This window comes from Balaenoptera physalus (genome assembly GCF_965194825.1).
Source record: "Balaenoptera physalus genome assembly, chromosome: 8".
Lineage (NCBI taxonomy): Eukaryota > Metazoa > Chordata > Mammalia > Artiodactyla > Balaenopteridae > Balaenoptera > Balaenoptera physalus.
The window spans coordinates 96,645,116-96,717,204 of NC_138887.1; the positions used below are offsets into that span (position 1 = coordinate 96,645,116).

Genomic DNA, 72,089 nt, shown 5'->3' on the forward strand with positions numbered 1-72,089 from the left:
ATTTAACACCCTCACACAAAGTGAAGCAAAGATCTTTGGCTAAAGCAGCTACCAGTACCCAATGGATATTCCACTTCCTACCTCCTCAAAGGTAGGGCTCCCTATATTAAGATGCATGGGAGCCTAAGGTGCTTGGGTAATTTCAGGACCAAAAAGAAAAAACTGACTGGAGGGGACCTTTTTAAAAAAATAATTATAAAGGGCTTCCCCGGTGGCACAGTGGTTAAGAACCCGCCTGCCAATGCAGGGGACACGGGTTCAAGCCCTGGTCCAGGAAGATTCCACATGCCGCGGAGCAACTAAGCCTGGGCACCACAACTACTGAGCCTGTGCTCTAGAGCCTGCGAGCCACAACTACTGAGCCTGCGTGGCACACCTACCGAAGCCCATGCGCCTAGAGCCCGTGCTCCGCAATGAGAAGCCACCACAATGAGAAGCCTGCGCACTGCAATGAAGAGTAGTCCTTGCTCGCTGCAACTAGAGAAAGCCCGCGCGCAGCAACGAAGACCCAACGAAGCCAAAGATAAATAAATTAATTAATTAAAAAAAATAATAATAATTATAAAGCCAAACACCGTTCGGTTGTTCTAGTTGCTTTTCCCTTCCACCCTCAAATGCATCAAAGCCCACTTACTCCGAAGAGTCCCACAGAGGAAAGCAAACTGGGAAAAAAGTTATGTTTTACTGGGAGCATTGAGCAAGACTCTCAGAGAGTAATGAAAGAATAAATTTAAAGAGCTGCTTACACTAGGGACTGACACAAGGAGAAATGGACATGAAAACCAGAGTGATGACAAAAGAGAAAGAAAATTGTCAGGGGCCTCCAAAACTTCTCATTAAAACTATAGCAATTATTATAAAGGTATCACAGTGGAGTTTTAAAAATATCTTTTAGTTTATAAATGTCAAACCTCCTTTTAATATTCTTTTAGGGTCCTGAATACGAATCCATATGCTTTAAAACTTTTTGGAAACTTTAATCTAAATTTCATGGTCAACATAGCTTTAATTCCCAAGAGCTCCTTCATTTCCCATATATAATATTATATAACATACATATACTGTAGTAAAAAATAGTCTCAGGGAGATTATACACTCAGGCAACTTGCCCTTTCTCCATTACAACTGAATCCTGTAATATAAAGTATCCAAAATTACCTTTGTTCCCCATAGAAAGCCAGTTAAGTTGACTTCATAAGCCGTGTAGTAAGTTCGCCAGGAGGTGGTGATAAAGAGACAGATGTTAATGGCAATCTTGGTAACCTTATACCATTGACAGGATGAAGAACTTTCTTTTAGATGCTCTGGCAAATTCATTTGGTAAGAAACATAATAAGCAGTACAGCATAAAGGAGTTTGGTCTAAAAAGTCTCAGACACATGTAGACAGCAGGAAAAAAAAAATCCAGTCCAGGAATGGCTAGGACCCAAGAGAATTAACCTGTCATTTAAAAAGTCATTACTAACAATAGTAAATAGCAGGATAAGGAGGCCTTGATTGTGTGGCCTTCTATGACATTCAAATGTTATTGCATGCATTTTTAATAGTTGGAGGATGTATGAGATTGACTTAAGGGGCAGTAAAAGAAGGAAGGAGGTGGGGAGTCAGCATGGCACTGTCAGTGCCTGGAGGAAGGAAGGCAGCAGGGAAAGGGAACAGGCTGAAGAAAGGTGAGCACAGGTATTAAAAATTCAGCCGTAAGAAGTGGAACCTGCATACCCAGCTTAAGGCCAATCAACAAGGTGGAAAAGGGAAGCTAAATGGAATTCAAATAATATGCTACAAGCACAGTATAGCTGTGATGGTTGTAGAGGACCTGGTGGTGAGACTCTTTTTAAAAAATATTTATTTATATATTTATGTATTTATTTATTTGGCTGCGTCGGGTCTTAGTTGCGGCACGCGGGATCTTCATTGCCAACCTTCATTGTGGCATTCGGAATCTTTAGTTGGGAGCTCGGAGTCTTAGCCGCTGGACCACCAGGGAAGTCCCAGGTGGTGAGACTCTTGAGAAAACTGAGAGGCAAGCATATTAAATAGAATTTATTTCTTTGGTAAATTATAAGAAAGAGGGTGCAGAAGAGAACTACAGTGTGATGGAAGTGCCTTACTATCGATAACTTAGACAATTAGACATTAGAAGTAAGTAATGATTGCTGTTAATTACCTTTCTGTCTAAGAAAAAGTGCGTTACGATGGGGTATGATTAAATTCTTGTCAACAATACTGAAAGTTTACAACTATTGCCATAGTCCTTTTTCTTCAGCCCACCCTTCCCAGACTGCCCCTTCCACAGAGGCCTGCACGGGCTGCTGCTGGTACAATACTCATGTCAGCAGTCACGTGATGCCTTCATGATTGGCCTTTATTTTGGGGATATTCTAAGCATGGGCAAGGAAAATTTTCAATGTCCTCTCTTACTCCAATAGATATGCCTGCTCACCTTTACCTGTAGGTTTCAACCAACCCACCTTGACAGATTATGATCTGAGCAGATTGGCCCTAAAGAGTCCTTCAGTTAACCAGCTGTTAGTTCTGCAAGGGACACAATACAAGAGGGATACCAAGCAATTTCTCCCTACCTATCTTAATTTTGCAGAATCAAGTAAGCTATATATCTTACTTTTTCAGCCCTGCCCGTTCCCCATTCCCACTGAAATTTATATATTCCTTCTTCTAACACATATACCCCACCCACACAGCCTTTTACTCAAAATAATTATGAACTGAAAAGAACTCTAAGCAGGAATATTAGCCTCACCGTTTATTAGCTCTATGGCTTGGGAAGGTCCTTTAACTTCTTTGGATCCTGTCGAATATCTCCATCTGTAAAACTCATGATGGTTGGACAAGGTCATTATTTTCTGGAAGGTAGTTCAAGAACCCCTAGCTGTTCCAAATTGTGTTCCAGGGCATTCCGGTCAATATAAGTTGCAATGATATTTGTTTTGATTTATACTTTCAAGTGATAAAAATCATTTAAAATTTCCCATTAAAATGGAAATATTTGAGAGCCTCCAATATCACAGCAGGTGACTATGTGCTGTGGTTAATGAAGGTCAGATGATTTGGGAACAGTTCATTACACATGTACAGAGAAAGCCTCAACCATTTTGACTGTTATTCAGTATAATTTTTTAATTTTGGAAGGGATATTAACATTTATACAGCATGTTGACATTTATACAGTTAAGATACAGAACACTTCCATTACTGTAAGGATGTCTCATATTGCCTCTTTATAGCTACTTCCAATTCCCTCTCATTCACTCCCCCTTTAACTGCTGGCAACCATTAATCTGTTCTCCATTTCATTTCTATAAATGAAATCATACAGTATGTAACCATTTGGAATTCACTTTTTTCACCCAGCATAATCCTCTGAAGATTCATCCAGATTGTTCGTGTATCAGTAGTTCATTCTTTTTTATTGCTGAGTAATATTCCATGCTAGGGATATACTACAGTTTGTTTAACCATTTACCTGTCAAAGAACATCCACGTTGTCTCCAGTTTTTGGCCATTACAAACAAAGCTTCTATGAACATTCATATTCAGATTTTTTTAGTCAGTGTAAATTTTCATCGCTCTGGCATAAACGTTCAGAAGTGCAATTGCTGGGTTGTATGGTAGCTTTATATTTAAGTTTTTAAGAAACTGTCAAACTGTTTTCCAGAGTGACTATATCATTCTACGTTTCTACGAGCCATGCATGAATGATCCAGTTTTCCACATTTTTGCCAGTATTTGGTGTTGTCACTGGTTCTTTTTTTTTTTTTAATTTTAGTCATTCTGACAGATGTGTAGTTATGTCTCATTGTGGTTGTAATTTGCATTTCCCTAACGGCTTATTGATGTTGAACATCTTTTCATGTATTTATTTATCATTTATATAGGCTCTTCTCACCAAAAAAAGTGGTAACTATGTGAGGTGATGGGTGATGTGTGTCTTAACTTGATTATGGCAGTCATTTTACAATATATACATACATCAAATCATCACATTGTACACTTTAAATATAGACAATTTTGTCAATTATACCTCAATAAAACAAACAAAAAGCATTATCAGCACACCACTAACTTTAGCTCATCCATTTCTCATTTCTCTGATTTCCTATGTGCTCTAAGTTAGTACTCCATGGCTTAGAAACAGTTTGATTTCTGTTTCTTCTTTGCTAATTTTGAGAGCAGAATTCATGATTTTTACTTCTTGTACTTTCCCATGGCACTTTCTATAGAGCTAGTCAGAAAGTAGGTGTACCTAACAAATATACCGAAGTCAACTGGTAGACTGTTAAAGCTTATAAGTGGTGGAAGAAACTTGGATTTGAGAACCATACAACTTTTTCTTCTTTTACTACCAATATCTTGTTTTTACTTTCAGCATTTCAGACTTAAAGATCACTGAAGGAAAATATTCAACCAGGCTCTGAAGAAGTGCTCCGGAGCTTGGGCATAAGCTATTCTCTATTCTTCACATGCGTATTTTTGGCCTGAGGCTGCACTATTTAATTTTTATTTATTTATTTTTTAGTAATCTCTATTTACTGTAGCAATTCATTCAGACAGCTAGACAATTTATTCCTTAACCTACTGTGTTTTGTTCAAAAGATCTTGTACCAATATTGTTTCTTGAAGGATGGATTCATTTCTTAGCCAGTAACAGGATCAATGTCAAATTGATCCTTTTCCTTAATCAATGGTAAGCTCTTTTTCATTTACTGATGACAGATATGTTTGCTCTGGTTTTTGTAGTTTTTAAACATATCTTTTCCTAGGCAACCTGTTTTTATTTTTTATGTAGTTCTTCAGATATTTAGAAAGCCTTTATTTTTTGTTTCATGATTATATTTATAATATTACATACCTCTCTTGGTTTCCAGTTTTCCTAGACAGTACCTGTTAGTTTCCTACTAGAAAAAATTGATAAATTATAATGTTCCTTTTTTGTCTCTCCCTGCTCTGCATTTCCTCTCTCACCCAACTTTAGTAAAAAATATTACTTTTCTTAGTGTTCACCTTCATATGTTAAATATTTTTATACTCCCATGATTTGGTACATCAGATTAAAAGTAAATCTAATTTAATCATTTCACTCCCAGCTACACCAGATGAAGCAATCAATGCCACTACCTTCTTTTCCTTTCTGTCCCAAATTTATGTTAATTATCTCATATCTGTGTTGTCAGGGCATGTAACACCAACACTCTGTTCTGTAACCTTAATTCCTACATTTCTTTTATTATTAGTTCTACAGTAAATATATTTTTTCAATATTCTCTGCTGTCGAGGATGGGAAATTTTTCCCCTACCCCTCTTGGTTATTTTGGCTGGTCTAGTAATTAAATTGACACAAGGCAGATTAACAGGGGAAAACAATTAATTTTGCATGTACAGGACTTCATAGAAATATGAGACTCAAAGAAGTGACCAGAGCAGGCAGCTTTTATACCTTTTAGACAAAGAAGCAATACATTTGTGAAGAATTGACAAGACAAAGAAGTTTGGGCTTGAGGTAGTAAATTGGTAAAGAAGTACGAGTTTTGTTTATACAGCCTTCTTGACCCTGCACTTCATATCTCTGGAGATAAGGATGTCTCTTTGCCTTCTGGTACAGGGAAGGTGCCTTTCACATGAGAGATTTATTTCCTCCTTTCAGGGGAGCAAAAAAGGGTCAGAGTGTCCTTCTCAGGCCAGCTGTTTCTTACATAACTTTAATTCAAAATAATCAATATGCCAAAGTGGCATATTTGAGGGCATCCTGCCCTGACCTCCATCACTGTTAATGGTGTCCATACGTCATAGTTACCCCAGTCATTTATTGTTTGGCTGAATTAATCCCTTAGCCGTTTTTTTTTTTTTTTTTTCCTACAGGTGACTATCAAATCTCATCTGAATTTATGCTGATTTGTTATGCATGTCAGCAATTTCTGATGTACAGCAAAGTGATTCAGTTATATATATGCCAAGCATAGCACCTTGCACATAGAAATTACTTTTAAAATATTGAATGAAGAAAAGGATATATGAATAGTAAAATAAAGTTCAAGTAACAAAAGTTATTCACAGTCCCTACTTGAAAATCTAGTTCTGTCCTAACTGCTCACAAACTACCTGCTTATATTTTGCATCAGTTTAAAGAAATCATGACATTTACCCTTGCAAAGCTTCCTGGTGCCTCTTTCACTCTCTGTCTTGCTCAGACTTTACCAACAGTGTTTCTGTGATCAGAACTGGCTATTGTTCAGTCTCTAGGAAGTAACTTGCCTGGACCTGGATACTTTTCGTTCTATTATTTGCCATTAACCTAAACTGTGAATGTACCCCTCTTTCCTGCTTCTACTTCTTTCTCTTTAAAGAACTGTTCTTTAAAAAGTTCTATAGTTTTAGTATTTGTTCATTGATTCATTGATTCATTGATTCATTCATGCCATCTCAGTTAATTTGAGGCTTTAGCTTTTAACATTATTATCACCAGTCTTTATATTTATCTGTATTATAGGGGCCCTTGCCATCTTTAATATACACCCTTTTAATATCTGAGCTCATGAAAGAGGTTGCTGTGAACCACAGTAATTTCATTCAATGCTTCACCCTTTTCTTTCTCAGTGAAATTTGTGTGTGCCTGGTTAGAATTTTATATCCTATACCCTACCCTCCCTCTTGTAAATATTCAGGCAACTAACTCATTGACATCTGGAAACTTTATGAATTCTAATTTCTCTTGTTTCCTATCTGAAATATCCAGTTTCTGTTTTTCTTAATTAATATAAATCTATAACAGAGTTTATATGTGAGGTATTTTATATGCAAAGGTTAAGAATCAAGTAACAGTATTAATAGTAGATGTTATCCAATATATAAAAATGTGGGTCATGTTTATTTTACCAATTATATTTGAGTACATTGATTCCATAGTAACAACATGTTTTCTTTGATAATTTCAAAGCTTAATTGGGAAAAATCTTAGATGAAAATATCTTCTTAGTTAGGATTGAAGAATGAGGATCTTAAATTTATTTCTTGAATATCTGTTGTTAAATTTCTACATTGCTATATACTCAACTGCAGAGGTTATAATAGTTATGTTCTCTGAATTCTTTTTTTTATTACCAATTCACTTCCATGCAAAACAAATTCTCCATAAATATTCTCAGAAATATCCTGAATGGCTTTTCTGTTTCCTTCTATTTAATTCCTGCCTGACTTTAGCCTGAGGGCCTGATAGGTAATCGTAGTCAAAATGAAAGTTTAAAATCAACTCAGAACTAGTTTGCAACTTGCCTGGTACTAAGGGATTTGCAAATCTGTAACTCAATCAGCTCTTGGGAGCTGAGTTAATTATGGCAAATCACACTAATTAAATTATTTACTAGGTCTTTATTAAAAACAAATCTGTTATGTTTTAGAATGCACTGTGGATTTGCCTTAAGACTCCTAGCTTGTCTTGCCCTGTATTATGAAATTCCTAGTTAGACATTTAGTTTAAGTGAGAACCTTAAAGATACGGTGAAGCTGCAGGTTTCTCTTGCTGTTGTTTAGGTCCCCAGGCCTCCAGTTCAATTCAATTCATATTTATTGAACACCTGCGTTGTGCAAGTCCCACATGTTATATGTTATACTCTATGTCCTCAGAGGTTACAAATAAAAACCTGATGTAAGAAATGTACATAAATGACTACAATTCAAGGCAAACAAAAAATACATAATCAGAAAATAAAAGAGAAAAAGAGATGGGCTCGGACAGGATTAGAACTTCACAGAGATGGGGAAAGATTTAAGCTGGGTCTTAAAGCAGCAGAGGGACCTCTACAGGCAGAAATGGGGAGTGACGCTGAGGGCATTTGAGACAGGTCACAGTGTGAATAGGACTCAGAGGGAAGAATATGCGTAGCCTGATCAGAGAGCAAGCAAGTTAAGCTAAGGTAGCAGGTGAAGTCTTGAGGGGCATGGCAACCCATGGGTCTCTATTGCAGGGCTTGATAAGTTTTTGGTTTGGCTACTTTGTTGAGTTGCTTGAATCATTGAACAAAGCAGCCATTACAATCAACTTACCAGGTACAGAGGCAGCTCTGAGTTTGCCTCCGCTTCGGGCCACTTGAGCAGGGGCTACTCTGCAGTGGAAAGACACTGCACAACGTCTCTCACTCCAGTATGGGAATGGGGAGGGCAGTGATTCTACATAGGAGCACTGGTGCACACACACATCTGCACTCACGCTCCTGGGAGGCCTCCAGCATATGGGCAGGTCTATCTGTGTTAAAATCCTAGCTCTGCCCCTATGAGCTATGCAAACCTGGGCAATTTACTTAACCCCCTAAGTCTTACTTCCTCCTTGAAAAATGACCACGATAATATAACACCTACTTTGCAGGACTGTTGTGAGGATTAAATGTGAGTTAATGCGTATACAGGACGAGGACTGCATTATACAGAACCTCTGTGCATTCAGAAAGTGTCAACCCTCTCTCCAGGTAGGTACAACCCTTCGCCACGGCACTCACATCAGTGAGTGGAGATGAAGGTGGATTTCAGTCCCCTCACTCCTTTACCCAAGCATCCTTGTGCAGGGCGCAACCTGCACAACTGTACACACAAACCCTGAGGAAAGGTCTTTGCATAATACTTGGTTATAGCAAGAGCTCAATAAACATTGGCCATCATTATAGTTATTAGGTGGCAAACCACTCCACATGGTGTTGAGGCTCAGTCGGAGACCATCTGGTTAAGCCAATTGTGAAAAGAGACTGATGTATTCACAATGCACAGGTAGGTCTTAGAAAAGTTCAAAGCACGGAATTGGAAAGCAAACCCGTGGGCATCCATTCCTATGACACTCTCCTCCCACTAGGTGGTGCTGTCTCTCACAGAGGCACAGCTTCAGCTTGCTTTGGTGGAACTGACCTCCGATTAGAAATGGCCTTTATTTACCAATCATTCAATCAATAGCCACGTGGTATCTGTGTCCCACAGGCTTCCTTCAACTCTCTGGAGGTGTTACTTCTCTCTCAGAGCACCAGTGTCCCACAATATACTTAAACACTGCTCCAAAGAAATGATTCTCACTAGATGGTAGAAAGCTGTAGGAGGGCTGTCAGCTGCTGTGAAAAAAGCTCCATTAACCTCCTAACTCTTTGGATTGAAAACCAGAATGTTAGCAATAATTTATTTAACAAGTAGCAGCATCACTTTACTATTTGACGACCTTTGGCATTGTTAGAGCGTGAGTGTGGAAGCAGGACATGATAATTCAACTGTGTGCTTATAAAAAGTTAATCTCTAGACGCCTAGTGTCCACACCAGAGGAAGGGGATCCTTCCCAACTTAAGTCCTAAAACTACAGTTTTGTTATTTTTATCTTTATCATTTTTAAGTTCTTCTGGTTCTAAAGAACTTGTGAGCTTCACTACACAAAAGATAAGTTTCTGAGAAGTCTTTTAGTTAAATTTGTATACATCAAATTATGAGGATAACTTGCTACTTAAGAGATTCTTTAATAAATTACTTTGTAAAATGAAATTTTTCATTTACTGCTATTCAAGTCCACTTGTGAATATGCCATATATGTTTGCAGAGTTTCTCCCTTTTTGTCACTCCCAAGTCTGACAGATTTTGAGGAGAAAATATTAGACTTCAAGAGTATTTTTCAAAAGATTACTGCAAACCACTGAAGACAATATGAATGAAATTTTCAGGCAAAGCAAATGGATTGATTAACAAACTGTAAGCGGTCTTCTGACTGCTCCCGCTGTTCGTTTTGGGCAGTGCTGGGGCAGACGCTGTGCTGCCGCTGTGCCGTGTCCATTTGTAAACAGAGCACCTCCTATTCATTTGGAGAAAAATCTATACCTCAGTTTTAATGGTGAATTATCTGCAAAACGAGAAGAGGGAGTAGAAATTGTGAAATCAGACCATGACATTTGTCCTGCCTAAAATGCTCCTGTAACTTCCCCTTGCCGTGGTGGTTATCAGACTCAGAACGCTTGCAGGATAGACTCCTTCCACAGCATTTGAAGGTTACATCTTTGCAGAAGGAAGGATGTAGTCAGGATGAGAGAGGATGCTATATTAGAATATCCAAAGGGAGTGTGTGTTCAAAATGTTCAGACCATACACACAGCCTTTGAGAGTCTGGTGAATAATATACCACATACACTAGTTCACCCCAGGGAGAAAGTCCTTTCTCCACTGCCCTGGAGGAAGAAATAAAATCCTGAATTCCCTAGTTCAGTATATAACGTCCTACATAATCTGACTCCTGCCTAAATCTCCTGCTCATTTACTGCAAGCTCCTCAGTGCATTCTGTGACCAGCTATAATACATGTTCATAATTACCCCCATATACGCCATTTTCCCTCGACCTATGTGCATTTTTTTCTGCCTGGAATACTTGTCCCTTTATTTATTTATTTATTTATTAAAAATTTTTATTTATTTATCATTTATTTTTGGCTGCGTTGGGTCTTCGTTGCTGCGTGTGGGCTTTCTCTAGTTGCAGCGAGAGGGGGCTACTCTTCATTGTGGTGCACGGGCTTCTTATTGCGGTGGCTTCTCTTGTTGCGCAACACAGGCTCTAGGCACGTGGGTTTCAGTAGTTGTGGCACATGAGCTCAGTAGTTGTGGCTTGCAGGCTCTAGATTGCAGGCTCAGTAGTTGTGGCTTACGGGCTTAGTTGCTCCGTGGCATGCGGGATCTTCCCAGACCAGGGCTCGAACCCGTGTCCCCCGCATTGGCAGGCAGATTCTTAACCACTGTGCCACCAGGGAAGTCCCTGTCCCTTTTTTAGATTCTCCAAAAAAGTCCTTCTCATCTTTCAAGTCTCAAGCCTTTATCGTCTCTCTGACATACTCTTGTCTTCTCCTGGAAGCTAATTCTCACCTTCTTTGGGTCATCTCTTTATTTCCTCCATCAACTGAGATTAAGAACTGTCTTGTTTAATATTATCATTGTACCAGGCACGTAGTAGTGAACAAACCCATGTCCAGTGAATAAATGAATGCAGTACTGTTCAATGGGGATACATCTCATCTAGGTTACTCAGAAATGATAACTTAGGACTGTGAAAGAAACCGGTGTAAATCTTATTTAAAAATTAATCAATTAGCCTGTGTTTTAAAATCTAATTCAGGTAGAAGGCAAAGAGACGGCCAGCATCACAAACAAAAATAATTTAGCAGAAGCTGAAACTTTAAAAGTAAAATGTTCAGGCTATTGAAGGTAAGATGATAGCATTATAGATTCTTAAAATTAAAAGAGAAATTCAAGTTCATATAGTTCCAGGCCTAATTTCAATATTTCAGCTGAGAAAGAGGATCCTGAGAGGTGAGACCGACCCATTTCAAAGTATCTCGGCATTTTCCTTTCTGATGATCTTATGTCACGGGAGGCGATATCATGGGAAGTGATCTCTAAGGACAAGCTGGAAGTGAGAACTATTAAGCACAGCAAAATTCTAAGCAGCCCCCGAAGTCCTCTCGGACCATGGTCATCGTGCTGCAGTCCTGCCCTCCACCTCGACCACTTGCTCCTCCTTCTAAGGAATTATAACACAACAGTTTTCAATTCTACTTAAATTTCTGTTATATGACATTATTTTTATTCTCAAGTAGTTGCTCATATAAACTTTAAAAGAACTGATTTTTATATTAATGGCCCTTTTTCATAAAATGAGATAAAAATGAGCTGAGAGAGATTTTTTTTCAGAGAGAAAAGGAGTAGGAAAAGGAAGTAACGTTCCTAAATTTAGGGGCATTGTATGTGGGTCTTAATGAGCCCCTAAACGTAAGAACACTGTGTCTTTCTTCTTCATACTGAGAAGCAGGGCAGAGGGGGAGAAAGATGGGAAATCTTTGTAATGAAGCCTGGGCAGTTAGTGAGATGATTCTGGAATAGAAGACAAACCGAAAGGTTGTTAAGTCCCATGGTCAGTTCTTAGTCTTCATCTTACTTAACCTAGCAGCAGAATTTGATACAGTTGATTGCTCTCTCCTGCTGCAGATGTTTTTCTTTCCTTAGCTTGCATTCTGTCTTGTGGCTTTGGTTAGCCACAGGGCTCATCCCTTGAATGCCTTTATTTTTATGTCTCTGTGTATTCATTTGGTGAGCTCATCTAGCCTCATGGCTTTATGTATCACTAATTTGTTTTTCCAGCTCAGACTCCCCCCACAAATGTGGACTCACATTCACCTGCCTCGTTAACCTTTCCTCTTGGACTTGAACAGCATTTCAAGCTTTACATGATCCAAGCTGAGGTCCCATTCCTCCTCTCCAAACCTGCCCCTTCTGGGACCTTTTCGATCTCAGTTTATGGCAACTCTATCCTTCCAGTTGCTTAGACTCGATCCTGGTCTCCCCTCTCACAAACCCAACATCAAATCTAAGACAAATTCTGTTAATTTTACCTTCAAACAGAGCAAAATACCTGCATGTTAGATGGTGAAATGTTGTGCTCATTACTGTATCCTGAGTACCCAGAAAAGAAAGCCCCCTTGAAAGTACTCATTTACACTGACACTGAGTGGTCCAGACCTTCAGGATTGTACCCAGACTTTCTAAGCTGCATCAAAACACTTTAACAAAACCTCAAAACTCAACTTGATTTTAGTATTTTTGAATTATAGTATTCGAATTTAATATTTTTGAATTAATACTTTGAACTATTTAATATTTTTGAATTATAGGAAATGTGAAAAATTGTCTTATTTGTATGGTAATTGCATATTAAATCCTCAAATCAAGCTACAACTAAGCTGCATATAATGTATGATAGTAGAAATTCCATTTTGGAAAAATCAGAGTGTTTTGTCCCAGGACTGACACTATTTACTAGAGGTAAATCTAAGTCTAGCAGAAATAATTACATTTTTCTAGTTTCCTGACAGAATCACTAAGCTTAACTTTTATACTGGAATTGTTTGAACAAAATGGTGAATCAATTTTGAAATGTAAAAAATAAAGATCTGAATGCAAGTGGGGGGCAATACCAGGATCTCTTAATGGTAATGAATTTACACTGAAATTTTAATATTTTGGCATGGTAAGTTTTCCTTATCAAATTCATAAAATTTTTCTACAACAGGTAAGGTCAAAATGCTCTTTTTCATAATTAACTACTAACTGATGGAATGTCATGCATGAGCAACTTCAAAAAAATCAAAACGTAACTACAGGTGCACATGAAAAGATCAATTCTTTTCAGAAAGAACAGAAGAGAATACTGGATTTTCAGTAATTCAAATTTTACTTTGGTTGTCAATATAAAGCTCTATTATACAGTCTTGATTATGATGATGTTTAGTTTATATAAAACAAGATACTAAGAGTAGTGAAAGTCCCCTTGCCTTAGCACTATCAATTTAGGATATGTAAGAGGTTAGAATTAGGAAAGACTAGAAGAAAAAGACTCAAAATACTTTGAGCATCCATTAATGTAAAACCAATCTCTCTCTCTTTAAAACTCAAATGTGTGTGCGTGTGTGTCTTTTATTCTCTGACCCTCTCCTCCATAGCCTACTTATGTCTTATCTCTCTTACCAAATTTGGGCTTCTTTTCTACTTATTCTCTCTGTACAAATGGTAAACTTCTTCAGGGCTAGAATAGTGTGCCCCACTGCCCCACCCCATCTTGGCATGCATGCCCTGAGCGGTCTAGCACCACATTCTGCATATACTAAAATGTCTGCATGTATAGAATAGACAACTGAATGGGATAGTTGCTTTAATGTCCATTTTATGTCCCAGAAGTATGATACTGTTAGTAAGCCCTGTGTCTGTAGAGTGATTACTATTTTTTCAAAGAACTTCTGTAATTATGCTCTTATTTTATTCTCATAATGATATGAAGTAATGAGAGCAGTGTTATTACACAGGTGGGAACTAAGGCACAGGCATTTCAACGGTTTGCCTTAATTCACAAAGACATGGACAAATCTGAGACTAAAATACAGATTCCCTGCTTTCTTTTAATTCAGGGTTCTTTCTCTTGATGCCCTTGAAATGTCTCTCACAGTAGTGAAAATTAAGAGCTTTGTTCTAAAAAAAGAAAAAAAGAAAGGTCGACCTGCTTTCTTAAAATTCACTTTGCATCAGTTTTAATTGAATCAACCTTTAGTTAAGTTAGACAGGATATAACTGCTAACCTACATGAACAAGTCACCAGTGTTCAGCAAACCATTTAGCACATATTTGATGCGTGCTTTCTATGTGGCAAGGTCTTTACCAGACACTGGTGACGAAGTGGGAAATGTAACTGGGGGCCAGTACAGAATACTCCCCACTTTTTGCCCATTATTGGTTTAGTGTGCTTCTACAGCACTACCTTACTAAAAACTACCCTCGCGTCACTTGCCTTTGTGCTGCTGTGTGGAAACAAAATGATGGAGTGATGTCAGCAATGCAGTTTCTCCCAGGGGCCTGTGACATCAGCGCTCCTGATGGAAGGCGGTGCTAATACATTTGACTCACAGTTTCAGTTGTGTTCCAGTCTGAAAAAAACAAAAACAAAAACAAACAGAACAAAACAGAAAGCACAGCAAGAGCAAACAACCAATTATCAAAGTACTGGTAAGCATACTAAAATAAATGATTTCTTTTCTTTTCTCACATTTTTCTACTCTGTTTTATACACAGTTGAAATAAAATATGCATTAAAAAAAAAATAACAGCCCCCAAGACCAAAATAATGAACAAGTGCAGAAAGGAAGGAAGGAGGGGGAGAAAATCTGAAATATACCAAAGTATAAAAATGAAGCCAAGTGAAACATACACAGTACTGCTCCCTAAACTACAAAATAATAGGGCAGAACAAAGTGGGGTTCTCCAAGATGTGTGAATGACACCGTTTTGCCCAAGAGGCAAGCCAAAGCTGCAGTCTGATAAGGCTTTTATGGAGAATGGGCTGTATCAGAAGGGAATATGGGGTGCCAAATGGCTTTGTGGGGTGGATGGGATAGTACGGCTCATGGTAACAAGAGCTGTATTTTAAATTCTCAGTTAAAGGCCTGCAAGCCCCACACCTGTTTTCAGGAACACAGAGTACCTGTGGGCAGGTGAGAAGTGTGGTGGCAGTGGGTGCCTTAAATGTGAAGACTGGGAAGCCACATGGCTCCCTGGAAGTTCACGTACAGTGCCGCCAAGTCTCCTGTTCCCAAAATAAAAGTGGGTGGTTCCAGGGACAGTCCCTTTAACACTGTGCTGCAACCATTTCAACCTCAGGCTCCTCGTATCAGTTGCTAAAATTATCAACTTGACACAGGACATGCACTTCTTGCTATATATATATAAAAGGGACACCTATTTGGATGTCGGTAACGTTACATGTACCTTCCTCAGAACAGCGGTAGTATTCAGTAGTCGTTCACTGCTTGATCACATCCTCACTGAAACTCACCCTCACCTATAAACCACGGGGACACTGTTCAAAAATCCAATTCACTTTGTTTCCATTTGAGAAAACCAGCAGGAAAAGCCAATTTCCAAAACAGGCAAATGTGGAAGTGATTATTAGCATTATGAATAGGTCATTCTCTTAAATGTTTGAATTACTCAAAGCCTGCTTTACTGTGTGTGTATAGATGATTAGCTACTTGAGGAATAGATCTCATTAAAATGGTGAGTGCCATGGTCATTGTATTATTATTATTTTTATTACGGTTATGATTATTATTACTCCCATATTACAGATGAATAAACTGAGTCTCAGAAATTTTAAATAGCAAATCTAAGGTGACAGAGAGAGTAAGTGGTGAGGCAAGACTTGCTCATAGGTCTATGTCATCAGTAGCATATTTTCATTTATTTACCACACCGTTTCTCTTTTTTGTTCTTTCTATTATTTTAAATATTGTATGATATAAGTAGATCTATAATAACTATTATATAAATGGATAAAACAGGCATAAATTTATTCACATAAGAGCAGAAATGTCCCTGAAATGTACCAAACTACATTTTCAAATGTCGGGTATAGGTTTTTTTCATAAATTGAATTATACTCTAAACCTTCATACAAATTTTTAATATTATAAGTTACAAAGCTATAAAAATTAGTTTCACAATGTTGCTTGCTTTTTATAAGAATTCTTTGTTGAAAAATTCCAAATCAGATTAATAATTATAAAATGTGCACAATGTTCTAGCCTTCAACCTTAACTATTTCAAGACACAGTTAATGGTGGTATAAATACAAAATATTTCTTGGGGTTTGCTCCACGGATGACAGAAATACAGCCTCTTTTATCACAAAGAGGAGGTAGAACCTCTGAATTCACATTTATGGTTTCCACATTTTGAAATAAAACTGGTAAATTCACTACAATCCATGTGTTTATTCATTAACACTAAGTACAGAGGATGAATCAGAGAGATAAGAAGAAAAATAAAAGCATATAGTACTCCAGGAAGCCTAGGGAGTAGAGAGTTCCAGGAAAAAAAGGGAGGGATCAATGGCAGCAAATCCAACAGAGGGCCTGAAAAATAAGAAATGGAAAGTGGCCATCAACCTTAGACACTAGGAGGTCAGTGAGACCCTTGAGAAGAGTTATTTTAATGGAGCTGTGGGGATGGAAGCCAGATGGCTTTGTGAATGCTGACAGTGGCCGAGTTAATCCAGGGATACCCATGTCAAAACAAATTTAAGGCAGATTATTTTCATTAGAAAATCAGTAAGACACTAAACTTTATTTTTTAAAAGAAAACAAACAACCCTTCCCAATTAAAATACTAATTTTCTGCTTGCTTTACCTCTGCTGCTCACTTTAGACTCTATGTTTTATAACTTGACCTAAAAAGTCTTGATCAGATTAGATATCACTGAATGTCATATCCCCATCTGTGTATCAGACTGGCAGGTATGACATGCAAATCAAATGAAAAACAGTAAATTCCTACAACAAGAAGATCATATTTAATGAGATTTGACATGAGTCTAAAAGACGAAGAATGAGAAAGAGTGTGTGTTAAAACTGACTAAAAGTGGATTTGGATCTGCAGATGCAGACTCACAGATTTGTCTCTTGAACAACTGATTTTAAAATATTTTTAAATTCTACTTAAGTGGTTTTGCTTTGTTCCTTCAGCAAAGACCCTCATAGCAGCTGGGTTGGCAGATCATTTGTTTTCATGAGAGCTCTTTGAACCAATCAGGACCCAGATAATCTTATTACACCTCTGTGGCCATGTGTTTCTTGTGATGAGGGTCCAGAGAAATCTCACTTTACTATGTGCCAGGAATCGTTCATATTTCAGTTGTACAAGGTCAGATCTTAATTTAGCCACCAACTGGGTACTTAATTTTAGATACACAGAGGAACACATTGGCTCCAAGACACTTCCTCTGACTTAGAAAGGCAAAGTCCTGGATAAGAATGACAAGATGATAATTCCAAAAGGTGAGAGATTATGAAATATTTTATCTGTTCCTCACCAACTAGCTTCAGTAGTCTAGTATTGGGAATATTTTGAAGAGATGGAAACACGTATTGTGATAGCTTCTCATTACTTTCTTTACCATTGATCACCTGTCTAGGGCCTTTTTAATTACAGAATAAAGCCAGGGTTGTTTCATTCGTTTACAGAATATTAACTCAATTGCATAGTTATTAAGCTTAATAAAAAATAGTATCATGAGAAAAACAGATCAAGAATGAATATGCTCATAGAAAGTGTCAGCATAGACACTATGGAATGTCTTAGCTAGCCCTGGTTTCTGAGAAAAAAATTAAATGATTTTTGTGAATAATTAAATTTTTATCAAGGTGTTTTTAAATCACTTATAACAAAAGATGGATGCTTAATATTCAGATCGAAAGAATTCCTTTAACTTCTTTTAGGTCAGATGGAAAAAAAAGGATCTCAGTAGAATTGGAAGTTCGCTTCTGGAAATTAAATCATAGAGTCTTGAGGTTGGAAAGTCCTTAGAATTTATTTGAGACCATCACCCATCTGGCTCTTAAATGAATAGATAACTTCTAAGGAACATTCTACATCTAAAATGAAATGATTTCTATGAAATAGCAGTAATGTGGACGAGGAAGTTCTAACACTGCTTTGTGCTGAGAACATTATTATTGTCATAAAATATCATGATTCTACACTTTGTTGTTTTTATCGGAATACCTTGTTTTGAAATGAAAATCTACCTAAAATATTTATATTTTCACTAGAGTTGTTTGATAGGTTTGCTAGTTATTTGCTTAAACTCTTTTTTAAAAAAATTTATTTATTTATGGCTGTGTTGAGTCTTCGTTTCTGTGCGAGGGCTTTCTCTAGCTGCGGCAAGCGGGGGCCACTCTTCATCGCGGTGCGCGGGCCTCTCACTATCGCGGCCTCTCTTGTTGCGGAGCACAGGCTCCAGATGCGCAGGCTCCGTAATTGTGGCTCACGGGCCCAGTTGCTCCGTGGCATGTGGGAGCCTCCCAGACCAGGGCTCGAACCCGTGTCCCCTGCATTGGCAGGCAGATTCTCAACCACTGCTCCACCAGGGAAGCCCTTAAACTCTTTTAAAAACTTTTTTCTGAGGCTTATGAATATTTGGATTATAAAATGAGACCCTTTTGTATTAATTCCGTCAGAGTAGCTGAGTCATGAGTTACAGTACAGCGGTCAAGCTGTGTGACCTCTAATGTCAAATGACTGGGTTTGTATCTACATCTCTGCCACTCACTAGATATACAGGCTTGGACAAATTACCTAACCATTGTGTTCCTCAGTTTCCTCATCTGTAAAATGGGGGGGAAGTGTGTCATAGAAATTACATGACATAAAATATTTAACATACTTAGCTTAATGCATTTCACAGGTAGGCACTTAATATATATTGCTTATAATAAGTATTAAATTCAATAAGACAAATATTTATTGAGGACCTGCTGTGTGCTTGACTCTCTGCTAAACCTTTGAAGGCAGGGGAGTTATTGGTGTTGTTTCTGGGGAAAAGTGTAGAATGCATTATTTAAAGGCAGTAAACTCCTTGGTGCATGAATCCTATTGCCTTGTGTCTAGCAATGTGCCTGGAATATAGCAGACACTGAATACATATTTTTGAATGAACGAATAGGATGGTCTGAAAATCCTCAGGAAAAATAATAATAATTACTGAGAAGTGGTGAGTCAACGCTCCTCCTTTGTCTTTTTGACTTAGTAGAGAAGAGGAATGTAGTAGATATTATGCATCTGTATTTCAACAAGATATTTGACAGTATCTCTTGATGATGGTCTTGTTATCATAAAGGAGACATTAATAGTAGATGGTGGTGTTTTGGGAGGATTTGTAACTGCATAAACAGCTTTTCTTGAAGGGTGCTAAATAATAGATCAATGTCAACCTGAAGGCCTCTGTCCTGCGCCAATTTCTGTTCAACATTTGCATTATTAATGGAGCAGGTAGACATATAGAAGACATGCAAATAGAACAATATTTGGAGGGATAGAAAATGCATTATCTCTTAGCAGACTGAAATAAAGGTCAAATCTAAAAGAAAGAAAGAAACACAATAGGATTAAATAAAGAGTCCTACACAGAATTGTACAGTAGTAATGTGGGGGGGAAATATGACTTGTAGAATTTAGGGCAACAGAGGTCCAAATCAAGTCTGTAGTATAATAGCCCCAAACTTGTCTGAACTTGGGCTAAATTAACAGATCTTCAGTGTCTAGCAAAAGGGAGGTGGTCACACCTGCTTACTGTTGTGTTGGTCTGACTACAGCTGTTGTACTGCCATCAGAGCCCATGGTCCAGAGCCACTTTTAGAAAGAGATGGATAAACGAGTGTGTTTACAAGAAAGCAATCAACATGGTGGAGGAAGGTGAACCCACATCATAGGAAGAACAGTTGTCCAGGTCTGGGCGGAGAAGCCTCAGTGGAGACCTGACAGCCTTCCTGAGAGATGTTTAAAGGGCTCTCGTGTGGCAGAGGAGCACATTTTCTCAACGTGGTCCTGAGGAATAGAACTAGGATTATAGAATACTTATTCGAGGAGATGGATTCAACTTAAATGTACTTCCTAATTGTTAAAGCTGGCCATAGATGAAGGGCTGTGTGGGATATAGTAAACTTCCTGTCACTTTGCTGTTCAAGCTGAGGCTGGATAATTACTTGTTGGGCATCTTGGAAATGGAATTTACAAGTGGCGCTACCTAATGCTCTTCAACTCTGAAATCAGGTGATTCTAGAGAAAAGGAAGGAGAAGGAAATAAGGAGTGTGTCAGCATACCTGTTCAAGAGTGAGGACTAGAGCTAAAACCACCAGACAATCCCTAGACTTCTACTTCCTCGTTCCAGAGGGATTCAGTCACAGAATAATAACAGGTAATGTTTGTTGACTACTTGCAACACGTCAGACACAGCTAATAAGGCAGCTAAGCTGGGAGGGCAAATTCAACTACTGCCTCCAGCAGAAAAAAATCAGTGGCCTGTGTATAATTTCAGAATAATGTATGAAGAAATGCAATGGCTCATTATTGAGTTTTTAATGGAAAAAGATTTGACAAGCGCCAAACAGGAATGTCTGCCCTGTTCAGATGAAACAAATATTTCAGGAACAAATATTTTTAGAGGGAGAATATATGTATATCTCTATATGTGTTTGTAAATGTATACATGTACAAATACACATAAGCATATGTATATGAACAATACTTTTTAAGGTCTAGAGATATTTAATTTTTATTGTAGCTAATTAATGTAGTCAGAACTTTTTTACTCACCCTACAATTCAACTGTGTAAATAAAAGGCAGCTATTTTATAATCTATAATGGGCTTCGTCTTCCTCGGAGCTGCCACTCACTAATTAGTGGAAACTAAATTTGGTCTCATGCAGACAGACACAATAACTTAGGTAAGGAAGGCTTTGCTTAGATCAGGTAAACAGATCAGTCTTTCATATTTCTGCTCCTCCCCAAACCAAGACACTCTCTCCACCAGGGTTCACCTGCTTTACTATAAATGTGGGTACTTTCCTCTCTTCTCAATGTCACCAAGGTTTGGCCTGCCAGGAGGTGACCTATCTCACCACCTGTAAGGCTCAGCCTGTGAACCAGATACCAGGCCAGTTTTCTGGAAGACTTTGTAAGCTTTGGCTCTATAAAATCAATCTTAGTTCCCTCAAAGTGTCTGGTCATATCTGATTAAATGAACCTCATTCTCGTATATGACACTTATCTATGGCATTAAATATTCTTCAAGGATATGAATTTTAATAACTATATAGTTATCCATAGCTTGGGTGCACAATAATATCTTCTACAAATTCCCTCTTGTTGGACATTTGATAGTGTTTCTAATGTTTTGGCAGTTTACATATGACAGAGGTGAACATTTTCACATACAAATCTTTTTCCACATCTCTGAATTTCTATATGATAGATTCCTACATTTAGAATTACAGACAAAAGGATAAGTCTTTAAAAGAATCATGTCATCATACCAGCTTGTGATAAGGTCATGTCTGTGAATAATTTGTCTTTTCATGGGCCATGTCTGCTCTATTCTTTTCCATTCTCTTGTTTATATTCCCCTAGAAATCCACATAGTTGTGAACCTAAAGCTCCTTCCTATTCTATGTGAGTGTCATTTTCAAAAACTAGCATACGTCTTCAGCCATCTCTGTCACAATTGAAATTGCCTTGGAAATCAATAGGAGGGAGTAAAAATGTCTAATTTTGTAATATGAAACTAGAGATAAGCAAAACTAGTATGACAGGTTTTTTTTTTTTTAATTAATTAATTTATTTATTTTTGGCTGTGTTGGGTCTTCGTTTCCGTGAGGGCTTTCTCTAGTTGCGGAAAGCAGGGGCCACTCTTCATCACGGTGCGCGGGTCTCTCACTATCGCGGCCTCTCCTGTTGCGGAGCACAGGCTCCAGACGCACAGGCTCAGTAGATGTGACTTACGGGCCTAGTTGCTCCGTGGCATGTGGGATCTTCCCAGACCAGGGCTCGAACCCATGTCCCCTGCATTAGCAGGCAGATTCTCAACAACTGCGCCACCAGGGAAGCCCAGTATGACAGGTTTTATCACTAATGTTTTTACTTAGAAATTAAGCCTCAGTTAGTGCAGCCCCAAAATTGGATGTGAACTTGGCAAAAACATACATATGACGTGGAGGAAAAACACAAGGTTAATCTATTCTTTTGCTAATTTTAAGAGTAGAATATATTTGATCATTCAATTATTTATTTATTCAGCAAATACATAGTGAATTCTTATTACATACCAGATATCATACTTCGTGTCTAGAGAACAATATGTCCACTTCACCTTTTTATATCCTTTCTAAAATGTTGAGTTGTATCTTTTTGAGGCAACATAAAAGTAGCATTCATTTTCTGGACTAACATTGTGTGTGTGTGTGTGTGTGTGTGTGTGTGTGGTTTATCAGAACTAGTTGTGCTGTTAAGGAATCTGCTATTTCAACTGGTCTAGTTCTCCTTGTCATTCACAGGATTTCTCTCTAATAGAAAAGGCAAATACCACGAAGAGGGAATTGCTGTAACTTATTACTTGTAAATAGAAGTTACCTTTGTCTGTGCGTTGGAACCCAATTCTGACAGTTTTATGTCCCTCTGAAATCTCTTGGGGAATAGTTGCTGAAATCAGCCTAATAAAGCCATTTATCTGATTTGCCACTTTGTGCTACAGGATTCTGAAAAAGCAAAAGTGTGTAGCCACCAAATAAAAAACAAAGTTGTAACAACATTTTATTTATTTTGATTTCCATATGTCTTCAGTATTACACAGATGAAGGTCAAAACGAAGAAAAATGAGAATGAATATTGTTTTGTATATGAAAACTGCCTTTTTCTAATAAAACCAAAATGTGAAAATGCCTTTTAACTAAAGCTACTCCTCTCATAGGACAAATCCTGATGATTTTCTCTGGGACTTCTAATAGATAAGCTCCTCGCTCCAGAACCATTGCACTTTCAAGGTAAAAGAAAATTTCCTCAGAATATCAGCATCCCCAGTTCCACACAGCAGAACCTGCACCTCTTTCAGAACCTCAGAGTGTTTATTTTGGGGCTGGCCCTGTATAAAGAACACCAAATTTTACTGTATTGCCCTTTTCTTATCCCCTCCTGTCACCTTCCACTAGATTCAGTCTTAGACCTTCTACCATCTTCCCCACCCCATGCCACCCTCGGCAAATATTCCAAGAGATCCTGGTCCTACATGGGGGGCCAGTATGGTGTTACTGGCATTTTAAAAGGGACACTGGAAAATGGAACAATAAGCCCCAAAGGACAGACTCTCTCACTGATGTAACAGAATTACACTAATGTGACAGGTGCTGAGGTAGGGTGATATTTATGAACACAAAGTCCTTCCTTGCATCATGGAAGCACCTGCCCACTCCGGGAACTCTTAAGACCAGCCCCGTTTAGAACCCGCAGAGATGGTTTCAATTTTTTATGCCTAAGACAGAGCATGTGAGTGAGTGATGTAAACAGGCAACCCTTGAGACCAGCCCCGTTTAGAACCCACAGAGATGGTTTCAATTTTTTATGTCTAAGACAGAGCATGTGAGTGAGTGATGTAAACAAACTTGGATGTAATTGGAAGCAAGCCAACCAAGCAATTCACCGGGAACAAAGTTATACTGGCCCTGGTCCAGGGAGAAGGAGGACATTGGTCCCATGCTTTAGGAGCTCCCAGGTTTCAAGGGGAAGTCTGAGGGGCCTCACAAGCTTATCAACAGTATTGTGGCAGCCTGGATTGTGGATTGAGGGGAGTTTAGAGAATTCAGTGCCGAGAGGCACCATGTACCCATGTTCACCCCTGCATCATACCTGCAACATCGTCCCAACCCCTTGGCCACTTCAGTCAGGCACAAACTGGAATGTTGATCCAATTTTTTAGGCAGTAATGTTTAGATTCCAAGACAAAAAATATAGAATAAAAGCAAGCTTACGATACCTCAGACCACCCTAAGCAACACACATCTTTATTGCACAGAGCTGACGATAAAGACTGATGTGTCCCTGGAAGCTATTTTTTATTTTTGGAAGTTATTGTCATCAAGAGCTGGCTGTTAAGAGCAAGATGAGAATGTTTTCTTTTAAGTACAACAGACTGTGGGCTGTTTTCCTGCAGCTTCGGAAAGACATTAAAAATGAAGTTACCGTACTCTATCCAGACCCTACTTAGCAGCTCTGTGACACTGGGTGGGTCTCTCAACCTCTTGAAGCCTAAGTTTCCACTTATGCACAATAAATCTCTAATACCTACAAAGTAGAATTGGAGGATTTAAAGCAAGGCAGTGTACGCAAAGTGCTTTGCATGGTGCTTGAAACAGAGCAAGCACTCAATAACTTACGGCTATTATCATAATCACCATTTTTACTATTACCAAAGTCATTCTAAAACTTACAGGATCACCAAATCCTTTTCCCACTCTCTTACTCTAGGATTTTACTCAGCCCATCTGAAAGTAAACTAAAAATTCTTGATATCTGAATAATACATTTAGCATTTGGAAATCCTTAATTTAGTGGTTCTTTTCCTGGGGTACATGAAAGGGCTTCAGAGGATCCATGAATTCCCTAAAATTTTATGCAGAATTTTGAGTGGGCATGCATCCCTCCAGAGAGAGAATCCACGGCTTTCATCAAACGTGTTCCTGACTCGAAGCAAGGTTAACCAGTGCCTGAACTGAAAAGGCTAACTTTCCAATGATAGTCCCAATTATTTTGTAAATCAGCTACTTATGGAGAATACATAAATCTCACTAATGGGCTTATCCAGAAAAAGATTGACAAATGATTATCTAGAAGAGGTCAATTAATTATCTAGACTGAGAAGTGGGGTTTTTGTGAATAGGTCTTAAATGATGTCAAAATATTATTTGGCCTTTCCTCAGACTCCTGGTTGGTGCTTTATTTAAATAACTTTAAAGAAAGGCTGGCAGTAGACAGATATATCTCCTTTTGCCCTTCTCATTGCATCTTGATGTCTCTGGTTCTGTTCCAATGATGCTCCCTTGATTGTCTGTCTGACACCTTAGAGGACCTGCACACAGGTCTTCAGTTCATCCCAAGCTTTCAGGAAAATGTTGGAGACAGTTTATTTTAGATGGGGGATGTTCCATGAAGTAGCAAGACTTTCCTCACCATTTAGATCCTGCTGTTGCTAGGGATACAAAATAGTTAAGAGTCTTAGATAACATCCTACTGGATGGTAGTTAAAAGGACATTAAAAAAAAAAAAACTTTCCACAGAACAACTCAGTTCTCTAAGGAGTCTGTGGTGTCTCACGTACTGGAAGCCCAAATTTCAAACAGGTTTAGAGTTAAGCTGGTGACTTAAATAGGCGAAAGTCTCTGGATCCCATTACTAATCCTGGAGCCATGCAATCCCCCCATCTCCACAGTGACATTAGTGAGAAAGGCGACGGGCGATACCACACTGCTAACTTCATCATCTAATCATGCTGCCGGAAGGGACCCAGGACTTGTCTGCCAGTAATGAGTCAACAACTTTTTTCCAGTGATCACTGAGAATGGCACTTTCCTATAGTTGATTAGGAGTGGAATTAGAGAGAAAAGATATAAAGGACAAAGAAAGTAAGGGTTTTTTTTTTTTTCCCTCAGAAAACTTATAGTCCAAGTGAGAATACAAAACATGAAAATGTGAAGAACTTGCAAAGCTAATACAAAATGAGTGTAAATCCAGATGTTGGAAAAATACTATATAAGAGGAGATATTCATGGATGAAGAGGTCCAGAGAGGAGCTGAAGAATTTCAGCAAGGGCTTCCTTCCAAAGGAGGAATGCTGGAGCCGGGCTTGAGGCCATGCGGACCATGAGTTGGAACAGCTGGGAGGGCCTTGTGAATGAAGAGGAATAAGATGTAAAAGCACAGATGGGAGAAAAATGAAGCCAGACACAGAGTGGGCAATCAGATTCGTTTAGTTGGAAGAAAGATTCCATACTTGAGGAAAATGGTCAACTCTAAGAATAAAGCAGAACCTAGATTATGTTAGGTTCACTTATTAGCTCATTCATGCATTCATTCATTCAACACCCATTTATAGTCCACATACCTTAAGATGGTACTTCTCTTGGCTCTGAAAGTAGACTAATTCTCTGCTCTTATTGGGTTACGTTCTTGGAGAAGCTAGACAATGAACAGATAAACAATAGATTTTTAAAAATACCACTTGAGTCTATTTGGTGAATAAGGTCCCTAGGGCACGTGTCAGACTTTTGAGGTTGCTGAGATACCATGGCTTTCTTTCTGAAGGAGAGTAACCAAATCCTGAGGCCCTTCCACTTTGGGAAAAGATTGGAAGACTGGACGGTAAAAGGTGTCATGTCCATCTCTCCTCATTTATTATCCAAAACACTAAATAATCCGGCCTCTTTTTGTTTAATTTTCTGGTGTTAAAAAATTCTCAGCTGAGTTCAGGAATCCCACAGGCTATAAGCGCTTTGGTGCAGATGAAGAAAAGATGCTGCTTCCTCGGGGAAGCACCCTGCCAGCGTGCACAGCTCGAGCAGGGGCGATTTGGCTGGATTTCATCAACCAGGAACACTTGTGTAGCGCGCATCCTGCACAACCGTTCATGGTGGCTCTGATTTGGTTGAAACAAGTGGATTAGGGAGAACTGAAAGAGCCATCAATAAACGACGTAAGTCAGTCCAGAAGCCTCTCTGTTTTTGACTCTTTTCTTCAAAAGCAGGAGTCCATTTTAACTCTGCTTATTGTTTGACAGTTCCCACAATTCAGCCTCACTTAATAAAGCTGGTCCTTACCACACCCGTCCTTATATTAGGAGTTCCAGCCTCCCTAACTGCATTAAGGATGCCCTTCTGTCAAGGTGTGAGAAAGGATCTTTCCATGGCCAGGAATGCATGTAGCACAAGTCCATAAACGTGGATTTCCTAGAGCGCCCAGAGAGCCATGTGGTCTATCAAACCCATCTAAACTGGTCAGTAAAGAAGTCCTCCAAGTGCTTAAGGCTGTTTTTGTCAGGTTAACGCTCTCCTGTTTTATTTTAAAGTTCTGGACTTCTGAAAGCTGTTCACTTCATTGTGAGACTAGACAGTATTTTCTCAAGAAGAACAGTGCTTAAAAGTTCTCAGTTCCTTCTATTTGAAGTTTCCTTCGTGTCTTCTCCACTTGCTCTATCAAATTTCCCGAGGGCAGGGCTAAGTCACTACATTTGTGATGTCCTGTTCTCTCCAACTTTAATTCAACAGATGTTCATCGGGAAGCTTCCTCATGCCAGGCACCTTCTAGAGTTGCAGGAGATGCAGGGATAAGTGAGGTAGAGCCCTTCACCTCAAAGAATGTAGATTTTGGTAGAAGGAGTTGAACACAAATACAGAAATAACTGCAATTCAAGGCAGCCAACTCAAACCATGCGTGTAAAGAAAGGACTAAATCAGCAAAAAAACACACACACACAACAGACAGAGAATAAAGAAAAAGTAAAGAATGTGAAAGGCTCACCGTTCTTTATTCCTACCCCTGTCTGTCTTCTCAGAGTTTTGAACTTCTAATGTGCTGTGTAGAACAATGTCTTGAGAAAAACCATGGGCCAAATTAGTATAAGTCAGAAGTGTGGAAAAAGTAATTCTTGTAAGCCCAACTATAGTCATTACTCAAAAGAAAGTCAAAAATTAGAAAATGTAGACACCCAAAGGGCAGGTAATTAAAGTTTCAAAAGTTAGAATGGATGTTATATATACAATATGGATTAAAATATTAACTGCATTGTGTTTGTTAAATGAGGAAAAGTGAATGCATTTTAATTTTTCATTTTGCGTCTTTCAGGTAAACTCTATATGCGGTTCTGTGGCATTTGCTGATAATAAGAATTTGCCTCTTTCAAAATTAAATTCAGTCATGGATGCTAATGATGACTCCGATGAAGATTATCTTACAAGTTATGATGTTCAGCTCAGTATTCAAGAATCCACTGAAGCCAGCAAGACTGTATTTTATCCTGAAAGGTAACATTCAAATTGACTCTCCTCACCAAAACTTTTTCATGGCCTTCATTTTGTTGTAAAATGAAATGAATGACATTTCCTGAGCCCTCCTCCAGGAAAATGCTTCCCTTTCTTTTCTGGCAAGGAATTCAATACCGTACAAGAGCTACTGTGCACAGGTTTAGCTATTTGATCTTCTACAAATCCCCGTCTCCTGTGGAATATGGAGATTAGCTAGATGGGAAATTCCCAGTTGAATTTGGTTATATACAATTGCCTATTTCCTAAATTCCTATGGAATCAAACAGGACAATAAATAATGTGAACAAATTTGCAAGCACTGTTTATACGACTAACGTATAGATAAGTATACAGAATCTGTTCTGCTACTGACTCAGGCAACCTTTATAAGAAATGGATTCCATGTTGTACCTTTAAAATACGAAGAATAATGCTAACTCACCTAGTTTGTAAGTTTAATGAATGGGAAAAGAGTTGAGCGATTTGATTATATATGACAAAGTAATATATAAACCAGAGCCTATTTAATTATCTACTATTCAAGTGACAGCAGTTAACAAATTTCACATAAAATTGGTGTTTTGTGCTGGCAAGAGTTATAGAGTCTAAAACTGCCAAAGTAAATTTTTGTCTTCAATAGCATACATTATACTTCTGACAAAAACAAATTTTAGTTTACCTTTACATTCTATTATAGTATTTAGAATCCTATATTCTGAAATTTTGAAGTGCTTCTGAAAAGGTTCGGTGCTATAAAATTATTGCTTTTGAGCTTTTAAAAAATGGACATATTACATTTAAATTTCTGGTCTCGTTAATTTTTCCCTCATCTGAAACAGATTTTAAAACTTCAGAGTTCCCAGGAAGGCATTCACAGTCCTAGAATACCAGTGGATGCTTCTGCTTTAATAGCGTTAAATCAATTTCTTATGAAATACCTTGTTGCCTCTGAATAAACACACACACCAGAGAACTTCCTTGAGGGTTGACAACGACCTGCTGGGCCAGTGATTGGGAGTTTGTTTGGTAGATGCTCAGCCTATTTTTCACTTGTGGATCGGTTGTTTAAAGACTCTAATATGCAGTGTAGAGCATACACTCCCAAGTAAGCAATCATTAATTAGCAATTATTAAGTTCAAAGCAGCAAACCTTTATTGAGCATAGTGTTTTTAAAGTTGGGAGAAGCCTTAGAGATGTTCCTATTTAATCCCCTCATTTTACCAACGTAGGAACCACCATCCAGAGAGGCTACTGGCCTCCCCAGGATCACAAAATCGCAAAACCTGAACCCAGCTCTTCTGACTCTGACTCCAGTTGTTTACCCCTTTTTCATTGCCTACAACTAATTTCAGAGACGATGTTATAATCTTCTGTTTTTCCATCTTCACTAATGTTCTTAGGTCCAATGTATCATAAATACACTCTGTATCTGACTTTTAGACATTTATGCTTTTAAAGTAGATAAAATTAGTTGTGTGCATTTCTTATAGATCTTGATTATTAAAAGTATGTGCAAAAACTAAATAAATGTTTTGGCTCCTTGAAGTATACCATGAATACAAATATAGCTTGTTTTTCTTTCTCTGTAGATTTGTACCACTAAGTGATCAAACGAGAAAGCTGGTGGAGGCCATAAAGCAAGGTAAGTGGATGTATCGCCTACAGTAGGATGGATTGGAGATTCTACTTGGCCAAGAGATTTGTTATCAGCCCATGGGTTTATTTTAGGTTGCATTCTTGAGCTCCAGGAGTATGTGAAATATAAATATGCATTGGATGAAGCTGATGAAAAAGGATGGTTTCCATTGCATGAAGCTGTTGTTCAACCCATTCGACAAATACTTGAGGTTGTCCTGGATGGTAAGAGAACATAAAATCCCCTTGACCAAACTGAAGCCATAATGCAGTTGTTATGGAGTAATCCCAATGAACATAACAAGCAAAAAGAAAAATTAGAATAAAAGATGATTTGCAGTTTGGAAAAGGCGGTGCTCATGCTTTAAACTGAGTACAAAGATCAGTACATTTTGTGGGGTCAGGGCTCACCCTTTGCATCCTCCTAAAAATATGGCACAGGTTGGTGGGAAGATGTTTGTGATCATCACTTAAAAGTTTGTCTGCAGCATGAATTAATTTATTTAAATATAAAGCTTTTTGCTTTTAGAAGTCAGTTTTCAATTTTCATCTTGAATTGTCTCTTGAGTTAGTGGTTTCCAAAAGAGTATTATTTAGTACAAGTAGTACTTACAATATCTATCCTTATGTTACATTAATTTTTTCATAATGCAAATATTAATAATTATTGCGGTAAGCCTACCTAGGGTTAAATATTAATAATAATTCTGATGTTCTAACATAGAATTTTTCACGTCTCAGCATCTTATAAAACAATTTGAAAGTGCTCTACTTTTCAACCTTCAATGTTGCTCCCTGATTTTGCTGTAGGAGATAATGATAGCTACTGGATAATTAGCTATCCAGCTATCCAGCCAGCTAAAAAAATGTTAAAAACAGATAATTAGACAGGTAGACAGATAGTCAGACAGACAGAAATAGATGATGATAAGCATGGTATTTCTTTTCTGACATATTCTGACTGGATACATTCATTCAAATACTTCTCATTCCCACATTCACAGACTTCATTTGATAAAAAGCAATTTCAGATGCAGTTTAAATAAAAACACAAAGGATCGGGGATTTGTTTTACAATTTATTAAGAAATGAGAATTCACAACCCATTATCATTTTTTAAAAAAGGCACCTTGAGACATAGATGTTGGTTTGCTAGCTGTCAACTTGATTAGCAAGCCCACGCTCATCTACTTCTACTCACTGGCATTTGCTAGACTTTAATCATATCTCTTTTTAGTCTTCCCTTTTTCATCAGTTGACTTTGTTCAATCTACTGTAGATAATATTGCATCATTCTGATCTATATGATATCCTTTAAGTAAAGATTTTTAACTTTACACAATGCTTTCATATCTCAGCATCCTATAAGACGCTCTGGGAGTTCAAGACCTCTGATGGAGAAACACCCTTGACTTTGGCAGTGAAAGCTGGTCTGGTGGAAAATGTAAGAACCTTACTAGAGAAAGGAGTGTGGCCAAACACCAAAAATGACAAAGGAGAGACACCCCTTCTGCTTGGTAAATGACCTTTCTTTTTAGAACTTTTATAATTTGAGATAAATAATATTTAATGAGTACTTATTGGAAACCACTGTGTATTGATTGGCTAAAGTTGTGACCTCATCTCCTTCCATTCCCTGAGGTCTTCCCCTAACCCCCATCTCACCTGTCCTATGATTTTGTTTTTCTATCCCACAAAGAGGTCAAATGTGAAAGCTCTTTCAGCAACAATTAATCAGGAGGGACCCAAATGAGGAGTTTTATGAGGCCAGGAGTGGCAATTCTAAAGGAATATTCTCTAACTGGTGTCCAGCTATAAGGAAGTTGCATGTGTGATCTGTAGCCTGAATAAAGAAGCAGAAAGGGAATTCCAAAGAGAGACGTCAGGTCCACAGCAGGACAAGGAAGAAGAACTGAAAGGCAGGAGATCCAGCAGATTCTGAGCACACAGTTTCAGCACTGGGCACCACTAGGAGGTTGCCGCTGTGACACAACACAGGAATGATTGTAAGCCTGAAGGTGTCGATTATCTATCACCTTCTTCTCAGGCTTGTGTGCTGCTTGTTGACAGATAAGAATTAGCAGGTCTGTTTGTAGAAGCAGAGAGAGATGAGATTAACTACAAATGACCAAAGATAACCTTTCCTTCTCTTAGGGACATAGGTGTGGAGTAAGGGTTTCGGCTTTGGCACCTGAGATCCTTGGATTTATTTTCCCCCCCATTTTATTGAGATATAATTGACATATAACATGGTATTAGTTTAAGGTATACAACATGATTTGATATATGTCTATATCATGAAATGATTACTACAAAAAGCTTAGTCAACATACATCACTTCACAGTTACACATTGTTTTTTCTTGTGTTGAGAACTTTTTCTTTTTTAATTTATTTATTTTATTTATTTTATTTTTGGCTGCGCTGGGTCTTCGTTGTTGCTCACGGGCTTTCTGTAGTTGCAGCGAGCGGAGGCTACTCTTCGTTGCGGTGCATGGGCTTCTCATTGCGGTGGCTTTTCTTGCTGTGGAGCACGGGCTCTAGGCTCGCGGGCTTCAGTAGTTGTGGTGCTCGGGCTCAGAAGTTATGGCTCGTGGGCTCTAGAGCACAGGCTCAGTAGTTGTGGTGCGTGGGCTTAGTTGCTCCGTGACATGTGGGATCTTCCGGGACCAGGGCTCGAACCCGTGTCCCTCGCGTTGGCAGGTGAATTCTTAACCACTGTGCCACCAGGGAAACCCCAAGAACTTTTAAGATCTACTCTCTTAGCAACTTTCAAATATACAATACAGTATTGTTATGTGAATGTTAATTCTAGCTGTGAGATTGTAGTCATGGACCGCAGTTTCCTCCAGCATAAAATGGAAATACAGCACCACCATGCAGAACTGTTATAAAAAATTAGAGAAAAATATAAATATGTAAAACTCTTGCCACATGGTAGACGCTCAGGAGAAGAGAGACGTTACGAAATAGTGTAAGCGTGGCAGGAGGAGAGGGAGAAGCCTTGAGATTGTGCCCCAGCAGTCACAGAGGAAGCAAATAAAGCATCACGAGCTGTGGGCACAGCGAGGAAACAATACCACAGCTCCTGTCCACACTAAAAATCACTAAAATTTTTTAAACAACCTGAATATCAGTAACAACCTGAATATCAGTAACAACTCGAATATCAGTAACAGAAAACTTAGACAAGTTGAACATCAGTAAAGTATTTACATTTGACAACACTAATTCAACAACATCAGTGCAACCAATGTTTACTGAAAAGTCACTGTAAGCCAGCATGTGCTGGACAGCATGGATAGAAAGACGAATGTTATGATCGTCTTCCTCTCAAAGGGTCTAGTAGGAGAGTCTAGATATGATTGAAATACAATATTAGTGTTAATACATGCTATAACAAAGGTGTATATTCAAAGTAAATTGGGGAAATAAGAAAGCAGTGAAACTGTGAAGCTTCCAGAGAGAAAGTTGCTCTTGAGTTGTGACTCGGGGGGATGTAAAGGGGATCGTCAGCGGACAGGGGAGGGAAAATCTCCCAGGCAAGCCTTCGCCCCTGGACAAAATTGTTAAATGAACAGTGTCACCACAGCGTGGGCACGTTCTGATCTGATTCCTTACTTACTCTTGCCCTGTGTCAGAGCTTCCAGCCTTCCCAAATTCAGATTAAATTGGACAAACTAATTATTATAGTTAGGGTAGAGGTAAAACTTCCATAACAAAACAAACAAACAAACACAGACACACAACACAAACAAACAGCAATGACTTCAAAAGAAAGAAGTTCATTCCTCTCTCAACAACATTTCAGAAGTGAGTGGCCTAGGGTTGGCAGGGGGGCTATGCCTCCTTTACACAAGACTTTCAGATGTTACATTTTCCAGCCAGCAGGGGGGGAGGAAAGAGGCAGCCTCGGGAAAGCATGTTGGCCTCTAAGAAGATGACCTAGACATTGTACACAGCACTTCTGTTCATACCATGTTGTTCAGATTTTGTCACATAGCCACACTTAGGTGCCAGGGAAGCCGGGATATTTAGTCTCTACCTGGATAGACTGTGAACAGCTAAAACTTGGGAGCTTCTCTTGCTCGAGGAAAAGGGGAAACACAAGTACTGAGGAAGAGATGATTTTTCTCTGCATACATGTTACCAGCCTTTATGTCACAGAAACATGGTGCTTTTCATAAATGAATGGAACTCTTTTCCTGAGCAGGGACAGATACTAAATGGAATATCACCTCTGGTTGTTTCACCACTATTAGTGTGATCTATTATTTTTGTAAAGGCATATACCATGGAGAATTTGCATGTATTTGTTGGTGTTTCTATAGATAGTCTTTGATTTCTGCAAAAAAGATACACTTTTCCAGAGTTTGTATACTATCTCACTTTGCAAATATACAATTATTCTCTACTTGCTATTCTCAATCCACTCATGTTCTTAAGGGACAACTAAGTCATGATTATCACTCATTTGTTTTCTTTTTGTTTCATTTAAATTTTTCTTTACTGCTTAATGCCCACAGCAGAGCGTTAAGTATTTATTTATATGCATTTCAAAGCCTCAATTATTGATCTCTCTACTCTAGAAATAACTAAAGTGTGGGAAAGGGACTTGATCGTTGAGTTATCAGAGTCAAAATAGAATTAACATTTGGAAATAATATTTTTAAAAACCAGCTGGTAACATCAAAGATAAAACCAAAGTCTCATGAAGGAAATATTATGGAGGTGTTCACTTATGTCCCTATCATCCACATTTCTGGAGAATAGGGACTCTCCTTGGGTTACCTTCTTCAGGACATTCGCTGTGGAATCTATGTCAAGTCTTTTTAGGTTCAGAGGAAAATGAATCATCCATGGCACTTTCTCAGTTTTTTCTTGAATTTTTGGGCTACTTTGAAATTGGCTGCTTACAGTCCATTAACATATAAAGGAGAGATAAGAGAAAAAAGTGCTGTTTTTTAAAAAAATTTTGATGCGCAATGCCATTTTTATTTGTCTTAACCTGCCACCATTATCTTTGTCTTTATTTATGGAATACTCCTCAGATTGGAAAAAAAAAAATCACTTTTGGTCCCTCCAGGGCCCTTCTTCCCCATCAGCCACCTGGCCCTTACTTATGGTACTTAGATGTATTACAGTCATGTTATACAGTTACTTGCTGAGTGTAGATATCTGATTTGTGATGATCTGACAGTTATTAACTGTTCTTTGCCCCCTCTCTACCCATCCCTCTGAACCTGGTGTAGCCTTTCTCCAGTAGGATAGCCACAAGATTATCCTGGCCAGTGGGTCCCAGGGTACAGAGGAAGCCGAGGGAACAGTCTGGCACAACATCTCAGTTCCACTGCCCTCCATTTTCCGAGAACGTTATGCCATTTACAATTCAGTCAATTTTACTTCAGACATGTTCTTTCTCACAGATCAATACATATCCTCTTTACTCCATCTCCTCTTTCAATCTTCCAATCCTTGTCAAGATACTGCAAAACATAATCTCTTCTCTATTGGTATGTCATGTGAGTCAGAAGATAACTCACTGCCGATATTAAGTAAATTATATGAGCAAAACACATATATGCAGAAAGAAAATGACAGAATTTTTTTTAAAAAGAAAAGTGCCAGCAAACTATAAAGTGTTCAATACTGCCTATAACCAATGCAAAATTCTCTAATTCCCTAACTCTTCAACGGAGGCTTGCTTTCCTCTAAGCATATAAAGATACATATATATGAAATATATTTTTTACTTCATAAATTATTTAATTTGTATTTTACTTAGCTACATTACACAAATTCTGTACCTTGTTAGTTTTCATTATTTTAGCCAATTATTTGTTAAGAATGTCTTCATGGGTTAGCTTGGAAGGGGTTCCCCATGATTTTGATTATTATTTCTATGAGAAATAAAATGTATTCTTAGTTCCAAAAATTAAACTGCAAGCAAAGTTTTAATTATTTTTTAATTATTTTAAGTTGAATATGGCTTATATATGCTGTTATTTTCTTGAAAAAAAGGCCAATATCTCTAATCAACATGTTCCCTGAGTCAGACAAAAGGAAAACAGATCATGAGGGAAGAGGTTCATTATTTTAATACATTTTTTCTAAGTAGAAAAAATGGAATAGGAGCAAGAAGATAAATGAGGACACATTATCTCTTAGTTTGTTTAACTTATTGATGTTTGCTTTGCAAGAGCACCAGCTAGGATGAGGTAATTCACTGTAATTAGAGCTGCCAGTGGCAGGTGGGTGATTCAGAGAAAGGCATTTGTCAGCAGACTCTGCTTCAGACAGTGAGCAGGAGAAAAACTGAAATCTCACTGCCTGATGGCTTGCCTGCCTCCAAATGAAATAGGCAAAGTTTGTCTTCATCCTTCTTTTATGCCTTTTGGAGCCCTTTCCCTTGCCTTGGCCTCCGAGCCTTTCTGGATTCTGCCTCCTAGCTGCCCAGGATGTTCAGTGTGGCCCTACATGTCCTCCTGCCTTTCCCAGCAAAGGCCCAGACTCTGAGTCTCTCTTCAAACAGAAGACAGTGTAGGCGTCTTCCCCAGGCTGTAAATTCCACGAGGGAGAACTACGTCTGTCTTTTTCCTGTTGTCCACAGTGCCTAACTCAGTGCCTTTCATATAGCCAGTGCGTATTAACTGCATGAAAGGATGAATGAACGAATGAATGAGTGTTAGAGAGTAGCACTCGTCCTGCTCTGTTTCTTATTAAGATTTTACTTTACTGATAAGAGGAAAATGCATTACATCTTTGAGAAGTATTTCTATCTAAACTGGGACAATCCGTTAACAATCCGAAGGGGAAAAAACTTTTAACAGTGTAATTTCAGCTATTAGAAAAAAACAGAGAGGGAGAGAGACATCTGATTTAGTGAACCTCGGAAAACGTAGTGCATTAGCTGTCACGTACTTCACCTATAAAAAAGAACAACTGACCTATCTGGATTCTAAATATTCCTATTGCTAACCTCTCATAAGAGTATGGGAAAAAGAAGTTTATTTAATATTTACTGCTGGCTTTGGTGGGGAAAAAACTCTTTCTAGAGGGAGAAAAACTTGATAAACATTATTTACACATGTGGCTCCATGATCCTAGAATTGATGAAATTATAGTAATAATGGTTATCATTTATTGAGCTCCTAGTATATACTAAGCATTTCACATACATTAATTAATTTATTTAACTTATACAAAAGTTGATGTTATTTTGACTTTGTTGATGAAGCAACAGAAGTTTAGAAAGAGTACACACAGCTTCCTTAGTGATAGGCATCCTGTTTTCCATGAAACTCTTACCCATCCTCAGGTCAGGGTCTTAAAGAAAAGGCAGTATCATCTTGCATGCTTACACTCCACAATAGGAATTTGGTATGTGAAATAGAAGGGGTATGAAAAATACAAGAAAAGAAATCACTAATATCTCTTTTGATATTAAATCAGGTAATTAGTTTAATGCCATGTAAGGTATTCGTGTTATATGCCTACCACTGACTATTCTTTCTAAAATCATCTTCAAGCTGTAAAAAAGGGCTCCTATGACATGGTGTCTGTCCTGCTTCAACACCACACCAGCCTTGACCAGCCCTGTGTCAAGCAATGGTCAGCAATGCATGAAGCAGCCAAACAAGGCCGCAAAGATATAATAGCTCTACTACTAAGCCACAGAGGCAATGTCCACCTAAGAGACAGATTTGGAGTCACCCCGTTAGGTGTTGCGGCCGAGTATGGTCACTGTGATGTGTTGGAACACCTGATCCACAAAGGTACGTAGAAAGGAATTGCATGTTGCTGACTTTTCTCCTGCCTCTTGGATCTCCTTTTCTCCACTTCTCACTGGCTCCCCTTCCTCTCCTGAATGTATCTGGGCATCAAGCTTTTGTCCCATCCCTCGATAGCCTCGTCAATAGACCCTTATTTCACAACTCACTTGAACCCTATGCACGGGGACCTACAAATCTGAGTGCCTGGCCCTGATTGCTCCCAGTTTTCACATAGATGGCTCACCAAGGTCTCACACTCATCTTCTCCTAAATTGAATTCCTCTTCTTTCACACTTTCAATAATTTCTCTCAGCCAAGACTGAGAGCTTAGATTTATCTCTAATTCCCCCATCACCTTCTGTTTCAAATATGGTCATTTGCCGTGTGCTACAGCAACCCTCTCTCTCACCTGTTCTCACCTTGGCAAACCCTCTCGTCTGCATCCTCCCATCTTCCCTGGACCAGTGTAATTGGTTCCTAACCATTTTCCTGGTTTCCAGTCTCTCCATCTGAGAATCCATACTGTATACTACAACTTAGCTCCTCTCCCTAAAGGTCAGCTACAGTAGAATAAACTATTCAGAAAATCCTCAGTGGCTCCACACTGCCCACTGAATCATGCTCAGGTCCCCACTGCACCATCCTGAATTGTTTTTCCAGGTTTATCTCTCACTACTCCTAATATGTATCCTGTACTCCGGTTAAGTAGCCTAGCAATATTCCCAAACATACCTTGCATTCATTCTTTCTGGGTTTGGGTCAGGTCCTTGTCCTCATCTGGAATACCCTCCAACACAATTCAAAGTTAGTGTCTTGAGACACCTCCTCCCTGAAGACTTTCCTAATCCTTCCCAACAGAGTGTGATGTTGTCCTCCTTTGAAACCTCCAAGTGCTTTATACAACAACTGAACCAGGAATTAAGATACCGACTTCTTAAACTGGTTTCTGCCACCTACCCGTTGTCTGACTCTCGCCTAGTTACTTAAGCACCTGGGTCTCAGTTTCCTCATCTGTAAATAAAGGCTAGGACAACATTATCCTCTGCGGGGAAAAGACTCACATTTTTGAGGCGCCCCCAAATGCAACTTCATTTAATTATCAAATAAACCCTATGAAATAAGCTGTATTACTCTGGTTTACAGATGAGGAGTTGGAAGTTCACAGAAGTAAATAGCTTGGCCCAAACTCTCACAGTCAGCAACAAAACCACAATACAGACAGACCACTTTCCCCTACATCGTGCCTTCTGGTCCTGACGTCACTTGAATATTATACAGTTTGTGTTCTTTGATGATATTTTGTCTCATTTCACCTCAGAGCCACTTAAGATAGTCAGATTTATTTATCTTAGCATCTTCTGCTGGGTCACACATGGTGTTTGCACACAGAAGACAGTTGATAAATATTTATTGAAATCGAGTGTTAACTGCTGTCTTTAAAAGTCTAACTGTACCTTTTTGGGGGAGCCTTTGCTTATCGTGGGAATTGACTTGATTTCTCAGATGTTCTTATGACAGAAAGATTTTCGAATAGAATGAAACACGCTGCATGATTGTTTATTGAAAAGACCGAGAACACGGGTGTTCTTAATTTTATACTTTTAAGTCCTAACCAGAAAGGAAAACAACAGGTTATTTTTAAGGAGATTATCTTGACAGTCTGTCCAGCTATCACTATGCCGCATGTTTTATACCCCCAGGAGGGGATGTGCTTGCTTTGGCGGATGACGGGGCGTCAGTGTTGTTTGAGGCAGCAGGAGGGGGCAACCCTGACTGCGTCTCCCTCCTGCTGGAATATGGAGGCAGTGGAAACATACCTAACAGAGCAGGGCATCTTCCTATACACCGAGCTGCCTACGAGGGACATTATCTGTGAGTAATAAATCATAGCATGATCATTTCAAGTGGAAAAACACAAGCTTGTATATATGGTATAATCCCAAATCTATCTATACACCTCCCAAAATCCAAAAAGAAAAAGGCAAAATGTTCACAAGTTTTGTATGTCTATATATTTGTTTGATTTTCCCCATTCTTTTTATATTCTTTTACTTTAAAAAATTTCCACATTGAATTTATACTACTTTTAAAATGAAAAGATATTTTCTTTTAGAAGAAAGTAAGTTATAAGTGAGAATTCTGCACAAGCCGCCCAAATGTGCCTTTTTGTTTTTTTAAATACGTTTAACAGATGGCTACAGGTTTCTAAAAATTTTGTCCTTGGCAAAGGATTAAAGTTTGTGTTACTCTAATCTTTATCACCGCCAACATATCAATAGAAATCTATAATCATTATATTAAACTACCCACCATGAAAGGATGGTTTTAGGCAATTAAGTATATTTCATAAGTTCAAAAACGTTGAAATCATTAGGCTTTATCACAATTTCAGTGGTGACATTGGCTAAGTTAAGTAGCCAATGACACGTAATTGGCACTAAGTGACACATTGTTAAAGTTCATAAATTCACACATGGTAGCTCTGAATTAGGCACAAGAGATCAACTTATCCTTGCCTGTGGCTCTCATACTTCTCTAGTTCATCAGTCAAGTGTGAAATTCACAGCTATTTGTCACAGGTTCTTTGAAACATAAGCTGTGGTTAGTTGTCTCGGTTGAACTGATGTAAGGTTGATGGAACAACAAAGGCTCTTCTTGTTGCCAATAATTCAATTTCAAGTAAGCAGACAGGGTGTACATGGCCAATATTAAAGCATACATTGCTCAGGAAGCAGTGAAAGGGGAGTAACAAATGAGAATTCAAGAGGCCTAAATTGTAGTCATTGCCCTACATCTATGTGACCTTGGACAAGTCATTTCACTTCTCAAGACTTCATATGGCTCTGCTGATAATAAAGGGGTTGAACTCAGTGATGCTCAAGGTCACTTCCATCTCTAACTTCCTGTGACTCTATGTTCTAATGGTCAAGAGTGTGAAGCATTTTTCTATGGCATCAAATGGACTTACTTTCCTATTATATTTTTTTCGTTACATAGCATTGGTTGATTATAGATATTATGCTGTTCAGAGAAGAACTGAAAGATGGGGAGGGTTCCTGAATAATTACAATTCTAGGACCAAATATATAAGATCCAGTATTTTCCCCAGGAATATTTAGCCTGGGAAGCTAAATCAAAACTAAACAAAATTACACTAAACTGAAAAGTAGTAAGTCAGTGGACAAAGATTAAATATTTTTGTGTAAGGTTATCTAGAGAAAATAAAGGAAACTAAGTAAATTGCATTCACTTGTCTAGTGAGGAAGCTGGTTTATTTAATTTCTTGATTTTCTTCATGCCATGTGGATATTTGATTTTTTTTAGTGCACTGAAATATCTTATTCCAGTAACATCCAAACATGCAATCCAGAAAAGTGGGCTAACGCCAATTCACTCAGCAACAGATGGACAAAATGCACAGTGCCTAGAACTGCTTATTGAAAATGGCTTTGATGTCAATACGCTGCTTGCTGACCACATTTCCAAGAGCTATGATGATGAACGGAAGACTGCCCTCTATTTCGCTGTTTGCAATAATGATATCCACTGCATAGAAGTCCTCCTGGCTGCAGGTGCAGACCCAAACTTAGATCCCCTCAACTGTCTTCTTGTGGCAGTGAGGGCCAACAATCATGAAATTGTCAGGCTGCTTCTTGCCCATGGAGCTGATGTCAATTGTTATTTCAGGCATGTGAATGACACTCATTTCCCCAGTGCCATTCAGTATGCCCTAAATGACGAGGTAATGCTCAGGCTGTTGCTGAATAACGGCTATCAAGCGGAGATGTGCTTTGACTGCATGCACGGGGACATCTTTGGAAATGCTACTGTATGGTCAGAGATAGAGGAAGAGGTACTGCCGAGATGGATGTCTTGTGTCGTAAAAGATAACCCGGTGAGTTACATCCTTCTCGTCTTCATATTGGGTCATCATCCTAACGTTTGCTCATTAGGGATGTTAGAAGAAAAGAAAAATCAACTCCAACTTTTATATTTTTCTTGTTCTTGAGTTTTTGTTTGCAGTGATATGGGGAAATAAGCATAAAACTAGGCAAAGAAAAAAAAGTGTGTATTTTTCTTGAATTGGAAACCGAATGTTGAAGAATGTGGGAAAATATATCAATAATTTATGCTTATTTGGTGGAACGTTGGGGCTAGAAGCATGGAAAGAAGCATGATTCTTCCACATCGTGCTGAATACAATCACATCAGAGCCACGCGTGCTTCAGGGCTCATAGTTTCACAGAAACAAGCAAACCGTTTTCTTTTTTTGTTCATTACAAGGAGGGAACTTTTATTTCCTGTAAAAAGACAGATAATATTTCAGAACAAAATTAAGTGTTTATGTATATAGTATATTAAAAGTACTACTAAATTCAATTTTATCACTTCTCTCAGTTCTGTGAGTTTATTACAGTTCCTTGGATGAAACACTTGGTAGGCCGCGTTATTCGTGTATTAATGGATTACATGGATTATATTCCTCTGTGTGTTAAACTGAAATCTGCACTAGAAGTACAGAGAGAATGGCCAGAAATCCGTCAAAGACTAGGTAAAAGCAAAAGTTTTTCCTACAAAATTTTTATGGAGATTGTATTTAGGGGAAATTTCTTAATGTCATTTTTGATACTTTTTCATAGCTACTTTGTTTTCAGAATTATCTGTTTTTTCAAATCATCCTTAATACTTCTTCTGATATAAGATACTAATTTTTTGCTTTTCTTGATAATTTCCAACTCTTTAATTGCATAATGAGTAATACTATTACTATATTATATTCTGACTAGAACTCACTTTTTAAAAGTTAACTTCTATAATATCATAAAGTATATAGACTGTAATCTCCATGTGGGCAGGGATCTGTTTTGTTTATTTTCGTATTCTCAAGACTTAACATAATGCCTAGTAAGCAGTAAATACTCAATAAATATTGAGTAAATGAATGAATGGAATGAATTAGAATGATCCTTTTTGATACGCTCTCTTCTGGGTCTTTATTGACAAATTCCTACCATCAAAAGTATGTATTACAAGCAGACCATTTTGTGTTCTCTAGGTTAAAGTTTACTTATAATCATAAAAGTGAATCATATTACAAAAGTTTCAATAAAAGTACATCTAAAATCACTCCAAATTCAAATAGAAACTAGAAAAAAAAATCATAAGCTGGAAAGGTTTTCTCCTTCAAAATATGAGTTTGGAAAAATGAACTTTCAAAACCTACATGGACATCACTTTATAGAGCCCGAGGACGCATCATAGAACTTGGCATTACATTTAAATATTCTGGCTCTCTTAATACACCTAAATCAAGTTTAAATGTGAAAAACCATGACAGCCTAGTCTTCAGGATCAGCCAAATTTTATGCAAATTAGTAGATTATATTTTATAGTCAAGGAGATGAAACTGAAACGCTGAGCTGATTCACATGCCATATTTGTTAGGTATAAAGTTCTATAAAAAGAAATGGGCAATACAGTGGTTTTCATCTAAGCACTTTGTTTCCATCAGAGTCTCATACATTAAAATATATAATCTGAATTTGGATCATTTTGACTATGGTAGCAAGAGACGTAAATTGGAGGAAGGATGGAGACTTTGATGGGCTAGAAAGAGTGATAGTTCAACTGAATGCAGATTTGGAGGTAAGCTTGGATTTTCCTCACATGGCGCTTCCACTGGAATGAGTTGGACGGTACAAGAGACTTTGTGGCAACTGAAACAGGAACCTTAGAGAATCTGATGAATCATATAGTATCGTGAGCCTAGAAATCGACCTCTGGGGTCAGATAGACCTCGAATGGCATGGAACTCTGGCCTTGCCTAGGTGTAGGATGGCTCGGTCATATAGTGCATACGTCATTCGGGGCTGATATTTTAATGGAAACAAGCAACAATTTATTGCATCATTTTTGTTTCATTGAGGGGAGGGGAATTTTTTATTTCCTGTAAAAAGACCAAGATAGTCATACTAGTTGTGTGACTTTGAGCAAGTTACTTATCCTTTTTATGACAAGGTTTTCCCACCGCAAAATGGGGCTAGCATAGTATTCACCTCATAAGGTTGTTGTCGGGATTTAAAGAGATGATGCACGTAAGTGGTTTAGCATAAAGCCTACAGCATTAAAAACACTTGTAAATTTAGCTATTTTAAAAACTAAATTATTAGTATTTTATGTTATTTTTATTATGGTAAGGTTACATGAAGTATCTGAAATGTATATGTAAAGTATGTCATGAATCCCCCCAACTGGTAGAGTTGCGTTACCATTGTTAATTTTTATAAATAAAAAACTAAGCCTAAAGGGAAATTACAAAATATTCTGGGCCCTATAAATTCTTGAAACTAGTTCCCCTTCTGAACCAAGGCACACACTGGGAGTGAAGTCAAAATCAAGCAGGACAGAGACGTGAGAGTCCACATAAACATGGGGGCGACAAACAGAATCAGGAAACCTCAGGGAGCAACCACCATATTCTGGATCAATGCAAGAAGACAGCAGAATAGGGAGCTCTGTAAAGTTAGAAGAGCTATCTTGACCCAAGCATCCTTCTAGAAAGTCAGGAAAACTAAATTCACATGAAAATGAACAACAGGAAATATCCCAGTCAAATTCCATATAAATTTATTATAAGAAAAAATAGAAAGAGGAACAGAATAACATCCTCACAGACAACAAAAGCACACCAGAAAAACATGCCCTCAGAACAGATTAAAATTGAAACCCTCTGTTTCAAAACAAGCTAAAAAGCATAAGGAAAATGACACAAGACATGAAAGAACAACACAAGTCAGTATTAGAAAAATTCAGAAATGAGGTAACAGTACTGAGGAAGGAATTAGAATGAAAAACAAAAAATTAATTTCAAATATAAAGACTGAACTGGAATGAAAGCAAGAGCTAATAATGCAATAGATAATGACTTAGGAGAAATAGAAGATGAAATTAAAGAAAATTTTAAAAATAAAGTGGAAATAAAGGGATATATAAAAGGATTTGAAAGACAGGGACAGTTTTGAAGACAGCTAAAGAAAAAGAAAACCAAATCAAAGGAACAGAACAAATACAAAAACGTGTATTGTGAAAAACTTTCTGTAATAAAAAAAGATTTGAAGCTGAAAATTACAAATTACTATACCCTTTGGTCATGTAGGTAAAAAGAACAAGTGACTTATAAGGGAAAAATTCAGATTATCTTAAACAATATTACTCTTCTGATCACCTTCTCAAGAATCTACTAAAAAATAAGCTTCAGACAAACCAAAATAACTAAAGAGATAATGACATAGGACCAGTAACGAGCATTAAACAGAAAATTCTGTTATGGCTGGAGAAGTTCTTCTGTTCATGACCTGGGAAATGATTAAAGATGTTCACCCGATAATGACTTATAATAACTTAAGAAACTGTATGTTTGTGCAGTGGCTTTATCTATATTTTATTTTACAATAGAGGAGTTAAAATATTTTGGAGATTGTAAAGGAAAAAACCCTAAGGCTTAGATAAATTCATTTCCCAGAGTTATAGACAGAAAATAACAAAGCAAGGATTTGAACTCTTAGGTCTGTCTCACGTCAAAACACAGGCTCTTCCTCCAATACCACTGTGCTTCCTGTCATAGAACAGGTTCTGCTTCTAATTGGTAATTCATTGTCCATGTGTTTGTATTGCAAAAGAATGACCAATTCTTATGACTTTAGAAAAGCAATCCAAGTAAGAATAAGACCAGGAAGGTTTTTACTGTTTCAGTCACACATCATTGCAACTAGAGCTTAAGTCAGTTGATTGCTATAAGTATGGTTAACCACTGGATGTCAGGATTCCTCCAGGTATACGTAGGGCAGAGGCTTTGTTAGGGAAAAAAATAAAATGGTAATTTTTTTAAAAAGATGGGTTTATTCTGCCTATTTTGGTAACAATAACTTTGCCTCAATGGTTTTTCAAAAACACTGTTTTAATTTTTTCAAGATAATTTGAATGTTTATAATCTCAAATAGAACAGAAATGTGCTCTTTGATTATTGAATTGAGAGATCGTTCACATTATTGAATGATTACAATGTACCAAGCACTTTTCTAATACTTTACATGAATTAATTTGTTCGATCTTTTAACAACCCTGTAAGGTAGGGTTATCCACATTTCCCAGGTGAGAATACTGAGACCACAGAGGTTAAATAACTTGTCCAAGATCACACAAATACGAAGTGGCAGAGCCAGGATTTTAATCCAAGCCGACTGAGTCCAGAGCCCACAACTAAGTCTGTGTGCAATGCTGCCTTTTCACTAGCTCATGTTGCTGGAGAATATATCGGTACTGTAATTATACTATAGATAAAGGTACTAGAGATAAAGTAAGAGTTGAAAATAAAGGTTAACATCAGCTATTTGAATAACATTAGTAGATTTTTTGGAAAATATAAAATGTTTAGGTATCAGACACTGAAACAAACCTAAGATTGAATAATGGATATACGGAATCATTTGTATCAGATGTTTCACAGATAACTATTCATCAGAAAGATTGGTAGGAGAGAGCGGAGGTAAAGAAATACATCTTTCAAATACTCAGTTCTAAAAAATAAATAGAAGGAGATGTGAGCATTTGCTTTCTTTAATCAAGTCCATTCATTCATTTAACGTATTGTAGTTGAACACCCTGTAGGAGCCAGACTCTCTTTCTGACACAGAGGCAGACTAAACGTCTGCCTTCATGGAGCTTACATTCTAGAGGAATGGTCTGGAAGGCTTAATTGCAATTTGAATTTTACTTGAAGTCACCAGTTGCTAACATGTGCATGCCTGTTTTTTAGAATGACACTATTAATATTATTCTAAAACAGTCTGTATCTTACGGGTTCATCCATTAATACTGTTTTTATTTTTTGCTTGTTTTCCCCACTCACTTTAGAGAATCCCTGCTCCTTAAAGCATTTATGTAGGTTAAGAATTCGAAGACTTATGGGACTCCAGCAACTCTGCCAGCCAGCCTCAATGGAGAAGCTCTCTCTGCCACCAACTATTCAAAGATACATATTATTTAAAGAGTATGATCTCTATGGACAAGGGCTAAAATTGCCATAATTTAAAATAATATTTTTAAATGTGATTTAAAAAATGTGTTTAAATGAGATTCCTTCAGAGAATTCCTTGGAACCATTTTACACCCTTATGTGCATTTAAATCCACTGACAATTTTATAACTGGATCCTGGGTTCTTTTGGAAGCACCATATTTTACATCTCTAAGGACCTTTTACATTGTGATTTTTTAAAGCTAGTCAATATTTTGTATTTGAATTTCTATTGATTGTCTTCACTTGCAATAAGTCTTCAAACTCTCCTTATCAAGTGGCTCCCACAATATCCATGAGCAAGTCTCTCCTATGTTTATAAAACAAAGAACCACTTTCTCAAACCCACATCGCCAGCCATTTGCTGCCCCATTCTCTCCTTTCTTTTATCGCCACACGGCGTAAAAGAGCTCTTTCCTGTCTGCAGATTCACTCACTGTAATCTGGCTTCTGCTCCTTGCACTGCCCTTCTCAAGGTCCTTAACAACTTGCTTGTTGCTACTTTCAATGAGCATCCTTCAGTCCTTTCAACTGATTCCTGCAGCAACTGACTGATTGCCTGCTCCCTCCAGGAAACAGTTCTCTGGATACCTTGCTCTCTTGGCTCTCTCCCCACCCCTCTGGCCGCTCTGTCTCTGGCTTCTTTCTGCATTGCTCATCTCCTGCCAAATCTTTAGTAATACGTCTTAAGTCCCCTTTTTTTATGCTAAGTTCTCTGGGAAATTTCATCCATGTCCATGGTTTCGTTTACTATCTACATGCTGTCAAATGTAAAATTTATATCCGAAGTTCAGCTTTCTCTCACGTGCTTGAGACCTGTGTAGACAATTGGCCTAAAGGACCTTTGAATACAAAGATACCTCAAATTCAGCATGTCCCAAAATGAACTCATCGTCTTCCTCCACAAAAAGGCTCCTTCTCTTACCATCTCTAGCTCAATAGTTAACCCAATTATCAATTCAGTTTCCCAAGTCAAAAGCCTGGACATCAACCTTGACCATCCCATTTTCTTTACCCAATATAACAAATCACCAAGTCCTGGTAAATTTATTTCATGAAGTCATCTTCTACTCAGTTTCACTAACTCAGCCCAAATACCAGCTATTATCTCCTTTCTTCCTGGGACACTGTAGTGCTACCCAACTGGTCCTTCTCCCTGCTATCTTGCCTCATCTAACACACATTCTACACATAACATCCCAGAGTAATCTTTTACAAATGTAAGCAAGTTTCACTCCCCTCTTAAAATCATTCTCATTGCTCTTAGGTAAAGTCCAAAATTCTTCCATGGCCCTTCATGATCTAACTCCCTGCCTTCCTCCTTAGCCTTATCTCTTGATATCTCCCTTATCCGTCCTCTTTAACCATGTTAAACACCTTTTAGAAGTTTATTCTTTGAACAGTGATTCCCAGATTTTTCGATTTTATATGTTAGTAGTTTTTAGTAATTTTAAAAATAGGGTCGTCTATTTATCACTGTCATTTCATAAAAGAGGGGTCATTTTAATGCCAGAAAATGGGGCTGCCTTAAACTCAGTTATTAAAATTGAATGACTTTAGGGGAATTCCCTGGCAGTCCAGTGGTTAGGACTCCAAGCTTCCACTGCAGGGGTCACGGGTTCGTTCCCTGGTTGGGGAACTAAGAACCCTGTATGCCGCACAGCACAGCCAATAAATAAATAAATACATAAATAAATAAAATGTTTAAAAAATCTAAAAAAAAAATTGAAGGACTTTCGCTTTGAAAAGACTTAAAGTTTGGTCTTCATTTCCCCATTGATGAGTGAAAATTTCATTCTGGCCCAACAAGTCTCTGAGGTCTTTTATTTGGGAACCACTGTTATAGAAGAAACCATACTCTCTTGCACCTCAGGGTTTTTGCATGTTCTTCTTTTTCTGCCTGGAATCCTCTTTCCGTCTCCTTCTTCCTCCCTCCATCCTTTATCCTACAGGTCTCAGTTTAAATGTTCTTTCCTCTAGGATGGGAGGCCCCAGAACTGCACTTCTCATGCTGTATTACAGGAGCCTATGTTCCCCATCTGTCTGCCCCGCTAGACTGTAAGCTCTATGAGGGCAGGGTTTATGTCTGATTTGTTTTGCAGTGTTTTCTTAGGGCCAAACACATTCCCTAAGAGCATAGAGAAAGTGCAAAAATTACTTGTTGAATATACTGAAGGAGCGAATGTCATATGAGACCCAGACAAAAGTAATCAGTGACCTCATGGTAAAATGATAGTTTTGAGTCTCTGAATTGGTTATATAGCTTTATAATGTAATTACTTAGACTCATTCTTCTTAGATTTTTCTTATTTTTATCTTAAGGGTTATTGTATTCTTTCAATAGTAATACCTCACTGGTTTATGAACTTTTCAAATTGTATTTAGCTCTAGTTATAGGTATGAAAAATAACCTGTATAATTAGAGCTATAGTTTTAACAGCTTTTATTCCTTAAAGAATATATTTTCCTATAGATTAAGCTCTAATGTATTTAAGTAGAACTATAATGTTTTGTGTATGGGATTTCGTGATTCCTCTGTTGCTCTCCTACTTGTGGCTAAAATACATTGTTACCTATAAACATTGCTCTAAATAAATTTTAAAAATAAGGATGTAAGTGTGCCATATGATACTTCAGATATTAAATAAACTAAAACTTTGATATTTAGTGTATTACTGTATAAATACATTCAGGATACTTCAGATATTAAATAAACTCTAGTACACAAAAGTTTGACATTGTCTTTAATGTGTTTTATGTAAATATATTCAAGAAACACTTGAATGTAAGGATATGAATTCACTGCACAGGCTATGGGTTGAAAGTGGCTCTTTTGGTACTTGTGAAGCAGGAGAAAAATATATTCTATGAAACTGAGGCAATCACTATATCCAAAATGGATTTGATCTTTTTCTTATCACATTTTGAAATTTTCTAGCAGTGTTTTTGTTTTGGGGTGGGCTGGATGGTAAGAGAATTAATTTACAGCTAATTAGGACTCTGTTTCTCCTAGAATATGTCACTTTATCTGGGAGAGGGCAACAGCTGCTCCTCCCCAGTGAGCTTCAGGAGAAGCCAAACATTCTACAGTGGTGCCTGCTTAACCACTATCATGTTTAATCAACATGATAGAGTTTTGATGACATCTTCCCAGGCTGCCAAGATGATCATAGCTGTTTTGGTAACTGTGGATTTTGTTTGTGTCATACAGAGACTCTGGTTGGAAAGAAGCAGATATGGCTTCTCATTTGTGTGTGTTTTGTTTAGTTTTTCCGTAGGTGATCTTTAAATAGTATTTCCATTTCTGACTTACAATAATTTCATAAGCACATTTAAAACAAGTGCCTCCTGAAGAATATGGTTTAATCATTTTAGATAATCACAGGACATGTTTCCATGCATAAGATGTCAACGCAGAAGATGTGAAAACAATTGTGTAAATGTGGTACAGCAAATATTCATAGGTAACACTCCCTTTGATGCAGGTTTTTGAAAAGTCAGTACATAGGGGTGAGACAGCATGGAAACTACCCAAAAAAGGTGGAGTCTTTTATGACATAGAGAACACACTTAAACCTTGACCTTTTATTAGACGTTCTTACCGAAATTTTAGGTTCAAGTCATATTACTCTTATGTATATAGGCACCTTCCAATCAGAAATTATTTAGAATGCAAAAAAACTCTAATCTGCTTCCAGTTAGTTACGAGACAAAATCAAACACCACATGCATATATCCATACTTTCAGACACACATGTATGCACATATATATATGACATATCTGCATCTAGTATACATACATACATGCATGCATTATAGTGTGGCGTATTACTACAGTTGTATATAATTTAGTAGGTAAGAACATATACTTTGTAGTCAAACAGACATTTTTGGCCTTAGTTTGAGCCAGGCTCCACTAATTATTGGCTGCTTGATTTTGAACGAGACATGATAAGTGTAAAAATACCAAATCTAACACAGAGTAAGTGCATGTGAAACTCAAGCTCTCATTATTATTGTCACATAGTGGCCATGCCAGTGCCAGAGTTGCAAGCCTCAAGAACCTTGGTCTTATGGCACAAGTCTGAAGATTGTCATGCTTAGATGGGAAAATATGAAAAAAAAAATGTTAGAGATATAGATGGCATCTCACTATCATCTGTAAATACCTTGAGAAAATGCACAGAATGAAAACAGCAGAGAATTGCCCCTAGCGCATAAAACCCCACATCTGCTGTTGCTTAGTAAAGCCCCAATCATCAGTCGTTAAAAGGGAAGAAAGGGCTTCTCAGGGGAGAAGATATGTAGAAGGAACAGACTTATTTGACCTCAATGGCCTGTGTTGTGTAATCTCAGGGAATGCTAAAGATGTCTGGGGGTTTGCTGTTTTTGGAAGGAGACAGTCTAGTAATTTGAATCTGGGCACTGGGAATGCCTGAGTTCTAATGTCGGATTGACCAGGGAATTCCACCAGAGGCACTGGATGGCTGCTCATATTCTGTGCTTTCAGATTCTAGTAAACGACAGACAGCCATTTCTCTTGCCTTGGAAGTCTTTCATCCCAGGAGGTCCCAATGAGATTTAAGATAAAACTTCTTGGAAGCAGCCCATAGTGTTGGATAAGGTAGAAGGTGTGGAGGGTGGTACATGTGATACTTACTTGGGGATTGAGTGGGTGTGAGATACCAGTATCCGGTTCTTTCTGTTTGAAGCAAAGTCTGAACTGGCTTCTCAGAGAAACTCTTTTTCATGCTTTGTGGAAGTCAAATAACTAGACGTGACATTTAATAGTCAGCAGTCTATGTTCCTGAATGTTTGAATAGCCCTCACGATCTAGTTACACCAATTGGTTTAATGTTGTTTCAATGAAGTGACAATTTTAATCACCTTTGACTGGAGGATGGAAATATTTGCTTAGACTTTAACTCATTGGAAGCCCCGCAACTGGACTCAACTCTGTCCCCAACTCCCTTATTGGGGGCCTGACCTTCACAATCACCTGAGGTACCCAAGAGGCGAAATTGAATCTATGAGTTGGAGGTTGACCTGATTAAATTTGAACTGCAACTGTACAGAGTCCAACTTCCTATAGTGATTCTAGGATATCTGAAGATCCTCTCTCCAACAGGAAAAAAAGACTTTTATTTGACAATCAAAAATAGAGTTTAAAATACAAGTAAATTTAAGAGAGGTAGAATAATTTTAAAACCTTTATAAATAACAGGGTTTGGTAACGGAAAAATGGTGAGAACCCCAAGTCCATAGAAGGAAAAGGGTAGTTATTTCCTACAGATCATTTGTTCTATGAATATGGAAAGAATCTTGAGAGAAATCTAGTTCATTTTAATACGTTCTAGCAAGAGTACTTCAATAACAATGGCTTTCACATGTCCTGTGTTTTACAGTTCACAAAGCATTTCACATACGTCATCCCACTTGATTCTTACAATTGCTGTAGGAGAGGACAGGAAAGGAGTTAATGAACTCCACTCTATAGATAAGGAAATCATTTTTACAGTTAACCAAGGTAGTATATGCCAGAGCTAGGATGCAGTCTGGGACTCCTGACTCCAAATCCCAAGTCGTTTCCACCCCATCATTTTAGGTACAGATTAGGAGAGCATTGTTCAGAATAGCCAAAAAGTGGAAACAATGCAAACGCCCATCAAGTGGTGAATGGCTAAACACAGTATGGCCAATCTACACAATGGATTACTATTCAGCAACATGCTACAACATGGACAAATCTCAAAAGCATTAGGTTGAGTGAAAGAAGCCAGACACAAAAAAACACTATTTCGAGATTCCATTTATATAAAATGTCCAGCCAAGGCAACTACATAGAGACAGAAAACAGATGAGTGGTTGCCTGGCGCTTAGGGGGTAGGAACAAAGGGTGACTGCAAGTGGGCACAGGGATCTTTGGGGGTACTGAAAATGTTCTAAAATTCTATTGTGGCGATGGTTGCACAACTTGGTAAATTTACTGAAAATAATCATTGAACTTTACACTTAAAGTTGAGTGAATTTTATGGTATGTAAACTACATCTGAATAAATCACTTAAAAAAACAAAAACAAAATAAGAAGAGCATGCCTCTCACTGACAGGTGGTACCATGTTTACAACCTCTCTGAGGTCGCCCAGCTAAACAATGGAATCATCTGGCTCAGAGGAAAGCACTTGGTTCTTGTGCTGGCAGCACATGATTTATTAGTTTTGCTCTGCTGATAAGACCATTAAAAGCAGATGAGGACACAGCACTCAAGGGCAGCACCGTGCTTGCCGCGTCCACCAATCTCACTGGCTCTCAAACACAAACAAACGCAGCCTGCTCTGCCAACCTCTGACATTTTCATGCTGGTTGTAATAGGACTTCCCCCCCTTTTATTATTACCATTACTATTATTATTGTTTACAAAACACACAAAAACCTACAGGTTGGAGAGCTAAAAATGAAGCTTTCCTGTCCCATTGAGGGCATACCTTGACAGGGAATCATGTTATCGTGGGATGGGTCCTTTGTAACACTCATGAAAACTAGCTCTGATTCCCTGGGCATTCAGTGGAAAGGAAAACAAGCAGAAATGGGGGGGGGGAGGGACGGCATTCCAGGGGAAATCAGAGAAGGTAAACTTTCAAAAGGCTGTGGATCTCAAGAACACAGGGGAACTGTGGAAGGAAAGGTCAGTGAGGAACTGTGAGTCTGTGCGAAAAGACAGTGCCTTTGATTTTCTGGATAAATTTGCTAATGAAAAAGCTCAGTAACCAGACACCAGCTCTCAAGCACTGACTGTCCCATCACTGGGCACACCAAGTCCCCATATTCCTGGACTTTGACACTGAATTTCCCTTCCTAGCCCCTTTTCACAGTGGGATCTCAGCTGTTCTGCCCTTTCAGTTACCACTTAGCTGCAGGACTGGAGTTTTCTCAAGTGACAATTGTCATAAACCTGAGGAGGGAGCCCTCCCGGGGAACAGATTCAAGTCTTGGGTGGTCTTGGGTGCCGACCCTCCACATCATTCTTCCTAATACACAGTGAGCAAACCTTCCAAAACTGTCATATCAACACTCAGCGTTACAACTAAACTAGTTGATGAAATGAATGAAAGCCTCAGAACTTCCAGCACGCCCCAAGTAAAATTCCCTTTATTAGGACTTCATATATTATATATCAAATCTGCTCCCGGTTTCATAAGTGGAATTCCATTTTTATGACCTGTGTTATAAGCTGGAAAACCTGATTGAGGAAATTCAGCTTTTCTTTCCTCACTATTGTATTTTTCTGCAAATCATTTTTTTGTCTTTACAATTTTAACATTATCAGTTTACCTTTCCATTTACTTGCATGGGGCTCATTTTCACATGTTTGAATTCGTTCAGCAAAAGATACTTGAACCTACTACACACGAGGGAAAGCATTATCTGTGCTATTAAAAAATTTCTGTCTTTCATCCCATCTGTCTTCTATTATGGTACATTTTGAAATGACAAACTAGAAAATCTCAATATGAGAAGCAGCTTGGACTTACGGAACATAAGACTAATTATCACTTCCTAGCTGGGTATGCTTAAAGGGACTTTTTAACCTCTCAGAACTTCAGAACCCATTTTCACCCTTTGTAAAATGGAAGGCATAGTATCTATTTCATCAAGCGTTGCCTCGCACGTAGTAAGTGTCAGCTACACACAATTTTTAAAAGGAGATCAGATTGCTATGTTAGACTACCCAGCACATTGAATTTTGTAAACTATAAATTATACAATTGCAAGATATTATTTTTATAAATAGCTCTAATAATTTTAAATTTGACTCATGCTCGTGACCACAAGCTGGCATCGCTGGGAGACTGGCTTGGCGGCCAAGCCTGAGAGAGAAGACTTGATAAGGGTATTGCCAGTTCTCATCTGATCCCCGTGGCCTGTTTGGTTGTTGTCTGTGCTGAGGCTGACCTTTCCCTGACATTCTCCCGGGAGCCTGACTTCAGCTAATCTGAGAAGCTCCTAGCAGACAGACTGAGTGAAATCGGAAGCTTAACTTCCTTAGGGGGTCATTGCATTAGTACAGCAGCTTTAGGACCAACCATCTGCAGGAAATGTTGAAAACCCAAATCCTTCTGCGTAAGTGAGAAACAGGTTAGATCTGGCTCAGGAAGCAACCTGGCACCTGTACAATGAGAGAGACGAGCTAAGCCTTAAAAACAAAAAGAAAGAAAGAAAGAAAGAAAAAGTTAGGAATGACTTGTTAACAGTAGATAGACAGTTGACATTTGTGAAAATAAGAGAATTTCCAGTTTCCCAATCTTGCAAATGACCCTGTGGCATAGATTTTTGTGTTTCCTCATCAGCCAGTTGAGGACAATTTAAATAAGAAAGTATCCATGAAATGAACAAAAATGGCATCATGAGATATGAACACATAGTGACCAGTTGGGCTAATTTGTCAGTTTGGGGGCCTTCACTTGTAAGTAATAACTACTTCAGTCTAATGCTCGGCAAGGCGGGAGACCCTCTCCCTAAAGGTGAGTTTCTTGGTTTGTACTTTTGGCTCTTAATGTTCAGAAATGTTGAAAGGTCCTATCAATATGTTTTCTTTAATAATCCCCACATTTCAGGAAGAATTTGGTAATTTCAGGAATTATAGGACCTTGTTGTTTATCCATCCTATATATACTAGTTTGCACAAAACATTTTGAAATATGAACAATTCCTGAAATTACCAAATTCTTCCTGAAATGTAGGGATTATTAAAGAAAACATATTGATAGGACCTTTCAACATTTCTGAACATTAAGAGCCAAAAGTACAAACCAAGAAACTCACCTTTAGGGAGAGGGTCTCCCGCCTTGCCGAGCATTAGGCTGAAGTAGTTATTACTTACAAGTGAAGTTAGGAGGTCTCTGATCACTGCCTAAACATGTTATTTATTGAAATACCAGATCTGTTGGCAGGGCTAGTAGTGCTGATTTTTGGAGATGCTGATGAGTTTTGCTCTTGCTGAGTCTTCATTAACACGAGGACACTTGCTGATTAACAGTTGCCTGTATTTAAGAAGGCAAATTCTGGCTATGGGATAATGTTAGAGATTTCCACTTAACTTTAGATGATAATAAAGTCCAAAACTCCTTGACCTGGCCCTTCAAACAAAAAATATTCAACATCGATATGCATCTACCAGGTGCCAGGCATGACGGTGGTGGCTACAAAAAAAAAAAAAGAGTTGCAGGGGAGGCCAGTTTCTGCCTAGCTCCACCTCCTCCCCACCTCCATACCAAAGAATGCCCTGTTTTTGTTATGTTTTTGTTTTCATACTCCTGTGCATTTGCTCCGGAAGCTGCTCTCTCTGCCAGGAAATCTCTTTAGGGCTCCTGTGCCTTCTCTGACTGCACCCACGTGGGCTGCCTTGCTTCTTCATCTGTATTTATTCCACCGCTCTTGTCTTGCTGGCACCTTGGCAAAGCTGTCACTGCACTGTGTTACTGTCAGCTGTCTGCCTCTCTCCCAGGAGTATGACCTCCTGAGGGCAGGGACTAGATCAATTTCTATTTTTCTGTTTATAATCCTAGCTTCCAGCACAGTATCTATCCACACAGCAGGTATTTGGTAAATGTGTGTTGAATAAAGAAACAAATAATAGCATTTTTGAGAGGAAACTAAAGGGAAAAAAGGTTGAAAGAAAAAAACACACTGTTTTCACTAAAAAGGGAATTGCTGATGTCCTGGGAAATAGTGTGTATCAGATTGACAATCAAGAAGCATGAAAATAATTCTCTCCAAGATAGAGATTTTTTAAAAAAGAAAATGCAAATCTTCAGAAGGCTTATAGTATTGTGGATGCTAAAAAGCAATTCTACTCAAAAACACAGTGTGATCAGGTAAAAATCCCAAAACAGAAAATGCTGATGCTAGGATCACATATGACTGGGATTTTTTCCCTCAGTGTAGACAAGGTTGCAAAGAAATCTAAATTATTCATCATACCTAGGTCTGGCCAGGGTTAGGCAGTGATGTTTAATTACTCAGCAGAATTTTATCCAATGGATTTAAAGTCTCTGGAGAAAATGTAAAGAGGGATCCAGTGAACTAAGATCATTCAGGAGTTGTGATTATTATCGTAATCAGAGTGATTTGTAACATAAATATTAGAATATCTGAATGACCATTGTTCTTAAGGTAGTGTCTTGAGAGGCCATAATTTTTTCAGTGATGCTGCCACAGAGCAAAACACTTTAATGTCTCCTCTTCCAGAGTTATTTTCAGAGTCATTCATGGGCCACCTAAGATTTGGAAGAGGAAACTCACACGAGACCATATTTATTCTGGGTTGAGCCAATGAGAAAACTAAAATATATGTGTAGTGATTTTTCAAGAGATCAGTTTCGACACAATAGAAAAAAGAATTTTCTAATGATTTGAGCCATCCTACAATGGAATGAATTTTTGGTAATGTACAATTTTCACTGAAAGTGTTCAAGCAAACACTCGATGACCATTTATAGAAGTGATAGGGGATTGATATGTTTCAAAGTCCCTTAAAAAGCTGAGAATCTGTGATTCCAAGAATATCTGAGTCATTATTTTACAGTCACATTAATTGTGTATTATAATCTGCATCAAGCCCTCACTTCTCCAGGTCTGTGCTCAAATGTCACCGTATTAAAACAGAGATCTTTCCTACATAAAATATTACCCTCACAATCTTCTTTCTTCCCGTTTACCCTGATTTATTTCTGTTCATTGAGCTTCTGTCTGATATGTTCTGTATTTACTTGTTTATTTACATATTGTCTGTCTCCCCCAACAAGACTATAAACTCCATGAAGGAAGGGACTTTGTTGGTTTTCTTCAGTGCTCTAACTCCAGCTCTTAAATTAGAATCTGACACAGAGTGTCAGATGTTCAATAAGTTGTTGAATAAAAATAATACTAAAATATTACAGAAAAGTTACAAACAAGAGAGAAAGAATAAAACAAAATTTCATTTTTTTGTACATAATTGCATATCTCTAAATTTGTATACTGGTCAACATAGCATATGTGCCTAATACATAATTGTTGAAGAAATGAACCTGTACTATTATTTTAATGTATTTTTTCATCTTTTTTTTGAAAGAACACATAGGTTTTTACATAGTTGTAATCATCATTTTTTAACCTAAAATGTCATTATTCAGCTGAATAACTCATCTTATTCACCAGATTTGGATATAATAATTTGATGTCATTTCCAAAAATCAAACCCATTTTCACATTAAAAAGATGTGTTACCACAAAGGCTACACAAATGTATATGCTAGAAGCCACAAAAAAAACAATGAACTCATCATTTCTAATATCATAATCATCTCTCTCACTAGTATCATTTAAAAGAGTCATAGTTATTTTGGGAGGCAGACTGCCACAATGAGTTAAGGTCATAAATAGTTAGCCAAAACATTCTTGCAAAAAAAAAAAAGTTGGAGGACTTACACTTCCTGGTTTCAATACATACTACAAAGCTATAGTCATTATGCCTAGGTGGTATTGTCATAAGAAAATAGACTTACAGATCTATAGAACATAATTGACTGACCAGAAATAAACCCCTACATTTGAGGCCAATTAATTTTCCACAAAGGCACCAGTGCAATTCAATAGAAGAAGGCATAGTCCTCCAAAAAAAAAAAAAAAAAAAACCTAAGACAATTGGACATCTGTATACAGAAAGATGAATTTAGACCATCACCTTACACATATGCAAATATTAAGTCAAAATGAGTAATAGACTTAAATATAAAAATCAAAAACTATAAAACTTAGAGGAAAACATAAGAGTAAGTCTCTCAGACCTTGTGTTAGGAAAAGATTCCTTAGTTATAATACCAAAAGCTCAAGCAATAGAAGAAGAAATTGAGAAACTAGACTTCATCAAAATTAAAAACATTCACTTTTCAAAAGACACCAGCAGGCAATTCACAGAATGGGAGACAAAATCTGCAAATCATATATCTGATAAAGTCCAGAAATATACAAAGAACGCTTATAACTCAGTAATAAGAAGATAACCCAATTTAAAACTGAGCATAAGATTTGAATGAATATTTTACCAAAGTAGATATAAGATGGCCAATAAACACATGAAATGCTGCTCAGTATCATTAGTTATTTGAGGAATGAAATTTAAAACTATAATGAGATACCATTTCACAGGCACTAAAATAGCTATAATCAGAAAGAAGAGCAATGACAAATTAGAATGTGGAGAAACCGGAACTCTCATCATTGCTGGAGGGAAAGTAAATTGGTGCAGCCGTTTTGGAAAATAATTAGTTTCATGAAAAGTTAAACGTAAATTTACCGTATAACTCAGCAGCTCCACTACTGCATACCTACCCAAGAGAAATGAAAACACATGGCTACACAAAGACTTTCACATTAAGTGTTCATAGCAACATTATTTATAACTACCAAACCTGGAAACAACCCAAATATTCACCGACTGCTGAATGAATAAACAAAATAACATATATTATACTTGTGTTGATAAATGTATATTTCTATGCATATACATTTTAACAGATGTTTATATATCTGCATGCTAAAATGATATATTTATGAAGCTTTGTAAACTATGTATATATTTCATCACATTCATAAGAATATGGGCACATATATAATTTCAAATTAGCATCTCTTCAGTTTTCAACCCAGATGCAAATCTAGTTGCAAATTCTAGCTCCACCACTTCTTAGCTCTGTGGTCATGGGCTAGTTACTTAACCTCTCTGAATCTGTACTAGTAAAATATGGGTAATAGTGTACACCTTCCAGAACTGTGGGATTAAATGAGATAAAATGTATAAAATGCTTAGCACTAGGCTGGCACGGGGTCAGTTCTTAATAAATCACACCCAGTATTATAATTTGTCTTTTTGGAGTTTTAGTTGCAAATCCAGTTGCTTACTAATATTCAGGGGTGAGGAGAAGGAAACCATTTTGTGCAGAGGAGAGAGCTACTTCTCCCCTTCTAGGTGTCTGACTTTTTCATTTAATTTCTCAGAGCCTCAGTTGCCAAAATCTGTAAAGGAGGATAATGCAAGCCATCTCACAGGACTTATGATTAGGAAAATTACATTGAAGTGCTTTGCAAACTTCAAAATGCAAGGTAAATAGGAAAGTGCTATATTATTATAGCCTTCTGTTCCCATCAATGCCACCCGCAATATGTTTTTAGGAGAAACAGAATAACTACTCTAAGGGGATGTGCAGTCATTTCTCATCCTGGGAGATTATAAGGAAAGAATCTTTTCATGACCATGGTGGTGGTAGCGAGTCATTTTCAAAATAAATTTTACCCCCTTGTTGTTTGAATACAAAGCAAGAACTGGGCTACTCCCTATCTGAGACACTGTCTGCCTGTCCTCATGAGCTATCAGGCTCAGCTAAATATGTCCCTGGCCAGTATGTGAATAATCCCCACTGGTTCCGAGACCTCCATCCACCACCGATGTGACATTCTTTGTGTTCAAATGTCTAGCTGACGTCTGATGCTTAAAACAGCCTATGTCTTCACCCCTCTCTGCATTGTCACAGCCTGTACCACCACTCTTAAAAGGCTATCGCAGGCACTCCCAGCACCAGTTGCTAACCAGCCTACCTACTTGCTTCCCCTGCCTGCTGCCGGCTGCCTTGAATGCCTCGTGCACCGAGCTCATTGTGGGTCTGACAGAGCAGGGACCATGTCTACCTTCGGCTACAGGAGAGGACTTAGCAAATATGAATCCATCGATGAGGATGAACTCCTGGCCTCCCTGTCAGCCGAGGAGCTGAAGGAGCTAGAGAGGGAGCTGGAAGATATTGAACCTGATCACAGCCTTCCCGTGGGGATGAGGCAAAAGAGCCTGACAGAGAAAACGCCCACGGGGACATTCAGCAGAGAGGCACTGATGGCCTATTGGGAAAAGGAGTCCCAGAAACTCTTGGAGAAGGAGAGGCTGGGGGAGTGTGGAAAGGTAGGCTCTCAGATTTTTTTTTCTTTAGCTGCTCCCACGGCCCTACCCCGAACCCAGGAAGCTGTTTTTTCTAACTTTTCAGCCCTCCTCACTCTTCTTTTCTTATAACCCACTTGTAGCTGCTATTGAAAATCTTCTCAGGCTGAAATAGTCATCTAACTTTATGGCCACCCAATGGATTATATGTAAAATTCTTAGTTGGGGGTCCTATGGTTGACAAGGATGGGATCTTCAAGAAGAAAATAATGCACAAGCAAAGCATGGGTTTAAATATTTTGCCAAACGTAAGTCTAATTTGAGTTATAAGTTGGGGATGTGGCATAATAGAAATGCAGATGTATTTATATATGTGTATAGATATGTGTGTGTGTATATATATATATAGTGGTTAACTGCATTTATTTTCTTCTATAAAGACAAAAGTGTGTACTCTGGTTGCTTGGACTGTGATGGTGACTCTAGTAAAAATAATTCTTTTTTTCCAACAGCAGGAAGTGTGGGGTGGTGAGAAGTATATGGGGCTGAGAGTCAGGGGACCTTACTTCTACTCCCTGCTCTGTGCCTAACTTGTAAGATCTTAAACAGATAGTCACTTCTGCAGGGTTCTCTTTCCCATCTGTCGATGGAGGACACTGGATCCAGTGTTTCTTTTGTGACTCAAACACCCTTTTGAGATTTTGCTAAGTTATGGACCTTCTTAAGAAAATGAACGTGTGCTTGTGTAAACATACACAAATTTTACATAGAATTTCAAAATGATGACACACATCCTGAAACCCACCTAAGGACCCAGGTTAAGCATGCCTGCGTAGATGATCTCTAAGATTCTGTTCTATTTTATAATGGTGATTCTAAGGCCAGGAAATGTGCTTATATTAGAGGTCAGATCTATTAAGCTCTTGTTCTCTGACCTGTAAACAGTTACCTTGAATTTGCCAAATGAATCATTCACAGAAGGAAGTTCAAAAGACTAAGCCCTGGGAAAATATTATAGTAATGACAATAAGAATGTCAAAAGAACAAATTCCTGAATTTGTGGAAGAATACTGGTCAGGAGCGACAGTTTAATACCTCTGTGCTCCACTGGAATCATCTCAAATCAAAATGGCCCAAAGCCAATGGCGAGACTTCCATGGTACTAATAATCTAGGCGCTGTTAGATGATCTTGATGGTAGGGTGTGTTGGCCACATTTTTAGCAAGATATGTGTGAGCTTTGCCCATGTCAATCATCGCAGGAAGGGCCACTGGGATCAGGCCAGGATCTGCCAAGGCCACGGTGGCCGCCTGCATCGAGGGGCTGAAGGAGTGGGGTGGTGGTGAGAAGGAAGGATACACATGATGGGCCAGGATTTGGGTTGGTCAGTTCCTCCACAACCATGATTTTCAGAGGTCTTTTTTTTTTTTTTTCTGATGTGGAAATGTGTGTCCAAAATCTGATCAAATATAAGAAGTATGACATTTTCCTAAGAGTTCTTAAAGATTTTCCTTAATAAAAAGATTAAAGTTGCCTCATAATGTCCAGGACAGATAGCCATTGGAGCAATAACCCAGCAGAGGCATTTTAATGTCATAATGTCTTGAGATCAGTGGGAAACAAAGGGCAAAGCCTGTTGTCAGCTGTTGATGGAACCCAGTAGCTCCTGCCAAAGGTTTTGCTGATCCCTGATCCCTGCCAATAGCTTATCAGCTCAATTAGAGAGGCTGTATGTTGATGAACTTCGATTCCTTTCTCAGCTAGTTAACTTTTCTCCCGCTACCCTTTCCCTGCTGGCTAGTTATCTCTGGAGTCACAAGGAGTGCTGAGCAGAAGCTTGCCAGTGGAGGGTGTCAATCCATTTCCACTCCAGGAAAAAGCTCAAAGCAGCTGACTGGTGGCTGCTGGGGGAGGGGGACGGCAGCGTAAGTGAAGAGCAGCCCAGTACGGACCATGAGAAGGAGACGATTATCAGGCTACTACTGGCTCTGTAAATGCTTATGAAAATCATGTTCAACCCCTAGGGAATGACAGCCTCTGCCCAGCTGGACGCACACAAACTTATCCTGCATTAAACAGCTCCAAGGGGCCTTGTCAATCCAAAGATCTAGCTCCCCTAGCTTGAGTGTCTGCCGGGCTTCAGGCATAGGTGCCAATGAGTACATTCATTTTACTTCACTGAATTCTTACCTTCTGGACATGAGAACTGAGACTAGGAGAGGTTAAGAAGCTCATTTGAGATTAACAGCTTCTGGCTGAAATTCAAACCAAGTTCTGTTGGCACAAAGACTGTGATTCTCAGAATGTGGGTAATAACAGCATCACCTGGGATCTTCTTAGAACTACTAATTCTAGGACTCCCCCAGACCTGCTGAATGAGCAACTCTGGGAATGGGGCCCAGCACGGTGTGGCCTCACAAGCCCTCTGGGTGATTATGACACACACTGGTTTGAGAGCCACTCAACTCTACTGCAGTTTCTTTGAGACTCCCCTCCACAGAGCTTTAGTGATTTGTCTAAAATCAACCCACTCTTTATGGGTAGAACCAGAACCAGAACGGAACCAAGACTCCTTGTTCATGTAATGGTGCCAGGGAGGTAATGAGGAGAAATGGTTAGACACCTTCTTCTTTTTGCCTAATTTATGCCCTAAGGGTACCAACATCGCCCCCCAGCTCCTCATGCCCCGCCCCTCCACCTTCCCCCCCGTATTCCTGCAAGGATCTGGGTTAACTACAGAGCAGTGGCAGATAGGTGATCTGGAACAGTGCAGTCAGTACAAATGCCAGAATAATTTTGAAAGTAGGCAATGATTGTTTTTACATCCTCCTTCCTCCCTCTCTAGACACCTTTCTCCCTTCCGCTGTTCTTCTCTTAGATGTCCCCCACCTAGTGTGACTAACCATCTCAGATTGTCCGGGACTATCTAGATTTTAGAACTAAAAACTCTGCTTCCTGGGATACCTTTCAGTCCTGGGCAAACCAGGACAGTCGGTCACCTTCCCCCGACCGCAGCCCCATCAGTACTTTTCTCCTAGGCCTTGTCCCGACTCTCAGGGGCTGTTAACCAATGTCAATTTAGAGCCATTCCGTTAACAAATTTTATTGAGTCCCTACTACATGCTGAGCACTGTGCAAGGTGAACAAAACAGACATCATCCTTGCCCTCACCCCACAAACAGTCTGTTGAGAAAAATGACAAATCATTAAATAGGTACTTTATTGGAGGAAGTACAACACTGTGGGAACACATCACAAGGATAATTTGAGGAGGTGTCAAAGACATTTCTGGAGGAAATGTCATTTAGATGTTACAGGACAACTCATTGCTGGATAACAGTTTCTCATATGACTTCTCCAGATACATTTAAGGGGAAAACATCTCTTGCAGATAAAGCCTAAAGTTCTTTTTAAAAACTAGAGGGTTCAATTTAATGGTGGTATGACAGGCAGTATACCTTGAATTTTGTGACAGGTCCCTCTCCTCCAAATACTGAAACAGCTAAAAACATATACTTACAACACACACACACACACACACACACACACACACACACACAGTATCACTCTCCCTCCTGCTCCTGAACAAGTGAGTAAGTTAAGACTGGAGGAGCCAACCCAGGAGTGGCTGACCCCTTCCCCAGGCCATCACTTGGTGCCTGCCACTCCAAACAAGTGGATAACTGGAGGCTATTTTGTGGTAGCAACTGGGCAAGCAAACCTGGAGACCAGCACAGTGTTTTCCAAAGCTCATTCCATATGCCTCGGGCTGGGGTCAAAAACATTTCCAGTACGGAGGGAAGAATCAAGGCTTTGGGGACAGGAAAGCGTCTCAGGGCTTTAGAGAAAATAAAGGACTAAAAAGATAGCATTAGAGAAAATTGGACTCTGTCAGCAAGTTCGAGATTTTTATTTTGTCAGAAAAGGTAGCAAGAAAAAGAAAGATGGGGTCACCTGAGCTTCTCAGTACAAAGAGTCTTGTAAACAGGAAAGACAAAGATGGAATGAAATTGTGTTTGCCTGAAAGTCTCTCATAATTGATACCTGGTAACTTAAGACCATCAGGCTGAGGCAGTGGCTTGCTTCAAGATTTTCTACTGTTCTCTGCTGTTCCACATTACGGTTGGAATCTAGTTGGTGCCAAGGGTGATTATCTTTCCCGCCTCGTGTCTCCTGCAGTCCTGTCTCATTTAACCCTGTGATAACATGAGATTTCAAGCTGATTTGCTGAAAAGGGTGACCTGATTGAGTTTCTGCAGAGAGCTGGGTTTTGACCTGCTGCTGCCCTGAACAGCAGCCCTGCCCCCTTGGCTTCCTTCCCCAGCGAAAGGACAGAGACCGCCTCAGCTTTCAGGTGCTGCGGGGTCTCTGAGACCCTGTGCCAGGCTCTACCCCAGAGGGACATGCCCCGCCTCTGTCTACACTGAGACAGGACAGGGCAGGGGGCTCTGGGCTCCTGTCACATAGGCTATAGGAGGCAAATTGGGGGAAGAATTTTTGAACATTAAGAAAGGGAACCCACGAACCTGTTGTATATTTTTGTTGTCACTTATATGTTTGGGATGGAGAAATAAGGAAGGACAGAGGGGTGATTCCCTAAGGGATAGTCGAATTTGCTAAACTGTAATAGACTAGGAGTCAAGTAGTTCAGAAGAGGTAGTTAAGGGAACAAAAATTTTATCAAGGGCTTTCCAGAGCAGAAGTTCCGACGTATCTGTTCAAACTGGTAAAATGCTAGCAAACTTTTATTCAATAAACTGCATTCTGGATATTTATTTTGCAGAAAACAAAAGAAACGTTTGTAGAAAAAGCTGTTGGGCTATGCAAGGAAATATTAACCTTGGTCATCCAAACTAGAGAGATCAGAAGGTGGAGATGAACTTTTTTTCTTATATACTTCTGTATTACTTGCTGTGTGTTACTTTTTTTTTTTTCCTTTTTAAATTTATTTATTTATTTTATTTATGGCTGTGTTGGGTCTTCGTTTCTGTGCGAGGGCTTTCTCTAGTTGTGGCAAGCGGGGGCCGCTCTTCATCGCGGTGCACGGGCCTCTCACTATCGTGGCCTCTCTTGTTGCGGAGCACAGGCTCCAGAGGCGCAGGCTCAGTAATTGTGGCTCACGGGCCTAGTTGCTCCGCAGCATGTGGGATCTTCCCAGACCAGGGCTCGAACCCGTGTCCCCTACATTGGCAGGCAGATTCTTAACCACTGCGCCACCAGGGAAGCCCACTGTGTGTTACTTTTTAAAAAATTTATTGAGATGTAATTGACATATCACATTGTATGAGTTTTAGATGGACAACATGATGATTTGATCCATGTATGTATTGCAAAACCACGTGTTAGTTTCGTAAATTTTAAAAATGTGCTTAGAAATGACGAACTTAATGATGATACCATGCTCTTTAGGTTGCAGAAGAAGACAAGGAGGAGAGTGAGGAAGAGCTTATCTTTACCGAAAGTAACAGTGAGGTTTCTGAGGAGGTGTATACGGAAGAGGAGGCCGAGGACGAGGAGGCCGAGGAGGAGGACGACGAGGAGGAAGAGGACAGCGAAGGAGAGGAAAGAACGATTGAAAACGAGAAAGGGATGAATGGATCTGTACATTACGGTAGTGTCAGTTCCGACAGCTCGAGGCCAGAGACATTTAAAAGTCAAATTGAAAACATCCATCTGACCAACGGCCACAGCGGAAGGAACACAGAGTCCCCGGCTGCCATCCACCCCTGTGGGAACCCGACGGTGATCGAGGATGCCCTGGAAAAGGTGAAAGGCAATGACCCCGACACCACGGAAGTCAATCTGAACAATATCGAGAACATCACGTCGCAGACCCTCACCCGCTTCGCGGAGGCCCTCAAGGCCAACACGGTGGTGAAGACCTTCAGTCTGGCCAACACGCGCGCCGACGACAGCGTGGCCACTGCCATCGCGGAAATGCTCCGAGTCAACCGTCACATCACCAGCGTCAACATCGAGTCCAACTTCGTCACGGGCAGGGGCATCCTGGCCATCATGAGGGCTCTGCAGCACAACCCCGTGCTCGCCGAGCTGCGCTTCCACAACCAAAGGCACATCATGGGCAGCCAGGTGGAGATGGAGATCGTCAAGCTGCTGAGGGACAACACCACGCTGCTGAGGCTGGGTTACCATTTCGAGCTCCCAGGACCAAGAATGAGCATGACCAGCCTCTTGACCAGAAACATGGATAAACAGCGGCAGAAGCGGATGCAGGAGCAAAAGCAGCAGGAGGGGTACGAGGCAGGAGCCAACCTTAGGACCAAAGTCTGGAGAAGAGGAACGCCCGGCTCTTCACCTCTCGCATCCCCCAGGCCCTCTCCCCGGTCATCCCCCAAGCTCCCCAAGAAAGTCCAAATTGTGAGGAGCCGTCCTCCATCTCCGGCGGCCCCGTCCCCTCCTCCTCCGCCGCCGCCGCCCCCGCTTCCTCCCGAAAGGCTGCCCCCCCCTCCTCCTCCGCCTCCACCCCCTCCGCTCCCAGAGAAGAAGCTCATCACGCGGAACATCGCAGAAGTCATCAAACAGCAGGAGAGCGCCCAGCGGGCCTTACAAAATGGACAGAAAAAGAAAAAAGGGAAAAAGGCTAAGAAACAGCCAAACAGTATCCTAAAGGAAAGTAGAAATTCCCTGAGGTCAGTGCAGGAGAAGAAAATGGAAGACAGTTCCCAACCTTCTACCCCACAGAGATCAGTTCACGAGAATCTCATGGAAGCTATTCGGGGAAGCAGCATGAGACAGCTAAAGCGCGTAAGTAACCCAAGGGCAGACCCTGGGGCGCAGACCTAGGACAGGAGCCGGCCGCCGCCGCACAAGGGTACCAAAGTCGCCTCTCAAATACTTAATCACTATTTTAAATGTTTTAGTATGCCAGCAGGCTACCAAATTTGGAGCAGGTCACCAGATAGCACATTTCCATTTGAGAGATGTGCCACCTTCATGGCATCTCAGTCTTTTAAGGGCCAGGCTCATCTTAAGATACTTCAATCTAAAAAAATCCCGATTTCCTTAATAAGAAAGTCAGGGCGTATCATCTACATTCCAGAAAAGATTCATCACTTGTCAAAAATTTTACCACAGAGTTGCAAGTGATTTAAAACCTACCTTATAATATAAAATTTGAGTACCACCCAGCAATAATCTATATCTTAGTTCTTCCTGGAGAATACTGCTAAAGACATACTCTACAGATATTTTTTTCACTTTATCATTTGTACCGTTTTTATTGAAAGAAAATCCCCTATTTTTGTAGGTGGAGGTTCCAGAAGCTCTGCGATAAAAACCCGATCTTTAGAAGAGGATGCAGAATTATTCAGTGGTATTAGATAAAATGCATTGTGAGATGTTTCTAAAATACCTTCTTCAATTTGAAATGTTCTCTGACTTTAAAAGTAGCCCCACCCATTAATTCCAAAGAGAATTTTAAGAAACTATCTGCATGTTTCTTCTGTAAATATGAAAATAAACTTCTTTTTTATGTCATGAGATTTGTATTGGCAAGAAGCAGTTTATTTAAACATGCTCTGGCTGTGTTGGTAATTCTGAGCTGTAATGAGTTAATGAAATGTGCTGTTATTTTTGTAATCCCAATAAATCTGGATTGAAGTTTTTCGGGTTTTTTTTAAACAAACTAATTTTTTTTTTTGTAAATTGATATTCACATCTGTCAGGTATGTGACCTTGCTAAATATTAAAAATATTACATTCTCAGCCCCCCCCAAAAGGTTTGGGTCCTTAGCATTTGCCTTTGTTTTCTCATGTCTAAGAAAATCTGATCAGAGCTCTCTCTAAAGGTCTGGAATCAAGAACCTTCTTAAAAGTCTTTTTGGTAGTGAGATAAAAGCTTGGGAAAAGACCCCAAACTGACCATTATCATCTTAGATGCGTGGATATTGGACCCAGGATGGCAGCTGACACTCCCATATTTCCATAAGGCTGATAGGTACCCAGAAGTCATTCAGTCATTTATAATTAAAACCAACTATTTCTGGAAGAAGAAGAAAAAAAAAAACAGTTGAAAGTTAGAAATCTCTTGGTAGAGAGGAAGTAAGTGCTAAGGGAACGTCTAGAAGATAGGCCCCACCCCCTTGAATTCAGAGCTATCTTGAGGCTGATGCTAAAGATTTCACCGTTCAAGTCTCCTTTAAGCTCTCCCTGGATGAGCTTTAGTTTAATGGGTCTCAGCCTTTTTGTGCTCTGAATACATAGCAGTGATGTCAGAGTCCACAACACACATCCAGGGACAAGGGTACATGTATTTGCAATCATTCTACCCCACCTCCCTCTCACTCAAGAAAGATCTGAATTCACATAGGAGAAAGACCTATCAGAGATTCCCTTCATTCCACCCTAGTGCTCCTCTCCAGTTTATGAAAGCTATAAATCTCCTCTAAAGTCCTTTGTATTATCTATGATTAGCAATGTTTCCTTTGTGTCCTACAGAGTATGACAGTGGTCCTGGCGAGCTCCCTGCGCCAGCCGTTTAATAACTGTTTCCTGACTTTGTGTAGGGAGTGGCTGACATTTTCAGAACTAAGTTGTGTACTTTTCACAGCAACATTAAAAGGTGCTCTCCCCGGTTAGTCCATGAGGAAAGCCAGGCTCAGAGGGGCTGGGGTTGCCTGGGAGCCTGTGTGTTTCAGAAGCCCATGCTCCTTCTGCATCGCTGCCCGTCTCTGCTTGCATCCGGGCTCAAACGCCCCACCCCACGAAGGCTCCCTGTTCTTAGAATAACAGTGGGGATTTCAGTTTCCCTTAGTAGTGACTTCACTATTTTACCCCTTCTCACTAGTGTTTACAATCATGTTTAAAAGCTAAAATGTAGGTTTTTAAAAGGTGTGTACGGGTGTGTGTGTGTGTGTGTGTGTGTGTGTGTGTGTGTGTGTGTGTAGTGAATTTAGGACAGAAAGCCAAGACTGACCTTCCTTTCCCCTGGCCTTTGTGTGTGCATGAGGACGGGGCTCTTCTGAATGCAAACAGCTTTCAGCTCCATCATGATGAGGCAGAGGGGCAAATGGTTGCTGATAAAAGGGTCCTTTGATAAAACCATGTGTGAATCCCAGAAAAAGAGGGTGTGTAGAACCAGGAGGGAGAGGCTAGTTCCTGGGCTGCTGGGAGCTGCTAGGGCTGTGGAAACCTGCCAGACCTTCTCACCAGAAGTGAGTGATTGGGAGACAAATATTCTCTCCTTCACGTTTTAAAAGACTGCTTTGCTGGAAATTTTTGGGCTTCGGGAGAGAGCAGCGTGCACTTACGAGGCACTTCACAAAATGTAAATAAAGATATCCTCACAGTCAACCCACAAAACAAAATATTATAAAGCCCCTAATAAGACAAGTGTGATATGGTCAGGCACTAAGTTGGCACGTTTTTCATTCAGGAAAAGCATTTCTAGAATGTGATTTCAGAATACAGCACTGTAAACAGGCAAGTTGTCATGACTCCTCAGCACAGAACAGGCATCCTGAGTTCATCCTTCCTGCAACCTCACGGAGCTGGTATGAAGACCGGTTAGTTCATCCTCTCTAAAGAGCGTCCAGCTCACTGGGAGAGAGGCTGTCCAAGACCAGATGAAGTGTTTAGACCATGATTTATATCTGCACACTAATCTCTTAAAGTACGCCTCATCCTGATTGAAACAGGACCAGGACGCCGAGTCTCACCCTGCTTCTTGAGCCCTGCTGCCACAGGTATTCAATAACTCAGTGATTTCATACCTGCCCTGAGGTATGTAGTTGCTCCAAGTGAGTGAGAGGGAAGAGGTAATAACAGACGGCAGTGGCCGTATTGAGAGGCACCGAAGACTGGGGTAAATCGATACATTCTTGAAAAGACCTCTTAACTACTTCATTTCCAGACAAGTTCCACACTGTCTTTTCTTTGTTTCTCTGAGGTTTGGAAGGTGGGGTTTTGTCTCCATCAGTCGTCAAGTAGCGGATGTAAAAGACAAAGAACTGAGGTAAGAATCACAAAACTCAGAAATATGGTACCAGTACGGACACACCCAACTTCCACAACTATTTTCTGAGTGCCTACCATGTTCCAGATACTTCTGGATGCTGAGGATACGTACAGTGAACGAAGAAGATAAGACGCCTGTCCTCCTGTCACTTACAGTCTAGGAGAGGGAGCTGACACCATTCTTTCGTGCACCGTGTGTCTGTGTATCAGGTGCCCCCCGTGGATGAGGCACTCTCCTCGATGCTGGGGAGACCAAGTTGAACTAGAAAGTGTCCTCCAGTGTCCAGCAATGAGGATCCTCATTCCTTCCAGAATACGCAGTAAGAACTGAGCTAGAGGCTGGTGTAGGGTCCTATATGGGCACTGAGGAAGCCTAATCAGCTCAAGCTGGGCTTAGCATACTTTTTCAGTAAAGAGCCAGAGATATTTAAAACAGCATATAAAATATTTAAATATTTTAGATTTTGTGGGCCATTTGGTGTTTGTCACAGCTATTCAGCTCTGCCGTTGTAGGGTGAAAACAGCCACAGACAATACGTAGGTGAATGAGTGTGCTGGTGTGCTAATACAACTTTATTTATGGACACTAAAATTCAAATTTCATATAATTCTCATGCGTTGTTCATTTTCTTCTTTGATTTTGTTTCAGCTATTAAAACATGTTAAAACTCTCCTTAGTCTGCAGACTGGACAAAACAAATGTTGAATGCATTTGACTTGTGAGCCACAGTTTACCACAGACCCTGGACCAAAAGCAGATAAGGGGTCAAGAGAAGCTTCTCAGGGAAGGTGACACTTGTTTTGGATTTTTAAAGAGAAGATACCAGGCTAAAAAAGGAATCAAATGGTAGGGGTGATGAATGAAGAGAGACATCTGAGTTTGAGAAAACAGGGTATTATAGAAAATGGTAGAAAATCATAGGGTTAATGTAATTCTATAAAAACAAGAATGTGACAGGTTTAATATTTTAGTTTTTTTTCTAGTATTGATAATTTTGGTGGATTAAGAATAGTACTAGTATGTAGTTTCAGTATGGTCTTTTCTTTTTGCAAAAAAAGTATGTGATCATTAAGAAAAACTAGAATATACAGATAAGGTAAAAAACATAAAGAATCCCCAAAATCTCACCCTCACAGAACTACTGATAACCCTTTAGTGTATATCCTTTTAGATCCTTCTTAATGCATATTTAAACACACATATAACTTTTTTTCTACAAAAAGGGGGAAATAACACACATACCATTACATAGCCTACCATATTTTATTTAAGCAATTTCAATAACTTGGATATTCAGGTTATTTTGATTAGACCACTGATGTTGGAATTTAGTTTGTTCCAACTTATCTTTTTGAGTTATTCTAACTTTTTCACTTTCCCAAAAAGCCCTTAGAAGAAATGATTGGCTGAAAAATCACAGCTAAGAAGCCATCTCCCAGTTAGACAAGAGTTGCGAGTACATCATCATTGTGGTATACCGAAACTGGAAATTAGGTTTCAACCAAATTGTCATGTTTACCAGTTTTCTCTCAGTCAAATTATACGCCTATCTGAACCACAGAGGCATGTGTCGGTAAGACGCATTTCAAAAAGTCCATTCAATTTTCTATGTCTGAATAAAAAGCCTGGGAGGGGCTGAGAGTCACAAAAGTCCGTCCTGAGCAACTCAGTGTCAGCTAAGGAATGTGGATTCATTATGAGAGTCATGG

At 39.0% G+C, this 72,089-nt stretch overlaps 2 protein-coding genes across 6 annotated transcripts; both read left to right on the forward strand.

Moving 5' to 3' along the window:
• Nucleotides 1-15,437: 15,437 nt before the first annotated feature.
• Nucleotides 15,438-49,174, forward strand: ASB15 (ankyrin repeat and SOCS box containing 15). Of its 5 annotated transcripts, XM_082472355.1 has the most exons (12): nucleotides 15,446-17,391; nucleotides 20,165-20,310; nucleotides 22,859-22,931; nucleotides 27,778-27,956; nucleotides 29,547-29,599; nucleotides 29,686-29,817; nucleotides 30,951-31,109; nucleotides 37,121-37,366; nucleotides 39,064-39,235; nucleotides 40,688-41,258; nucleotides 41,762-41,915; nucleotides 46,277-49,174. In XM_082472355.1, exons 4-12 carry the CDS (start codon nucleotides 27,850-27,852, stop codon nucleotides 46,447-46,449), a joined length of 1,767 nt encoding a protein of 588 aa, XP_082328481.1. In that variant the 5' UTR covers nucleotides 15,446-17,391; nucleotides 20,165-20,310; nucleotides 22,859-22,931; nucleotides 27,778-27,849; the 3' UTR covers nucleotides 46,450-49,174. The 5 variants fall into 5 exon arrangements, with proteins under 5 accessions (XP_082328483.1, XP_082328484.1, XP_082328482.1 ...); XM_082472357.1 differs by lacking the exons at nucleotides 20,165-20,310; nucleotides 46,277-49,174 and adding an exon at nucleotides 42,876-46,260 and having other exon boundaries at nucleotides 15,438-17,391; XM_082472354.1 differs by lacking the exon at nucleotides 20,165-20,310.
• Nucleotides 49,175-60,034: 10,860 nt separating this feature from the next.
• LMOD2 (leiomodin 2) lies at nucleotides 60,035-68,028 on the forward strand. The gene is made up of 3 exons (XM_082472339.1): nucleotides 60,035-60,428; nucleotides 65,814-67,169; nucleotides 67,672-68,028. Exons 1-3 carry the CDS (start codon nucleotides 60,156-60,158, stop codon nucleotides 67,696-67,698), a joined length of 1,656 nt encoding a protein of 551 aa, XP_082328465.1. The 5' UTR covers nucleotides 60,035-60,155; the 3' UTR covers nucleotides 67,699-68,028.
• Nucleotides 68,029-72,089: the final 4,061 nt, after the last annotated feature.

Bases quoted from the DNA above. Each gene is read 5' to 3' on its own strand.
- ASB15 (XM_082472356.1), top strand. From the start codon at position 27,850: ATGGATGCTAATGATGACTCCGATGAAGATTATCTTACAAGTTATGAT. The intron at 37,367-39,063 runs GTACGTAGAAAG...TTATACCCCCAG, and splicing joins GGAACACCTGATCCACAAAG to GAGGGGATGTGCTTGCTTTG. The intron at 41,916-46,276 runs GTAAAAGCAAAA...CACTCACTTTAG, and splicing joins AGAAATCCGTCAAAGACTAG to AGAATCCCTGCTCCTTAAAG.
- LMOD2 (XM_082472339.1), top strand. From the start codon at position 60,156: ATGTCTACCTTCGGCTACAGGAGAGGACTTAGCAAATATGAATCCATC. The intron at 60,429-65,813 runs GTAGGCTCTCAG...CATGCTCTTTAG, and splicing joins GGCTGGGGGAGTGTGGAAAG to GTTGCAGAAGAAGACAAGGA. The intron at 67,170-67,671 runs GTAAGTAACCCA...CTATTTTTGTAG, and splicing joins GCATGAGACAGCTAAAGCGC to GTGGAGGTTCCAGAAGCTCT.